Genomic DNA, 72,089 nt, shown 5'->3' with positions numbered 1-72,089 from the left:
GAGAAAGAGAGAGAGAGAGGGAGAGAGAGAGAGAGAGAGAGAGAGAGAGAGAGAGAGAGAGAGAGAGAGAGGGAGAGGGAGGGAGAGGGAGAGGGAGAGGGAGAGGGAGAGGGAGAGAGCAGAAAGAGAGCACTAACATGATGGCCAGCAGTCATGCAGGTCCATAGGCCGCGGGGGAAGGACCAGGTGTTAGACCCTCTCTATTGTACCCAAAGTCTCTATACACACAGGGTGATCCTACCTCCTATCTGCAGACCCATGGTGACTAGTTCTGGTTTTTTTTCTTTCTACTGTTCCTTGCTATTAACAACCTCAGAGTCACCAAGGCGCATGCAGCTTAATCTTCCCTCAATGCCCAGTGTACTCACCAAGTTTGTAGTATGGGGCAGGCACTGCCTTCCTGATGGTAACAGATATAGGGCCAAGTTGACAGCCCTTGGGCACAATGATGTACAGGAGACCACCCCAGAGGCAGCAGACTGACCGTTGGGTTCTGTCCATACAACACTGGTAAGTTACCACAGGGGCTCGAAATAGCTTTCTGGCCTCACTAAGGTCATCAGTGTGACATCCAATCTGCACCTAGACAGACAATGGCACAGCGTGAAGAGAAGCAGAACACTCAAGAAGCATACAGGATTTTGTTAGGGGCTTACAGAGAGTGGTGATTATATAAGAAATCCTAACTTCTCTCTTCTGGGAAGGATGCACACAATCTATGAAACTGTAGCACTCCAAAATTTTCTGAACTTTACAGCATATTTAAGCATTTTCTTAGGGATGTAAAACAGTCCCACAGTGGATTTCCTTTCAATTGAAGTTGGTTAATCACTAGGCTTAACTGATGAGGGACCCATGTAGTCTCATTACCAGGCAGAATCCTGGGCTCTTACATGAGACTTAAACAGTGGTTGGTTCTGTTTTAAGTGATACAGGCCATCCCAGTCTACCCTTTGTGAACAGCATAAGTCCACCCAGATGCTACAGAATCTGGCCACGAGGCAGAGAACTCATCCTCTCTCTCTCTCTCTCTCTCTCTCTCTCTCTCTCTCTCTCTCTCTCTCTCTCTCTCTCTCTCTCTTTCTCTCCCTCTCTCTCTCTCTCTGTGTGTGTGTGTGTGTGTGTGTGTGTGTGTGTGTGCCCAGTTTACCCCTCCTTGCTCTGTCTATAGTTCTGGGGTTGCCTTTTTGCCTTTGTATGATTGGAGCAGATAAACCCAGAGAAAATAGTGATATAAGAGCCCCTAACAAGCCGGACAGTGGTGGCACATGCCTTTAATCCCACCACTTGGGTGGCAGAGGCAGGCAGATCTCTGTAAGTTCAAGGCTAGCCTAGTCTAAGAAATGAGTTCCAGGGCAGCCAGGGGTACAAAGAGAAACCCCGTCTCAAACAAAGAAATGAAAGAAAGAAAGAAAGAAAGAAAGAAAGAAAGAAAAAAGGAAAGAAAGAAAGAGCTCCTAACTATGGTAGGAGATGAGGAAATGATTCTCAGAAGTGAGGAGGCACAGGAGTTTACATTCTCCATAAAAGTCGCATTTCGTCATGATGGAGTTAATGGGATTAGGTACACCCTTTAGATGTCAAGGGTGAAACCCAGGGCTCTGCTATCAGGAAGACTGGTGTATAAGGTCACTCTTCTTCCTTATCCCTCTAAGCAGCTAAGATTGTCACATAAGGAAATCAGGCTTAGGAATGAGCTTGGGTCATTAGTAGCTTGGGTCACTCTGATGTTCCATCTACAAGAGGGCAAGAATGACCCTGCCCTGGGCTCCTGCTGGATAAACTCAGTAGGAGAGATATGAACACTGTGCTGTGAGGGAGAATCTTGGCTATGTTTGGGGAGGTGCTGGGTGTGTAGCCTTACCTTCAAGCCAGCAGACACAGCATGTTCAGAGACAGAGATCTCTGCGCTTTGTCCTTCGAGGAGGTAAAGACCAGTGCTCATCCAGGCATTGTTGTCTCCTGACAAGTCATAGAGAAAGCTGAGTTCTGTGATTCTGCCTGGCCTGGCTCCATGTGGAGCCTCCTACAGATGACACTGTTCGACCATGAACTACAAGTCATCCATCCACACTCCCTGGGCCCACTCCGCTTTGGCTTAATTAAGCACAATCCGAGCTCCCATTATCTGAGCCATCTAGTAAAGGGCAGAGCTAGCCTTCTCGAGGATCACAACCTTCAAGTTCTGCAAAGCTGTACAAACCCCACCTTCTCCCAAGCCAAGAATACACTGGGTATTCTCTGCTCACTTCATACCTGGGTTGCTTCCATTGATCTCCACAGTAATGAGGTGCTCTGAGGGGCAGGGACTGGAGGAGCCGGTCTGTGTGCCAAGGCTATGAACTATCTCAGAGCAATCAGTCCCAGAGTGTGCTAGCTCTGTGGCTATATGGAGCATTGCTGCCTCACAGGAGTCACTGGAAACTGGATTTTTCTTGCTCACAGCTGGGAGGCCTGCCTCTTGCAACATCTTCCTCAGGACCCGGTGCACAGATTTATAAGCAGGAATTCCCTGAGCAGGAATCTGAAGGAAGCCTGAAACATCGACTCCCAACCTTGCCAAATATTTCTTTACTAAGTTCCCACCCTTGTGGTTTAACATAGCCTGGAACTTGGAGAGAGCCTTTCGAAAGTGGTACTCCCTTATATCTTCAAGGAGGACAGGGAAACAGCCTGTGCTGAGGGTCCGAGGCAGGATGCTGAGGCCAAAGGTGTTAAGGATGACATTCCCAGGGAAACTGCCCAAAGCAGACCTGCCTGGGTTCTGGGATGCCCACCACCAGGACTGGCCACCAATGAGCAACCCCCCACCCTCTGCTACAAACTCCTGTATTTTCTTGGCATCCTGGTCACTATAAGCCATACAGCAGTAGACACGCATGTTGTTGGTCAAGTGAGATTCCAGGCTGCATTTCAACCCATGCTCCAACAATAGAGAATGCAGAGTCTTGAGACTTTTGTTCACCCCAATATTGTCTCTCTGGTCTCTGGCTAACCAGTGTATAGCATTGACCAAAAAGGGCTCCATCTTAGCATCACAGAGAAGGTTCTCATGTGCAGCCAACACCACACGACCCCGGCCATAGCGGGCAGCTGCTAGGAAGCAGCTAAGATAGGAGGGAGCGAGCCCCAGAGAGAAGGCCAGGGACCCATGCACCAACAGCTGTGAGGGGACACCTTCAGTCTTGATGTCCAACTCAGAGATTCCATGCAGAAGTTGCTCCTGGTCATGCCTGAGCTCCTCCCAACACCTGGGAAGAAGATGAGAGAGATGAAGGAGCTGTATTGAGCGAATGAGCCACTCACTACAGACCAGTGAGTGAAGAAAGATGACATAGTTCTTGACATGGTTCATGACATCAGTCTTCGGTTTCTTACCAATAATTATTTGGGATTTAATAATGTGTGTCTTACAACCTAGTGCACCTTTCCACCATCTCACAATTAATTGCACATTGTTGTTCATGTTTCCTCTTGCTTAGGAACACACAAAACACGGGTGCTTGTCATAATTGAGGCTACCATAGACTTGAAGAAAGAGGTAGTGATCTTATTCATATATACCAAATTCCACATTCTCCAACTGAATCCTTCTAAGAGTTCTTGCTATCAGTTAGCCAAGTGAATATTCTAGCTTGATTTCCATGTGTCTTAAACATTATTAAGGCATATAATTAAAACTGGAAAACCTAACATATGAGATAGAGATATCATTAAAGCATACACGAACAAAGCAGGAAAAGCTAGTGTACTGGATAGATACAACGCTCTTATTATGCTCCCCCTGGAGTGAGTCTTCAGATAGAAGATCACAGAAACATCACAGGGAGGACTCTCCACAGGCTTGCTCAGAAACAGGAACATGGTACAAGTAAAAGATTTTTTTACTTACTTAATTTATATAGCCATATATATATTTGGCTTTTAGAAATTCTCTCTTAGGGCAGGTCAGATGGCTCAGAGGGTAAATTTGCTTGCCACCAAGCATGGTGACCTAAGGTCCAAAAGTGTAAAATAAGAACCAAGTTGCTTACAACCCGAGATCCTCGAACAAAGAGCTTTCTACTCTACAGGACTGTGCTGAGGGGAAGTCACTACAAACAGGCACATGGTCAGCTGCTCTTGGCAACAGGAGGGGAGAGAATATTGATGGATTTATGATCCTACTCTTGCCTTTGGCAGATGACGCTGGGTGGAGCAGCCACCTTCCATGCAGGACTTTCCAGCAATGATCTGTGACTAAAGAACCCATCAGGTCAATTGGGGGCAGGTGGGCAATTGTTATCAAGGAGATTCATGAACATCTCAACAAGGAGTCAGTAAGAAGCGGGGCAGAATCCAAGCTAAGGGTACTTTTAGAGTTTAGAGTTTAAAGGCGTTGTCAGCCCTCCTCTGGTTGCCTGAAATTCAGTTTTGTACTGCCTTCCATAATGTGACGTTCTCTGCAGAGCTAACGCTGGGGTCACAACTTTCATCTGGGGTGGTCTTCCCTATGTACCCTTCAAGTGTTTTTCACTCCATTCATTCATGTACAAGGTGCAGAGGTGATGGCATACAGGAGTGTCTGACTAACTCCCTGCCAAGGACCATGAGTGTGTGTGGGAATGAGGAAAGAGGAGACTTTTGAGACTTTGGCCAGCACTGAAGACTGAAAGACTAAGAAGCTCCCTGTGTGGAGAGGGGACGAGATGAGCCATTCTAATCAGTGAAAATGAAGCATGACTCTGCTTTTTCACACATAGTTACTTAGAATTGAGGGAGTAGGAGTTAGTTTTCCTGGAAGCAGACAGATAGGACACAGGCCACGAATAGGTAATCAAGATGTTGAGACTCCAAGATGACTGGCTTCCTCCTCACCGCCCTAAGCACAGAGACAAGGGCCTGTCAGTTCAAATCAAGGGCCTTGTGGGCTTTTACTCCCACCAGTAAGGGCACTGCTGCTGAGGGACTGGCTGAACAAGGTTAAGGCCTGACCTGGACATGTTCCCTTATAGCCATGGGCGGCTTTGCTGCTCTGTCTTCCTTCAAACTGACCAATCCTAAGAAGACCCTTCAAATACTTGGAAAAACAAAACAAAGCAAATAAAACAAAAACAAAACCCAGACCTCAAGGAGAGGCCTCCTGCTTTCCTCTGTCTTTCTTTTTGTATATTTCTGTGTATGCATGTGTGTTCTCACCCCTAATGAAATCCTTCCTTTACCAGCTGATTCTGCTGGCTGTGTTTGAAACCTTCCCTGCTGCTGTCTGCAGCCCTAGAGATGTTTGCTGCCTTTCAATTTTTAGCTGGCAGAGAAAACAAAACCAGTCAAGACCCCCAAGGTGGTAACAAAATGAAACAGAAATAGGACAGATAACATTCAGGCATTGTCCAAGCTGTACATTCAGTAGGCTAGAGACATCAGCAAGTGACAGGTGACTAACATGGAGATGGTGCTAGGCTGTGTACCCAGGAATTCGGGAAGTGTGGTAAAGTGAAACTCTAATTTCAATAGGGCTAGGAGAGGGCTCCTGTGATCAGGGTGTTAGTGTTGACTTTGAATAAGGTGAATTTGAATCTTAAGAGCTGAGAGATCTATGACAGAAAAAGCAACTTGAAAGTCAAGTATTTGACATTAATTACTTAGATTTTTTTTTAAATAGCCAGATTTCCAAATACCTTAATATCTTAATATTTTGATAAAACAAGACATTTAATGCCACGTGTTGCGGTGCTTGCATTGATAGAGAGTACAAAATTATTTTAAAGATGTGAATTGATCATGAATGATTAGAGGATTCTTGGTTTCCTCCCTCAATGTACAAAATCATAGAATTCTGCGCAGTCAAGAAAAGAAAATAATTTAAGTACCTATCGTAAGTTACGGCATTTTACTGTGACTACAAATTCTCATTAAGGAGAATTCTTTCTAAACATGAAATTATTTTAAAACAGAATGTAAAGTAGGAGTCTGTAATTACATAGACAATTGGATAGACAGTGATGAAAGATATGTGTAGGTAAATGCTTTGTGAATCACATTAATGAAAACTACAAACATTCAATTACTTTGATGTCTTGTTGCTTTCCCCCTTGTTTTTGCAAGTACTGAAAACTAGCAATGTGAAAAATTATTTCATAGCAGTCATCTCTGTTAAGGTCTAAACACCATTGCCAAGAATGATGTATAGAATTTAACAGTCATCCAACTATATAAGAACTAAATAAGAGATACTGTATACCGGAGAAAGGAAACAATACAAACATTCATTTTTTTGTTTGTTTGTTTTTGTTGCTCTTCTTGTTGCTTTGGGCACTCAAATAAGGCATCATTTCGAAAATTGTACAAATGATGCTTAATGAGGTCAAATAACTTGTTCGTGAACTCAAGGCAAAGGAAAGTGGGAAACTGGGCCTCAGATCAAAGCCTGTGTGACAGAAGCACCTTGACTTTAGTTAAGTCTTTCTTGGCTATATCAGAAATTCTATCAACAGATAAATAGATAGATAGTAACATGTCTACGAATCTATCCTTCATATCAAATCATTAAATTATGGAACCCCAGAATCAAAAGATAAAATTTTACTACTATTAATTCATCTCTTTTGAAATGAATTAGAAAATAACTTTACTTAAAGTTGTTTGTTAAGGGAAATTTATTTTTGCTTACATAATAAGAAAGTGGATTGAGAACTCATGAATGCCTGGAAGCAGAAAGTATGCAAAGAAAGGAAGGAAGAAAGGAAGAAAGAAAGGAAAAGAAAGAAAGAAAGAGAAAGACAGGGCAGGGAACAAGATATGCCCCTCTAGAGAATGTTCTCAGTGTTCCACTCTTACAGGCTGTTGGCCATGTCCTAGTTTCTACTGCCTCCCAATGATGCCATCACATCATCAATCCATCAACTGATAAGGCCATTGGTAATGTCAGAGCCCTCATGAACCAAACCCCTAGGCCTTTAATGCATGCATCTGTGGGAGATATTTCATATTCAAATAACAGCATGGTATGAGGTAAAAGGATGGCATCTGAATGTGATCAAGAAGCATCTTCTTAATGTTAAGGGCTTTAATTAGATAAAGTTATTTAAAATAGAAGCTTAACATTGTAATTACAGAAAATTTGGGGAAGACTTAAATGTTTATAGTTGAAAATAATCATTATCAATCCTCCCAAGCTATATACTGTTATCACGTTGTTTTATGATGCACATATTTTTACCCACATATATACTATTTCCATGAGTTTACCATTATTTTAACAGAACTGTGTGTCTTAATATAGTTTACTGCATCATGAGTATTTTGTTTTCCTTTTAAGGTCTCTGAACATATGACTTCTAATGGTCACATAATTATTCAGCCTGTTACTGTAGTATATACCATTCATTGTTAAGAGTCTTCTATTGCAGACAATGTATGTCTTACCATGTTTCACTAATAATTACTATATTGCTAAGAAATGTGTACTAAATATTTGCCTCTCAGCTTATTTTCTGCCCCTGTCCCATCTTTTTTCTTTTTCTGCATTGAGGATACTTCTTATTGAGGTGCCAGAACACAGCTCTGTCTCTGAGTCAGTTTCTTAGGAATCCAATCTGTACTAGGACAACCAATGCTAACAAAATTCTGCATTCATGACCCCTGTCAACCAGCCATCCCAAGTGCATGGATGCAACAAGGTTATAAAGACACATCTACCAGGGTATTCATTAAAGCCCATCTGTGTTAGTAAAAATACTGGAAAAATAACAATTCATACTGTGAATTCAGATGTGTATCACTGAGGAACTTAAGAATAGAGAATATGATATCTACACATGGAAGCACAATAGAATATTCAGGGCATCTTGACATTCTGTTATGTAGCTATACCCAGCTTGATAATCCAGAATGCTATTGAGTGGAAAAGGTAAGTGGAGGAAAAAGGAGCGTGTCGCTGGTTTCTCAAAGAAAGAGGATACCGACACATATGTATATGTCTGCTCATCTGCATGAAGAAAGTATGAAGCATTAGTGAATTTAAACAGGGAGGGGAGAAGGAGAAATTGCATGGGGGAGCAGATAGAATATAGGCTTTAAATTTTATTTTTGAATTACAAAATTATTTGAAACAATTCTAAAAAGTTAAATAGCAAAAGCAAATAAACAGCCAAAACAAATAAACTAGTGACTGGACATTTCTAGCTACCTAGCTAGTGGTAAGAGCACAAGAAAGGGCACCATCCTAAAGAGCATCAAAAGATACTAACCTAACTTAATATATCCTTAGGTAAATAGGCTACGAGGATAAAATGGCACAGGAAGTACTCGCTGCCGTGGTTTATTGGTAAGAAGTCCTTGTTGCCAATTGCCTACCCTCTCTCCATGCTCCATCTTTCTTCTTTTACCCCAATGAGAGCAGTTTTTAAGGAACTTCTCACATACTAGTCAGTCTTGAGTCAGCTTCCCAGAAAACCCAACCTGCAAAAGGAGAAACTGCTACCTCTCTATCTCTTTTCTTAGGAAGCCCGACCTACAAAGTGAACTCGGCGATGCTAGCAAACATCACTTGGAATTTCCCCGTCACTCAGCAATCTCATGTCATTTTGCTGTTGGTAGCACTGCCCTTTGAATTTTGCAACTGTTGGGCATGTGTTAGGGTAAAGCAAAGAGTTCATTATGATGGTATCTTACAAAATGGAAAAGAGGGAAAAGAAGAACAGATCTCAAAAAGAGGACATGGAAATCAACATTGCCCTTGTCCTCAATACAAATAAGAAGCATCAACATGAACTCTTTGATGTATTTATTGACCCTGAGGTGGGAAGCTCTTTCTTAGTTTTGATCACTGAGGTCTATAGACATGATCAACTTAGTACCAGGAAACACATCCCACAAAAGGAACAGAATCTCTCGAGAAATCATCGACACCAACTCTGAGACAGGCAATGTGCATGACTGATGTGTAACCTCTCACACCAAACTGTAAGGAAGCCTGACAACGACCACAGAAGGCACTGGTGACACCCCTGTGGTTATGTTTTCCAAAGTTCACTTCTTTAGAAATATATAATCGTGCAGATAGAACGTGCCAATGTGTGCTATCTGTTTCAAATTAATCAGAGGTGAGGCTGTAGATTAAAGGAAAACCTCTGACCTCCAAATCAGGGCTATAAAACAGGCTTTCAAGAAAAATGCCCTCCCTGGAATTTGAAAGCCTGGAGCAGGGAGGTAACAAAAACAGGCGACCTGGCTTATTGGTTCTTCATATATCTGAATGTGGGGCTGCCACAACCAGACCCTCCACTACCCCCACTTTCCAGTGTAGAAGCTGACTCTCAGAGGCAACACAGCACATCTCCTGGATCTTCCCAGACTGAGCCTCAGGGCTTGAGGGAGCCAACCTCTCAGACTAATAAAGTCCGCTCTCACCATTTTGAGGTCAAACTGTGTCTAGTCTTCCACTTTCCTCTGCTGACTTATTCCCTGCAGTAGATGAATAAGACTGACCATAAGTTGACTACTCTCGGCACTGGGCCACAACTGCCCAGAGGAACACTGTATTATTCTTTTTGCTTTTGTGTACACTTGAAGCTCCATGAAAAGGTGAGACTTGAAAACACAAAACCAGGAAACTTCAGAGTGAGTAGCAGAGATGGAAAGTGCCAAGTGGATACAAAGAGAAACAGGTCTCCTTTGTTGAGAAGGAAAGTTCTTTGGGCAATTAGAGAGAACTATGGGGCTGAGAGTTAATGCCTCCATACATTTCTTAAAGGGCCAGATCAACACTTTGGAGTTCATGGTCTCTGCTGAAAGGACTGCTGTGACTTGCAAGCAGCCACAAGCAATTTGCGAATAAATGGTCATGGCTATGCTCCATGTAAAACACTATTTACAAAAACAAGGGGCTGGCCCATGGGCCTGGGCTTGTCAGTTCCCTATAGAATCAAAGCCAGTTTGGAGCAAATCAGACCCACCTCTATGTGCCTGGTTACTACCCCTCACCATAAGGAAGAAATCTCATGAGTCTTCCCTGAGGCTGAAGGCCCAGAGCACTTGTTCCATAGTGACATTCTCTTTCTTCCTTGGGGCAGAATTTTTATTTCTTCTGTGATGTCCATTGAAAATATGCTCAGACCCTTTGGTGGTTAAATTTTGACTACCTGATTAAGTTTTGTTTTTACTAAAATATCAATGGAGATCCATTTAATGGTCAGGACCATTAAATGAGAGAGAGAGAGAGAGAGAGAGAGAGAGAGAGAGAGAGAGAGAGAGAGAGAGAGAGAGAGACTCTGCTAGTGTGTTCAGGAATCATAGCCTAGGTGTAACTATGGAGCCTGGAGCAGTGCTGGCCATCTTGTAACAGAAGGCAAACCCACAAGCCACAGTGGACATGGGGACATCGTAGAAACACTGTCACGATCCTAGACCTGGGCTTCCTGCTTCAGAAGAGATATACACACAGAAGCCACCAAGGTGATTACTTTACATATGGAAGAAAAAAAAAAGCACAATAAGTTATTAACATCTCAAATCCCCCAAATCCAAAATTAAACTTCTTATCCCCTCTAGACTCAGTCAATGACATCCATCATCTTTAATCACTATGATCAAAAATACCAATTCCTCTTCTTCTCCCCTTTTTGCTCCGCGTCTGGTCCACTGACGCAGACTGCTGGATCTTACCTTGAGAGCAGAGCCACAACTACATCTCTTCCCACCAGCTCTGATACCATCATGCTGGGCAGGTCATCGGCAGTTCTCACATGGTCTGTTTCTGTGGCCTCCTATGGGTGACCTCCTTGACTTTTTACCTCACCATCTACTCACCAACCATAGGTTCCTTTGGAAATGGCTGCATCACGTCAATCCTCTCTCTCTCTCTACCCCAACCTGTCTTGATGTCTCACAACCAAAAGATCTGCTGTTCTATCTATCCACGGATAATCAGTTCTGAGATGGCCTGGCAGTGCGACCTTCATTCACTCATCTCTAACCATTCTGGCTTCCTCCATGTTCCTGGAATATGCCAAGTTGGCTTCTGTTTAAGGTCTTCTTTCCCTTTTGCTCCCCAGAGATGCTAGCACAGCCCATTCCCTTATCCCGGTGTGCCTTTTCAAATACACTTTCCAAGCTGCTGATCTGCTCTTAGCCACTCATGGCCATTGTCTGTGCTCTGTTATCTTCTGTGGTGCATTTGCTGGCCTGCCTTACCTTCAGGGGAGCCAGAGGTGGATCACGTTCAGTTGAAGCAGAAAAGGTAACGGCCCTAAGATAGGCAGTTTCTTCAGATGTTATCTCCGCTGACTACCATGTCTTCTCTAGGATGTGCCACCACCGCCCAGCTTTGAGAGCTTATCGTAACTCAATGATTGCTTTTCCATAGAAAGGAGTGGCTGGGAGGACCAGCTTTTCTTGTGCCTCGATGCATTTTATTGACTGTTTTAGTGACCAGGTTTTTGATTTGCAGCAGTTAGAAGGCAGTAAAAACAAGCCAGGTGCAGTGGTGCACACCTGTAATCCCACCACTCGGGGAGGCAGAGTGTATCTCTGTGAGTTTGAGGACAGCCTGGTCCACAAATTGAGTCCAGGACAGCCAAGGCTACACAGAGAAACCCTGACTCAAAAACTCAAACCAAAGCAAAAACCAATGCCCTGCTCCACAAAAAATACCCCAAAAGAGAAGGAAAGTAAGAAAAGAGTAAAGAGAATCACTTGCATTGAAATGGCTACTCAAGGGGCTGGCGTGACACACTCACCTAATGTACAATGGGATCTTGGGTACCTTCTTAGAGATCTTGAACCGGTCTTTATCCCCATAGATGTCTGTGAAATACACTCCAGCCACACTTGTCACCTGGTTCCCAGGGAAACTGAACAGTACCTTGTCCCTACCATGTTGACTGGCCCAATACCAGGCTTGGCCCCCAATGAGCAAGCCCCCACCATGCTTCACAAATTGGACTAGCTTCTCAGTCAAGGTGTCATTGTAGGCATCAATGCAGTAAACCCCCAGAGTCTCTCCAGGTTCGGGCTGAACCAGTGCCTCTATCCCAGAGTCACCCAGGATGTTAGCTAGTGATGCCAAGGAAGAGTGCACTGCAGTGGGAGCCCCTGGGAAGGGGCAGAGCCAGCTCACTGCATTGAGAAGAAATGGGGCCATGCCAGCATGCATCAGGTAGCCCTCATGGGATACGACCACAAGGCGGCCTTGACCATAGAAAGAGGCAGCAATGAGCACCTGGCCCTTGTCATTCACCATCACTGGGAAGGCTGCCTCCCCAGTAAGGAGCAGCTCACTGGGAACTGGTTCGTCAGGTAGATCCCAGTGGGTCACTCCACTCATGAGGGTCTCAAAGGCAGCATCAGGAGTTGTTGCCATGGTTCCACCAGCTGCTGCAGAGGAAGCAAAGACTCGGGTTGGCCAAAACAAATTGAGGAGCCAGAAAATAAAATAAAATAAAATAAAATAAAATAAAATAAAATAGAGGCAACAAACTAAATGCAATCAGTCTGCAAAATATCTTAGTGTCTCTCCTTGAGGATGAAATGAGGAGCAAAGCAGACAATGTCCCCGTTTTTATGACTCAATATATAAGAAGAGTAAAGACAGTAAATAAGTAAGCTTATAAATAAAAACAAATGCAGCAGTTAGGGTCACATGACCTTTCAGAAACTACTTTAATTCTGACACCCTTGTGTACATTGTTGGAAATGCCTTCCAACTGATCAATTCTGCCCTTTTGACTGTCTGGCCAGAGGTCTTTTCCAATTCTTCTGAAGCCTTGTATGCTGACCGCTGGACGTACTCCAGTACCCTCTTCAGAGTTTTTCCTCTCTGGACCAATCACTCTGGCATGAGGACCACTGTTTTACAACTGAGACTACATGGTGCAAGTGGTGTGTGAGTGCCCCTCTCTCTCCCCCTCTCATCTCCCTGAGGGCCATGGGGTGTAGCTGGTGCTCTACACAACTTCTCCTGCCTCACATCCGAGCAGCTCATCACGGGGGAACCTCCTGCCCACTCACTCACTGACAGGGCAGCTCTTCAATGGCTGTGAGCTGACATCCTAAGTTAGCCTGACGTACTGGAGAGAGCCATGGCCACATGGCCAGCGCCTGCCTGATGCATATCCTTAGGAGGGTCTCTAGAAGGGCTGAGTGTTGAAGCCTCACAGTTCTTGCTGCGTTCTCTCCTTTGTTTTTTGTTTTGCTTTTTTCTCCCAATGGTCTTCCCCTTGGCTTTTTAGGGCTCTCTTCCCAAATAGGCTTCTGTGGAGAACCTGAACAGAACAGACTCCCTTGTGCTCCTTCTAGCTCCTTCCTTCTGCTCTCGGGAACTGTCAACTGTTCATGTTGGCGGTCCCCTCTCACCTATCCTCAAAGGCCAGTCCACTGAGCTTGTGGCCATGACCAGGCTGAGCTGAGCTGGCCCGGCTCTGAAGAACACATTCCCACCTTCAGCGTCCTTGACTACAGAACCTTCACTTTTCAGCCACTCCTTGCGAGGTGAAATGTCTGTTGGCCTTGGCATGTCTGTAAGTGCCTCACTACCCACCCCCCCCCCACTTCCTGTCTCACTTCATAGCGCTGCTCCCAGGAAAGTGAACTGTGGAAAACTCTGCTTAGGGGTAGAAAAGGGCAGCAGATCGATCAGCAATCCCAAATTCAATGTCTTATTAAGTTCGTTTGCATAAAAAGTCCTCACTTTCCCCTAGTTTGGCAGGATGAGCAAACAAAAACCACTTGGGTAATCTGTCCCGAAATGACAGTCCCACCACTCTGTAACTAAATGCAGTTAGTTGCATGCGGGAACACAGACCTTTATTAAATTCATGACACAAGTTCAAAGAACGGAGATAAGTGAGTTCTGAGTAAAAGAGACAATTGTACCAGTCAAATGAAACTAAAAGGAAAACACACCTGTGAGAAGATACACTGATTGTCGGGAATGGCGTCCTGTAGCCTTCTGGCACTTTAAGGAGAGTTCCCTCGTAGCGTCGCCCAAAGTCCTCCGACAGCACACCCAGCCCCAACCTAGGACAAACTCAGACTGAAAAACTCACTTACCTTGCCTGCAGAAGATAGAGCCTAGTGGAGTGCGGTCTAAATAAGAGTTGGTCCAGGGGCGGGGCCCACAGGGGGACTGTACCTTAGAGGGCAGGGCTATCCAGAGAACAGGACTGGTTTTGGGCGGGGCTGTCCTGTTGGGTGGGCTGTGCAGGGAACTGGGCTGGTTAGTTGTTGGGGGCTGTTCCGGAGGCGAGGCCTTCTAGGAACTGGACTATTCCAGTATCCTGGCAGGCCGCCATCACCCGGAGCGTCCTCGGTCCATCTGCTGCGAGCCTCACCTGGAGCAGACTGGGGCAGACCTGCCTGCTTCTGGACCCCACCCTCCCTGGAGAGAGGAATCTCTGCAAAGCTGTTGACGGACCAAGGTGGAGTGGGAATCAAACTCCATATCTTCAATTAATCAGATTCAGGACGAACACTACTCAGCTGCTGCGCCGCCAGTTCCGGAACCTGGCTCCCGCTGGCTTGGTGCCACACCAGGGCTCAACTCCCCCGAGTAACACCTCCTCGCTTGGGCAGTAGGGCCTGCCCCCTGGTGGCCAACACTGGCCATGCACCTGTAGGAATCTGCTGGGAGCTTATGCATAGGGGGATATGGTCCAGGAATATTTTTATTTGGCAAACATGACTGTGAAGTCAGGAAAGACTAAGATGGAGAAGTTAAAGCTATAACGTGGATACTGCCTGGATTTCTTCCCAAAGAAGGTCAGAATAATGAAGGCGGAAGAGTAGATTAGTGTATCCCCTTGAGCACAGCTTTGCATAGCAGTATATAGTTTTTTACTTCTATGATGTGTTGTGTGCTTTAGTTTCGTGAGGGGAAGGAAGAGGATAACGAGAGAAGTAAGAATATTTACAAAGAGGCTTTAGATATTTGGGGAGAGAGGAAGGGATGCCAGCAGCCATACATTAATCATTGAGGTTTATAAAGTTATGTATGTATTTTTTAATTGCCATGCGCTTGCTTTTCTAGTTGCATTATTTAAAAGCAGTGGTTATCCTCATAAATATATTGAATTTTTGCAGCAATCCCTCTGTCTTGTCAAGCCAGCTCTCTACCCTATTTCCTTTATAAATGAGCAGCATCTTCCCCAGGACCTTGCTGACAAGTTGTCCACTGTTTTGTATTTTTATTTTGAGGTTCCTGACAGTTTACTTGGCTAAACTCTCTCCCACGCCTTTACGTATACACGGAATGTTCTTTCCTTCACTCCATCCTCTGGCTTTGCTGAGGAGAAGGGTCAACATTGCAAAAACAGCCTCTGCTTCTGGCACTTGCGGTCCTTCCGTGGCCGCCAGGGGGGTGCCTTTCGCCTTTGACTTCAGCCCACAGCTGGCAACTATTGACTGTATTTGTGTTTAGAAACTCTGCACGTATGTTTTTGGCTGAGTTAAATTTTGTCTAGGGCTGCCTCCTTACTTTGATATGTTGTGCCCCTCCCCCGAAATGTGAAATGAAGTTGCGGTGTTCCGCATCTCAACATATAACCGCAGGGTAGGTCTTTAAAGAGACCATTAAGGTGGGGCTCCCAGCCAAATAACTGGCACACTTACAGGAAGAAAAGAAGACGGGAACACAGAGGAAGTACTATAAGGTGACGCAGTGAAAAGGTAGCCACGCACCTGGAAGCCAAGGAGAAAGGCCTCAGGAAAAAAAGCAGACTCTGCGTGCCCCCTGATCTCAGACTGCCGAGCTCCAGTGCTGACAAAGCGCTTTTGCTTAAGTCACCCTGTCTGTGACAGGTTATGACTGTCCTAGTTAAGTAACACACAGGCCCTTCCCTTCCTGTAAGCAATTTACGAAATGTTCAAGATGTATTTCTTAGGAAAATTAAGTAAGTTGCTTTCGTATTGCTGCCTGGGTTTGCACTGATCCAAAACACATGGGGGCGGGGCCACGGCAGTTGCTAAAGCGTTTGCATCCTAGAGATTCTATTCCCCAGAAACTGCACTGAGCTGTTGTATGTGGTGGCTCACCCTTGTAATCACAGCACTGCTGAGACAGCAAGAGAGGATCTTTGGGGCTCTCTGCCTAATCGGTCAGGCCACACTGGCAAGCTCCAGGACAATGAGAAAGCCTATCTCAAAAGGAGGTAGACAGCACCTCTGGGGATGGTTCTGACTGACTTTGGCCTCTATATGCATGTACACGCACACACACACACACACATGATCCCCACATGTGTACACACACATACGTATGCACGCATAAAATTGTGCTCTGCTCCTGATTTGGTTTTAGGTTTAAAAATAGATTTGGAGGGTTCACTGTGGCAACCAAATCATTTCTTGCTTTCATTTACTGCCAATAAGAACCAATAAGTAAAATTTAAAAGAACAAGCAATATTTTTTTGCATCTTTAATGATCTTTAATGTGATCATTAATGATTTTTTAATATATACTTTTATTTTATTACACATGTGTAAAACAAACTACATACAGCAGGGAGAACCATGTGACAATCATGAGAATACCGAGTTCTATATATGTTGCATTCATAGTGACTTGGCCATCTGCATTCGTCTCCTTTGAAGTAAGTGTTTTTCCTGTCAGGTCTAGATCTCCAAATGAGATTCAATATCTATTTTATCTCAACTCTAATACCTTAACTTCTTTATCTTGATCTAAAACGAACTTGTCCCCTAACCAGCGAAACTTGGTTATAGAACTATATTATTTTGTCTTCAATGCCCCTCAGAGACTTGAGAAGGAATAAAACTTAAATTCCTGAGTGAACCAGCAGTGTGGGTTAGCACTTTCCAAAATGTACAAATTGACTTAAGACAGTTTACTGCCTGACCAGTCACCCAATACACTGTATAACGTTGGAGCCTCATTTTCAGCTTTCTGTCCTAATATTTCGGCCAGACTTGTTCACAGAGCAGGAACTATTGAGGACTTGCTTACCCTGACTTGGCAGAGTGCGGCCATTGACTCTGCCTGTGTCTAAATTGCCCATTTTTAGGCAGATTCTGTTAATGGCAGAACGAGGACATTTTCCCCAGTCGTTATTTTGCCACCTTTGAAGCCATGTCCATAAGGAGGCTCTTTGATACTCATCATCTTCTTTGAGGTCGGCTGGGTGTTGTCAAGAGTTAACTAGAACAAGGAATATTAATGATAGTTTGAGAAGCCGAGGATGTTCATTAAGGTGGGCTGGCCTGAAATACAATCATTCTGCAGCAGCCTCCATAAGTGCTGGGATGGCAGGTGAGCATCGCCGTGCCCACCTCATTACGTTCTTATTAAGGAAAGGGAAGTAGGAGTAAGCCAGTGGTTAGAAAAGTGTAGAAAAGCACTGATCAAGAGAAACTGAGAAAAAGAGTCATTTTTCAGGAGAGAAACATCTCTTTGACAGGAAGAGTGAATGTGCATTCTGTAAACTAATTGTGTTGGTGTTAAGTCATGTCTTTCACTTGAAAATGACTTTATTGGCCTTTTAGGTAGTCACTGGCCTATTGCTGTAAGAGACACCATGACCACAGCAACTGTTTATAAAAGTAAGCACTTAACTGAGCCTTGCTAACAGCTTCAGAGGCTTCTTAGTTCATTGTCATAGCAGGGAGCATGGCAACACACAGGCAGGAATAGTGCTGTAGAGGTAGGTGAGAGTTCTACATTTGAATCCACAGGCTGCGGGAAGAGAGGTTGACTTGGGCTTTTGAAACTTCGTCCAACAAGACCATACTAGCTTTTGTTTTGGTTTTGGTTTTGGTTTTTCGAGACACGGTTTCTCTGAGTAGCCTTGGCTGGCCTGCACTCACTTTGTAGACCAGGCTGGCCTTGAAGTCACAGCAATCCACCTGCCTTTGCCTCCCGAGTGCTGGGGTAACAGGCATGTGCCACCACACCCTGCTCTTTTTTTTAAGTGACAGAACTACCTTTATTTTGCAGCTGGATTCACTGTTATATGTACAAAAGATCTGAGGTACAAAACTGAAGCCATCTTTGAACAAGAAATCTCTAGAGAGAGAAAAATATAACCTTGTAGCCTGTGACAGTGATTGAAATGGGACATGATTTGTGGCTATAGTAAACAGTAGCATAGATTGTTGACTGATCACAACTAGGTGATTTCTAACAGTATAATTAACTTTGCTGAGTATTTGTATTACATATGCATAACCCTTTGGTCTGGCTATTAGCCTCAGGGGGCCAGAGGAACAAAACAGGCTACAATAGCTATACTTTATAGATACCTAGCACAGATCTCAACAACAATGCTGCTTTATAGCATACAGTTATATCATACACATGTATATCAATACAATTCAGCCTACATTATAGAAGTTACGCTGGTTGCAGCCAGTGTTGACCTGGTCTCCAAAGGCAAGGGGAAGATTGTCTCTGACCTCCCAAAGCACCCGCCCTTCCTCTTCTCCCCCTCCTCCTTCCTCCTCTTCCTCCTCTTTTTCTCTACTATTGATCCACACCCAAGGCTTCATACATCCTAGGGCAAAACCCCATTCATTTCCAAATTTGAAACGCAACTTGCTAGGTTTGTAGACTGCCCTCAAACTTGCAGTCCTCCTGCCTCAGTCTCTTGAGTGCTGGAAGCTGCACTGGTATGATAGAGTGGTATATTTTTGGATGTCTGGCAATGCAGTGGGTTTGGCTATAGCTGCATCAACATGAACACAGGAGTAAATGTAACGTCCGAAGTGTTACAGGACCACACCTCTTAGTCCTTCTCAAGTGATGCCACTCCCTGATGGGTAAGCATACACATATGTGAGCCTATGGGGCCATTCTTAAATTTTAACTTCTGAGCCATCTTTCTAGCTCTAAAAGAAAACAACAACAGACTTTCTGAGGGTAGGAGTGCAGAAGCAGGCCTGGCATTACCAGTATGCCTGCCCTTTAAGATGACATCCTGCCCGAGGAATGAAAACAATATAGTTCAGAAGCATCACGTACATTGTTAAAACTTAGGAGATAAGAGATGATAAGTAGCGTGGAACCTATCGTAACAGGCATAGCTCATATGAAGATACAGACCCCAGACTTGCCCTCTACCTGGGCCTAAAGAGAAACCATTTGGTGAAAGTTGACCTGTTCCTTCTCTGTATGTCCACTCCGAGGGCACTCTCTCAGACAAAAATGATGCCAGGGTAAGTACAGGAAAATATTTAAATCAATAAACAGAGGACAGCAGACATGAAAGCAACTATAATATCAGAGCTAAAATTTCATCTAAGGGCCAAAATCTGGCTGCAAATTAAATGGGAGGGGAAAAGAAAGAGAAGCAGTTATTGCTGCTGCTCAAGGGATCAGAGAACTTGGAGACAGAAACCAACAACAACAACAACAAAAACTACAAAACATCTGCAAGACAAGTCTAGTGAGAAGGGAAGCATCTAGAAGATGCTACTAAAGAATGAGAGTGTGCTAAATCCAAAAGCAAAGACAGGTGACTATGAAAAGCTTCATTTGAGAAGGACAGTATGTCAACCATCACAGAAACTTGTCAGGAGGTCTTGTGAACGAGAAGCTTCATAGAGACATTTGAGCTGGGTTTTGAGGGACTTTGCTCTGTTAAGGAGTTAAGACTGTGTTCTGTATTCCACTGAGGACAGTTGTAGCTGTGACATAGAGCTGCACTGAGTCTATGAGACAAGTTATATGTGCTTCAGAGGGTCAAGCTAGAGGAAAGACCATTGGAGCCCAGAAGATGCTGAGCATCCCAGATGTCTCTCACCCTGAGCTTTTTACATTGTTGGACTTAGATTTTGTTTTGATTTTAATATAAATGTGCCCGGTTATTCCCTCTGGGAATAAGAAAGCATTTCACTTGTGTTTTGATTTTAAAGGAAAACACAGTTAGGAGGCTTTTAGAAAGACTTGGATAGTTGAGAGAAACTTTGAGATGATGGATATTCTAAAAAATTGAACTTTTAAAGTGTTTGTCATTTTAAAGACTTTGGGAGTTTCATCCATTTTTCATGTTTTATGTTGTGATGGTGATATGAAAAATGTGAGATCTTGGGGATAAAGAAGAAAGGGGCGGTTAAGGTTTAGTGACAATGCCCTGGTGTGTCATGATGACAAGAAGTCAATTATGATGGTTAGAATTTTCATCATCTTAACAAAATCCAGAGTTTATCTGGCTAGAGGAACATCAACAGAGAAGACTCTGGTTGATTGTAGGAAACTCTGTAATACATTTTCTTGATTAATGATTGATGTGCATGAACCCAGACCATGGTAGGGTGCTGCTCCCTCTGGGCTTGCGTTCTTGGGGTGCATAAGAAAGTATGCGGAACAAACCACAAAGAGTAAGCCACTAAGTAGCATTTCTCCATGGCTGCTGCTTCAGTTCCCTGTCTCCAGGTTCATGGCTTGAGTTTCTGTCCTGATTTTCCTCAGTAACAAACTGTAAGCTGTAAGAGGAAATAAACCCTTTCCTTCTCAAGTTGCCTTTGGTCATGATTATTTTATCATAACAGTAGAAGATACATATGTTAACTAGACTTAATTGTGCAACATGCAAGAGGAAATTTGACGTTATTGTTACTTATGGTATATTGGTACAGTTTTTTAAACTAGAGGGTATTGTCTTTAGTTATTCCAGTTCATTACTAAGACAAATGCAGGGATAGATCCATATACATGCTTTCTAGTTTTGGACTACCATTAATAGTCCTTGACCCTCTTCAGTTATTTTCAGCCATGAGTTAAAGTTAATGTGGTCTTGTGTATTCTTTCTCATAATCTTAAGAATGTGGAAAAGGTCAGCACCGATCCAATTTAGCAAAAGAGATGGCTGAAACCACCCATGTGCATTTACTGGTATGAGTCACTGGGATGGCTCACTAAGCCACAGAGATGCTCCAAAACAGGTGTCTACAGAATAAATAATATGCTGTGCTGCTCTCAGATTCCCAGCTGTAGGACACGCCAAGTGCCAGTTGGTCTCAGCTGGAATGTCATGGAGCCCTTGGCGCCAAGGCAATTCTCCCCAAGGGCTTCTCTGAGCTGGTGACTGAATCCGACAAGGATTGTGAGGCAGTCTGAGGCACTCTTAGAAGACAGGGGATGCTGATGATGGTAATTTTGGCTCAAGGACTCCACAGTGGCCTTGAAGAAACTTCCAGAGACATGCATACAAGGTCAGCCTTTGATTTCTTCTTTCTTGTACACCTCAGTGGAATGCCCATACCAGCCTGCCCTGGCTCCCTCTGCACAGCATCTAACAGTCCCTAATACATGTCTAACACATCAGCTCCTATTTTAGCTTCTTCCTCTTGGAGTAGACAGGAGAGCATAAGCACTATTATAATTATAGCTCCACACAGTCTAACACTCAAGCATATTTATTAACATTGTCCTCTAATAGGATCAAGGGGAAAGTTATTATCTTAAGCATATTCATGAAAGACTCACTATTTCATATTTATTTCTCTAGTAGATACATACTAACTTTTATTCAAATTATCTCACAGTCTGACCCAAAGGGCAAGTACTGATGCTTTGTTGAAAACAATGAGCCTGGACTTCCTTGCTTCTTTTGACAGGTGACCAGTCCTGAGTTAACAGTTAGAAAAGCTTTTATACTCTTCTTTGGTAGATTTGTGAAATTTGCCGGGATTTCACTGTTTTCTCTGCTTGTATAAGAGATGTGTGGAACATCTGTGGTGGAAGCCACTAATATTCTAGCGACAGAAAGTACTTAAAGTACGTTACAGCTGCAGAGGTAGTGATGCTTGCATTTCTTCCCATAGTAAGAGACAAGGGTGGTCTTACATCTGCAAACTCCATCACCTCTAAGTCATATATAAAGTTTAGTATTATATCGAAGACTTCAACTCTCTGCGATTCAGAAAAATAAGTTAGTCTTAGAGTAACAATGGATGTTTCTCAGACTTTGAAATATCAGGTCCACTAGGCACTTCACAGTAGACAAATGATCTTTTTTTCTTTTTTTAATTTTTTATTTGTTTTTAGACAAATGATCTTTAATCACAAGACCAATATGATGGCTATAACTTCATATGCATTTTTACGTACAGTGTTATGCAGGCTGAAGATACTGAGAGTGCAGAGGGGTTACAGCATGGGAATTGAATCTCAGTGATGGTCAACACCCCCACAAGAAGGATGGAGGAAACAGCTTAGGGATAGACTGTTTACCTAACCATGTTCAAGCCTCTTGGTTCTATCTTAGCACCACAAAACCAAGATTCTCTGAATGAAAAAAAAATCCTAATGCAGAGAATGAGTAAGTTAACATCCCTGTGCATATAAAACCCAGCACCATTATTGGTTATTTGTTCTAAAAATATAAACAGTTACTGATTTCTCTCCCCAAATTCCTTATGATAGTAGACTCAATCCTTCTCATGGTCTCTCATTATATTGAGAGTTCTGATCATGAGTGTCTTTAAGTTCAACGGAAGCCAAAGAGAAGTCACTGTGGCCAGTAGATGAAGGGTGGGCATGGAGTGAGGAGCCTAGAATAACGGAGCTTGAGTTACCTAGTGCTCTCCTCTTTTGTCCAGATGCGCTTCAATCAGTAAGACTAAAACTTTCATTGCTGAGAAAACTTCATCAATTAAAAACAAAAATCAATCTTACTTATATGAACTTAGTTCAAGAGTCCACTTAGCCATCAGAGCATTGATAAGGACCTAGAGATTAGTATATTAAGGTATAGAGTTGTGTCTCCATTCATTACCCTTGGTGGAACACATAGCAACCAATAAAATGAACCTATTTTACTTTCCTATCAAACAGCAATTTGGGAATGCAGAGGGTGAACATTTTATTGTGTGATATGATTTCATTTTGAAGTTTCACCATTGAAATTCAAAGGTTGTATGTTTCCTCTAGGTCTATGATTTGGTCAGTTATAAATTGCTGTGGCAAGGTACCTGAGATGGTACACTTGAAAAAAGGAAGGATCTCTTTGGGCTTAAAGTTTCAGATATTTTTACTGCTGCTTTTGGCTGAAGTAGAACATCATATCAGGGGATATGTAGTGTAGCATTCTTTTTCTCATGGTATCTGGAAAAGAGAGGGGAAGGAGCCAGACTTCAAATACCTCTTTCAAAGCTACATCCCTAATCACCACATTTCTGTTAGGTCCTGCCTCTTAAAGATTCAACCATCTCTTAGTATCTCAAGCCCAAACCTTTAATACAGGAGTAGGGTTTTTTGGGAGGAGAGGGAGGGGCATTTATACTTCAAACCATGACAGGAAATGAGTCCTATGAATGGTTACATCAGACATCTGTGATCAAGACTTTTATCTGATGGGGGCTGGAGGGATGGTTCAGGAGTTAAGAATTCTTGCTACTCTCAAGGAGGAACCAGAATTCAGTTCCCAGCACTCATGCTGAGTGACTCATAAATAAATATAACTCCAGAGTATCTGCTGTTCTTTTCTGGCATCCTTGGACACCTGCACACACACACACACACACACACACACACACACACACACACACACACACACACACTCACAGATACATACAAAATGCACATAGGTAAAAATAAATAGCAGGAGGGAAAAGATTTACATCTGGGAAAGTAGCTACTTAGGATGTCATTCCACAGTATATGTTGGGTGTTTCTTCAATGCACTTCATATAACTTTCCTTTCCTTTGTTTTGAGTTAATTGCATGGTTGGCTGCATTGTTCTTTGTGAGACTCTGCTTCAATCTTACCTTCAGTGACTTCCATGAACCATATTACATAAAACAGCAAGTGTACCCATTTATGGGCTCCCACCCAGAAATCCACCCTCCCAACATCATCTACAGTATTTACCTTCATAATAACTCACACATCACATCCAATATGATTGTTTTTTAGTGTTAAAATTAGAACATCCCAGCAAGAGGGCCGGTGTCCCAGTTCATTTTTCCTAAACTATAGATAGCTTAGTCACCCAAGAAGGGAGTCTCAATTGAGGAATCGCTTGCACCAGAGTGGCCTTTATTACCATTTGATGCAAAGGCCACAGCCCACTGTGGGAGGTACCATTTATTTCTTGGGGAGGTAGATGATCCAGGTTTGTAAAAGAAGGTTAGCTATGCCTATGCCAGTGTGAGAGCCTGCAACCAAAGTTCCTCCATGGTTTCTGCTTCAAGTTCTTGCTTGAGTTTTTGTACTGACTTCCCTCAATGGTGGAGTATGGCCTAGAAGTGTAAGCCAAATAAACCCTTTCCTACCCAAGCTGCTTTGGATCAGAGTGTTTTATGACAGCAACAGGAAGGAAACTAGAATGACAAGGCATTTGCTTCATTAACTTACATATCTACACCCTAGAACATTTGTGGGATATGTACATAAATATCTATGAATTACTTGCTAGACTTAAACAGTACACTCAAATGTTGGGGTGCCTACTGTACAAAACCCCAAATTTGTGATGATTCTATGAATGTTTATGAAACATATTTATGGATGATTTTTAAAAATTAGTTTCAGCTGGGTGTTGTAGTGCACGCCTTTAATCCTAGCACTCGAGAGGTAGAGGCAGGCGGATCACTGTGAGTTCGAGGCCAGCCTGGTCTACAAAGTGAGTCCAGGACAGCCAAGGCTACACAGAGAAACCCTGTCTCAAAAGTATTTAAAAAAAAAAAAAGACAAAAATTATTTTTAAACGAATATGGATGTTTTGCTTGCATGTATGTCTATGTACCATGTGTGGGTATGATCCCTGCAGAGGCTTGAAGAAGGCAGCAAATTCCCTTAGAACTAAAGAAACAGATGGTTGTGCCTGGATTCGAACTTTGGTCTTCTGGAAGAGTAGCAAGTGCCCCTCACTTCTGAGACATCCCTCTACAACCCCATTAAGTAGTTTTGATTTAACAGGGGGAAGCAATTACCCATACAGTTTCATTTAGTTTTTCACAGAAGTTGAAAGTCAAATGAAGCCAAGCTCTTACCAGCTGAATTTCTTGTCACACAGGTTGTAAACTCAGTGAGTCACTTGGGTACTGAAGAAACTGTTTTCTGATACCATATATATTATCAGAAGAGCTGACAACATTACAGTTTCATTTTGGTTTATCAAACATTTCTACCAAACAGTCCTTGCCCAGGGTACCTCTTGAGTACCTTATACTCATTTTTTAGTTTTTGTTGTTGTTGTTGTTTTGTTTTTATGTTTTTTGAGTAAGGGATTCTCTGTTGTCCTGGACTTGCTTTGTGGACCAGGCTGGTCTTGAACTCACAGTGATCCACCTGCCTCTGCCTCCCAAGTGCTGGGATTAAAGGTGTAAGCCACCACTGCCCGGCATACTAATTTTTTTAAAATTGGTTTTAGTACTTACTTAAGAGAAATGCAGATTGGAACTACTGTCTTGAGCAGCAAAAGCTCCTTGTCTGTGAAAGCCTTGGGTACTCAGGAACTTCTGTTGCACACGCAGCCAGGCTGTACTTTCCTGTTCTAGATAAATAGGTTCCTAATACACTATCAGACTGTCATTCTGAGACCACCATAAAATGAAAGAAAAACAAGTTGTCAGACCAAACCACAAAATACTGACAGCCTTCTGTCTTGTCTAACAGGAGCAGCTGCAACTTTTTCAAAAGCAGAAACAGCTTTACATGCAGTCTAGTTTGCCTCCTTGCCAATGGACTTTATTGAGATTCTGGATAAGTAATTACCAGCACTCCTGGACAGCATCCACCCCATAGGAAAGCCTTGTTTCTCCTCATTCCTAAAGTATTCAAGCTAAAGCCCAAGTCACATTGTAACTTCCATGTGGTATTCTTTGATGGAAATGCCCATAGTTCCCACTGTGTATATTTTCCTGCACTACAGCTAAATCCAATGTGTGCTAGTCTCAGTGTGTTACTGTGTTCTCTGGTTGAAGGGCTTTGACTGTCATCTACGGTACCTGAGTGTTTTCTCCGTTCTCCCTCACTAAAGGCCTCTTCTTGTCTCAGTCCTGGATATCCAACAGGCTTATGACAAATGAGAGGAGGTGTAGTCAGGTAAGAAATAGCTTTAATGTTATGTATTTGTCTTTGGTTAGTGATGTTAATGAGGACAGAGAAGAAATAGCCACTAAGTGAACATACATACATACATACATACATACATACATACATACATACATACATACATGTAGAAGCATGAAGATTTCTATCAAAGAGTCTCCCCCAAGTGCAGGGAAGAAATAGCTTAAATCTAGACTATAATGTACAGACAATGGCAAAAAGAACCAAAGCAACACAAAAAAACAAACAAACAAACAAACAAACAAAACCAAGGCGACTGAGAAATGGGTAGGACTCTCCTCACACCAACTAGCCCCCTGTAAGAGTAAAACTTGTTAAAGTTAGCAAATGAATAGAATTGAGTATGTTAACATCCTATTTGGTTCTTCATGAAGTGTTTCGTACACCAGGGCCTTGGGAAAAGAGCAGTAGTTAACAAGCTAATACTAATGCCTTTTTTATTCTAAAAATGTTGCAGGCCTGCTAGACAGGAAGGTTAATCACAAGACCTGGCAAGAACAGCAACACTTTCTTTCTTTCTTTCTTTCTTTCTTTCTTTCTTTCTTTCTTTCTTGAGAAGGTGATGTGTGTTTGAACCTTGGCAGAGTGGCTAGACCTCCAGTCTTAGAGGACTTGTGACTACTTAGCCTGGCACATCAGATGAACCCCAATACTTGCTAGCCTTGTCAGCTGGTTGTCTTACTCAATGCAACGCCTCTGAAGGATATTTTATTTGAATTTATTACAAAATTTTCCAAGTAGTCCATGGCCCGGTAAAAAAATTAAATAGTACAGAGGAACTTGAAATGAAAACATGGTTTCCCACCCTACCATCCTCCTCTAGTACCATCTCCTAGATACTTTTTAAATTTTTTATTTCCTAGGTACTTTTAATGGTATCTATTTTTGGATCTTCTTCTGGTGGATAACTTCTTACCTTTAAATAACATGTTTTAACAACAATCTCTTGACTTATTAACTTTAGATAGTCTTTAATAATTCAGCATTACAAAAGATAAGAATTTAATGTACACCATCTCCACCTTTCCCCTGTCTGCCCTTCTCCAAATGTTTGATAGATCTGTCACTTTTAGTTCCTTTGAGGTTATAATGTTTAGCATCCATCAGGACACTAACAATGTAGCTATGTTCCATTAAATGAAGACAGTATCTTTTCAATCCCACTCTGAATAGTCAAGTAACCCCACGCTTCCTTCTACTTCTCTTTCCCAACTAATTCAGCCTATGCTTTCTTGTGCCTCAGCTGGTCATATCACTTTCCACTTCTGTTCTGGGTGAAACATTAAGTCTTCCTGGCTTTGTTGATAGGCTGACCAGGACACTGAAGATCTATAAGTGGCGTCTACATTATTTTGGCTACTAAAATACTTCTTACCGAGCCAACTGGAAGACAAATATATTTTTCCCTACATTCCCACTGTCATGACGCCTGTACCAATAGAAAGGAAACATACCTACCGCCAATGGCCAATCAAGCTCTTTTCAGACTTCATGAGTCTTCAGAATCCTATCCCATTCTATTTTCCTTCATGGTTGAGCCTAAATTTCTTGATATATTGTTTAATCTTTGTGAGTAAAGACTGTATGTCTTCCAGATCTTTAAATGTCCCAGTTACTCAATGCTGTTCTGGCACATTCTTCACAGAGCCCAAGGTAGTTCTGTCTTTTGAAATGGGTCTATTAGATAACTACCACTGTAGACAGAGACATCCTGGGTGAGGTCCACTGGTCTCCAGATCTTCTTTTTCCTTCTCATTTTTAGATTTCCATAAATATGTGTATATGTTTATATGGATGTACAAATCATATATGTATGTGTGTATATATGCACACACATATACATATATGCACATACACATTATATATATTTAAGGGAAAACTTCTTTAATAAGGGTACAAGGGAGGGAGGCTTTTTAAAAATTCAGCTGCCAAAAGATGTTTTAATTTTTACCTTACTCTCGACAGTCTGTAGTATAAGGAATTCTAAGAACAAAAGCTTTAAAAAGTGAGCCATTTGTCCCTTCCCATATAGCATTCAGCATTGCTGCTGAAGTTGCTAGACTATTCTCATCCAGATATGGTTCAGCTGTTTTCCCTTCCCTGGGCACTTTCAATATGTTCCCTCTAGCCCTACTGTTTCCATTTTTCTTAGGGCTGTGCCTAGATGTTGGGGCCCCTCAATCTAGTGTTCCTTAATTCTTTCTTATTCTTTCATTCTCTGTACTATCTCTGTTCCTGTCTTCTGGGAACAAATGATGGTTAAACAGGGATTGTCTATTTCTTTCTCCTTCTTTCCTATAGTTTATTTCATTTTGTTGCCTGTCTGGGGAAGATTGATTATATCTTGTTTTCCAGCTAATCTATTGAATATTTTTGGCACTGTTATTTTGCTTTAAAAATGTTCAGAATTTCTCTTAGTATATATTATCTTATAAATGTACCTCAAATGTCTCTGTAGAGATAGTCAGAATCGTAAAGATTTGTTTCCTTTAGTTTAAGAATATTTTTTAACCTTTTTTATGTCTAGGTAGTATTTTTCTTATGCTTCCCCTTGGTGACATCCATATACAGAAACTTCTATCAGAGAGTATATATTAAGACCTGTGTTAACTAATTTCTTTTTAAAGGACCCTTGCTTCTCCTACAAATCTCTGCTGTAACTAGAATCCCTGGGTATGTGAATAGGGGTCTCGACTCTGAGAGGAAAATTAACTAACAGGCTAGGGGGCCACTTATTTTCATGGAAAGAATATCATTTGGAGCACTAATTCTTATCTCTCTCCTCAGGTGGTTTATTTGATTTTTTTATTCAAACAACAATAACAATGACAGCTTCACCAGTACCAATAGTAGGTTTTCTGTGTTCTATGTACACGGTTGGGGCCGAGTAGGATAGGGATCAATTTACAACTGGTACAATATTTAGTAGCTAGACTTTTCTAGTGCTCCAGTCTCTTTGGGGTTACAATATTCAGATGAGTGTATTCTGTCTGAAGTGTACTTTCATGTGTCTCATTCATTATTAAGCTCCATTTACTTTCCCTCTTCCAGACATTTGTTGAGATCTTCTCCAAGCAAATGCTTTTAGTTGCCGCTGCTGAGAGGTCTCAGTTTTCTTTTGTATTCCTTGGCTTCGGTTTCAGTGGGGCCTGGGAAGGGAGGGAAGGCAAACTTCCATGTTTAGTCCATCATCTCAAAGTCAAAGCACCGCAGGAGACTTTTGACAGGGAAACAACAGAGATAGTTTTATTGAAAAGATCCCAGGTTTTACTGCTGAAAGTAGATTAAAGGGATGGCTGCAGGAATGAAAAAAAAAAAAAAAGAATCTAATTTTCCTTCAGAGAAGTATGTGGGACTTTGGGAAGTATGGTACTTCACTAAAATAGCTCATTGTTCAAAATCCAGTGAGCTAAAAAATGTTTTCCTGTTACCCAGGGGAGAATGACAAACAATCAGAATAATGAGAACCTGAAAGAGTTGCCTGATGCTCATGGTTCACTCCTATTTCTACTGGGAAACACTTGAGGAGTCTGATTTAAGTCCCTTCCTCTCCACTGCTGTTCAGGGCAAACAGAAGAGTCTTTTTGTCTTGCTAACAGGTAAGGCTCTGGCAAGCAGGAGTGTAAACTTCTTGTGTTGCTGATTTGTTTCTTTATTTGGTTATTCAAAGTACCATAGTTATGAATATCTACTCTGCAATCATAATGTTTGGCTTCAAAATTATAGATTCACCACTTATTAGCAGTGGAGTCTTGCTTACATAGTTTACTTAATCTCCATAAAATTCCGTTCTCTTATCCCTACAATAAAAGTGACAATAAGTTCTATTCATAATATTATTGGGAGGATTAAATGACATGCCATATATATGGGGACTAGCACAATGCCTGGCACATACTCAATACTCATAATTGATAATAATTCTATTAAATATTGAATGGTTGTGTTCAAAATGCCTATATGATAGACATACATGAATTAAATCTAGGTTTGAGAAACTGTATGATAAAGATACACACACACACACACACACACACACACACACACACATCTGATATAGTCTCTTCATTCACCCACTTACAAGCTATGTAAATAAAACAGATTAAAGTAAATAAGTAAAAAGAAGTCAGAAAACTGGTTGTGCACAACATCAATCCTAGAGATAATGCTTATTAAAACCATGAAAGAAACTTTGAATAAAACAGGGAAAACCGGCGGGCGTGGTGGTGCAGAAACTTTGAATAAAACAGGGAAAACCGGCGGGCGTGGTGGTGCATGCCTTTAATCTCAGCACTCAGGAGGCAGAGGCAGGCAGATCGCTGTGAGTTCAAGGCCAGCCTGGTCTACAAAGCGAGTCCAGGATGGCCAAGATAACATAGGGAAACCCTGTCTTGAAAAAAACAAAAACAAAAACAAAAACAAACAAAGAAACAAAAATAACAAGGAAACCCAAGAGATCTTTGAATGTGTAGTAATCAAATGAAAGTTGGGCTAGCTCTGTGGAATTATCTTTTTCCAACATGAAATTTTCTGTGTGTATGTGTGTGTGTATGTGTGTGTGTGTAATCACCAACCCTTGTCAGCAATTGTGTCTTGAATCTGTCACTGTGGAAATATAAACACCTAAACACCATTACAAAGTGGGATGTCTATGGTTTCCTAAGACTACACACTATCTTAGGATTGCTCTGGTTTTTGTCAAGAACTCTGCTCTAGATTTTATCAAAGAAGGGATCTGAGCTAAAAGAACTAGGTAAAGAGGCCAAATATAAATAGCTATAAGTGACAAAAGTGACATTGTGAAAGTGGGTGTGGCTGTGCATACTTATATCAGCAGCGCTTGGAAGGCTGAGGATGGAAGATCACTGCTTTTGAAGTCAGCTAGCCCTGCCTATATAGAGAGGCCCTGTCTCAAACAACTATCAAAAACTCCATTATGAGTTTAGAATCCTTCCTTTAGATTCATAAACCAATGGACCAGAATCATTTTAGAGGTTGGTATGTGTAGTATAGGGTAGGGTAGATAACAATTATTTCTTTCAAATCAGTTTAGTGTAGTTGCTTGTGTGACACAGAACACTTATGGAGGTCAGAGGACGATATGCACAAGTTGGGTATCTTCTTCCACTGTGAGTGCTGAGGGTTGAACTCAGGTCTTGAGTCTTGGCAGCAAGTGTCTTTACCCATTGAGCCCTCTGTCTGACCTGGGAGACGGCTTCAAATGTGGCAAACCAGCCCCCAGGTAAAAGGTCCTCATTTAGGCCACAGACAGAATTCTGCCTAAAAATGGGCAAGCTTGGATGCAGAGTTGACGGCCAAACTCCGCCAAGACAGGGTAAGCAAGTCCTCAGTAGTTTCTGCCTCTCAAGTATGTCTGTCAGATATATACTGGGCCAGATGGTGCTCCAACGTTATAGAGAGTTTTGGATGACTGTTCAGGCAGCAAACTGTCTCTGTCATTTTTTTCCATTTTGGAAGCTGCTAATCCGTACTTCCTGTTTACTCAGGTAATCAATTTTATTCCTTCTCAAGTCTCTGATGGGGTTGAAGACCAGATAGCTTAGTTTTACAATGAAGCTTAGTTGTCTAGGGGTTAAGATGTTTTTAGGTCTAGATAGATGTTTTAAGTTGGTAGAGACAAGATATTATAGACGTTGATTTACGTTCAGAATTTTAGATTCACCAAGATAGGAAAGATGTTTTCTCCAAGGTTGCCAAGTACAAATAGGCAAAACACTGTGAATGTAATATTTATATAATTCTTGATTGTTTTGTGGTACTTCTTGCTATATGTAGCTTATTGTATATATGTGTAATAATATAAATGTATATGTAAAAGAAAAAAAGAGAAGGGTTTTCAAAAAACTGTAACCGTCGTGTAATGAAACAGACTGTCATTAGTTTTGGGGCAAGGTAGGTCTTTCCAGGGAATGCTTCCAATGGAACAACAATGTAAGTTAAGAATTATTTTAAAGTCTAGAGTGTGTTCTTTCAAAAAGAATTAAAATGAAGAACAATGATTAATACTTTAATTAAAGAAAAAAGAAAACAGTTATGTACTGCATATGTCAAAAAAATTATAAATGATTGTGAATGTGTTTGGTCCGAAGAAATGATAGATGTTGGAGGAGACAGATGTGCTTTACCTAATTCAGGTATTAAAAATGTATTCATACACTAGACATTGCGTGGTATTTCATTAATATTTGCAGGTTTTATATTTTCATGTATCATTTAAAAACTATAAGTTTGTGACTGCATCTGTTAATAGCACCTAAAAGTAAAGTCTAGCTTCTGAATGCTGTTGGGTTAATTAGATAACAACAATGGCAAATGGCCACTTCTAGAGGCATTGCAAAACTCAGTTCTCCCAATAATCACACGAAATAGATCCCAATATACAGAATGAGATTATAGAGCCACGGAAGAGTCAAGGATCTTGCCAGTAACATACAAATGGTCAATAAAAGACCTAGAATTTGGGCATGAGGAGTCTATTAAGAGAAAGGCTGATGTTAACTTCTGAGCTGTGGGAGGGAATGGGCCAGAATGAGATGGAACAACCCTTTGGTTGGCATGTACCATATAACTCACAAGCTTCTTTTAAACCATCAGCCAGACTCTCCATGACCATCCCTTGAGGCAGAGATGTCTGTATCTAATCCTGAAGATGAGGAGGCCAAGGGAAGGACTGCCCTGTATCAGGATGGACCAAATGGCTAGATAGAAGGCCACTCTCCCAGCTCTGGGTCAATACAGGGTCAGGAGAGTGCGTGGCAACTGAGAAGCAGAGGGGTCAGGCTCATAAACACAGGCCTTGTTCCTAAGAATTTCTGGCTTCACTTGACTTTCTGTTCTTAAGCCACTTCCTAGACACAGAAGTCGGTAATAAGACACGGGAGCAATGAGTTACGAGGACAAAGCCAGAACTTTAGAAGACAGAGGTAGAGGAATAAGGCCCCACCTCTGCCTACCTCCCCAAACCTCTCTACCTGACACCTCGATGGGCACTTCTTACATCTGGGTGAGGAGGTACAATTTCATTATATTTTCCTTCCATTCAGGCAGAGAGGCTAGGCTGGTGGCTACTTCCTTCTGGACGGGCCAGGCCCAGGCCTCAAAGAATGGAGCCAGATTCTTCTGCACTTGCTGAGAAAACAACTTGACCCACAGATTCATTTTGTCGACATTGTCTGTGGGCACGTTGGTCTGGTTTCTGTACTCAGTGAAGAGACGAATAAATGGCTCCCAACCAAAGGCCTCTTGGAGCTAGAAAGGGAAAGTTACAAGCAGGTAAGACATCCAGTCTACACAAAGAAGCTCCTGCACACACTGCTAACCTTTAGCTTTGTACTCATCACTGGCCATTCTGTTTACTGGCCTCATGCCCTATTCCCATTTACTAATCTTAAGAAAATGTTAAGGCTAGCACAGTGCTGGGAAGCCCCTAAGCGAGTGACAGTCATAGAAACAGCTCCAATGGTCAGTGTTTCCCACCACTGTCACCGCTCATCTCCTCATGAGAGCCTGAGAAGTGATTAGAACAAAGGGATTTAAAAGTGGCTGGCTAACATAACTAATGACCTCATTTCTAGGAAAACAGACTGTTTCTATTATTTAACTTAAATTGCCATTATATTTTCTTGAGAGTGGAATCAGTGACCATCCGGTTTGTAGTACATTTGATGCAAATGTTTAACCACAAGGTTGAGCTCCAAGAAGTAAATAAGTCTCTCCCTGTGGGGGGAAAAAAAGTGGCTGGCGTGGAACAGTCCTCATTGTTTTTTGTAGCTACTAGGTTCAATTTCAATAACTTGGAATCCCCCACCATCATCACTAACCCTCACACTCATTCACAAAGCCAGGAAAAATGGCTCTAGGAATAGAAGGTACCAATTCTGGTGCCATGGAAAGGAGCCCACGCTTGCCAGAGTCATGTGGCTTCTTTAAAAGTAACTTTGATGAGACTATTGAAAAAAGCTCATGCTAGCCAGGGTCACGGGGCTATGAAGTTAAGTGGCCACGTGGCATTTACCAGAACCAGTATGTCTTTACTTTGTGGATGAAAGTAGCAGTGAGCATGGACAAAGATGGATTTGAACAGGTGGAAGAGTCAGAATGGAACATTCCTGGCTTGAATTCAACATGATGTCACTCCCCAGAGTGATCCAGGGACTGAGCCAGGCACCGGGCCTGAAAACTGGGGCACTGAATGACCATTCAAAGGCAAGGTGAACCTCCAGAACCAAGGCAGAGAGGAATCCAGGATCGCCTACGTATGGTGGAATCTGTGGCAAAGCCAAGCCACAGCAAAGAGACAGTATGGTCATTTAAGGAAAAACTGGACCACAGCCCATTATAGAATGTGTGAGGAGGGTGGCCTTATTAAGTAGAAGAGGTTGATTTCAGTCATCGGTATGCCTGGCTTTAAAGCCACAGAGAGCACAGTATATAATACTCCAGGTGCCCCAACCAGATTTGACATTTTTCAATGCTATGCTCTCTTGTGCCTCTCAATAGGGGTACAATGGACATTATTAAGTCAGTGCAGGACTGTACACTTTGTAGGCTTGTACGAAATATTGTACCAAGAGGCATTATTACACGCTGTTATCCCCAGACACCCTCAGGTTCTCCTGTAGCTGAATGTGGGAGGCAGATGCAGTGGGTGGTCTCCAGGCTCACTAGCTTTTCATTTAATCATGTGGGCTTTGGTGGTCCCATTTGTCCCACCCTCCCCTTCAGTCTTTCCCAGTACCTGTAAGTATGTTTCCAATGCAGTCCAGGCATTCCAGTTTTTCACATGGGGTCCCTTGCTCAGGTAGATTCGGACTCTCTTCTCCCGAACAGGGGGCCACAGGGCAATATTGGCACGGCTTCGAGGTATGCCCAGGACTGTTTCATGCACATAAACACACCACAGGTTGCAGGTGGCTTCCGTGGTGTGTGGTGGGAACTCCCACTCCTGCTTCTGCTGGTTGCGGCCCAGCTCATGCACTGGGCCCCACAGCCCCTTGGCCCTGATGAGCCTCTCGTTGATGAGCTCCTGCACTGACTCCAGGTGGCACATGATGGGGTACCCTGCATGCATCCAGCCTGGGAATGCAGAAGGAAGAGGGTAGTCAGTGTCCCCCCCGCCCCCCCCCCGCATCTATCTCAACATTAAATTTGTCTCTGGAATGTTTCTTTTCCAGAACACCCAGTAGCCCTCGGCTCCTAGCACGCCTACTGTTCCAAGTCAGGGTATTCATGCCCAGACACTCTCAGACTTCCTTTCTGCTCACACTGCAGTGACGTTTTTATCTTCCTTCTGACGAGTCATGGGGGGGGACAGGTTACTGAGGGCCAATCATGCTGTTTTGAGGGGGTGGGGCAGGATGGTGGCGATACCCGTGTAAGACTGTTTATAGCCTTTTCTCAAATTCTCTGAAGATGCCTCCATCCCATTCCTAGATCTGGCAGTAGCTACACTGACACTGCATTACAGGGTTTATTCATGCAATGTACAAATGAGGGTCTGGAGAAATGCTCATGGAGCTCCCATGTTATGTTCACACTCATCCCCTCTGTTTAGGCCTCTTGGTTTGTTTTCAAATAGCTCTTTGCTCAGAGGCTTCTAATACTCTTAACTAGGTCAAGACCTTCTACTATAATTTCCCATTTCTTAAAATTCTTTGAGGGGCACCTAGCAAAGGTCAGGTGACATCTCTTGATGGCATTTCTTGACATGCTAACTCAAGCTACTATTTATTCCATATGCAATTTCTCACGTTTTTCATTTAAACGAGGAATATATCTAAATGTCACATTAGCAAAAACATTTGCTCTCTCATTGCCTCTCGGCGACACGGCTGTGGAAAGAAGAAAGGTACTCAGGGAGGCACACATGGAGCGTCTCTCAGAACACCCACCGACTGAGATCTGCACGTCAGCCACTATCCTCTGCGGCAAACGCAAAGGGAACGGCTCGCCTCCCAGCCTGGCCACGGCCTGCATCACCTCATCCCAGAGGCGGAGCAGCGGCTCAGGGTTCTCCAGTGTTCGCAGATTTGCAGTTGGCACCGTCAGGATGAGGTTGTCAGTGGCCAGTTCTCCCCATGGGCCGGGGTGTTCCAGGAGACGCCTCTTCCATTCTCCCTGCGATGTCTCTCCTATAAGTACAGGCCACAGTCCTTGAAATGTCCTTTCCCAAACCCCTTACATTAAAACATATGTACAATCTGAACCCCAGATGAGAAATAGCCACATACCTTTTCTATACCTTTCTTGAAAGCTCCAATGGGTGTGATTTGATTCCCTCCCCCCCCCCCCCGGAACCAAAGCAGAACTTAAAGAAACCAACCATCTCCTTCCACTCGTCTACCCATGTCCTCTGTACTAAGTGGCCCCAGAAACATTTTCATTTTCAATTTCTCCCATCTTTCAGTGTGCACCTTGTAGTGCTTGCTTACCTAGCTTGTAGTATGGAGCACGGACCGCCCCCTTCACGGTGATGGGCACAGAACCCAGTTTGCTATTCTGAGGTACGATGATGTAGAGGAGACCACCCCAGAGGCAGGTGATTGATTTCTTAGATTTGTCCAAGCAACATCGATTAATCACTAGGGGACCTCGGAAAAGCTTGCTGGCCCTGGTCAGGTCATCGGTATGACAGCCGATTTGTATCTGGAGCAGAGAAATCACCCTCATAGTCACATGGAGTATGTGTAGGTGGCAGAAGACAGCATAGGGGGTATACTCGGGAGGGGTCATTAGGCTATGACCTCATGTACCGTTGGTGGTGTCATGTATGATAGTAATGAAATCATAGCATTTCTTGAGTTTATACGTACTAAGTTATGGGCGAACTAATATTCGGCAACTGAATACGTACAGAAAAGAAGTAGAAATGGATGTTGTCTGAGGCAAGATGGTATAGAGCCCTGGGCTCCAAAATGTATTGTTTTGATATATTTTGTTACATATCAAACCACATTTTTTCATCATTAAGAAGGAAAAAGTGTTGCTGGGTGTGGTGGTGCACTCCTTTAATCCCAGCACTCAGGAGGCAGTGATAGTCAGATCGCTGTGAGTTCAAGGCCAGCCTTATCTACAAAGTGAGTACAGAACAGCCAAGGCTAACACAGAGAGACCCTGTCTCAAAAAAAAAAAAAAAAAAAAAAAAAAAAAAAAAAAGACGAAGAAGAAGGGAAAAGTGTTTAAAACTGCCCTAAATTGCCAGTAGGGGTTTATGCAGACCACATACAGTTGCAACAGGGGCAGCAAGAGCATTTGGATTCTGAATCATGTGGGGGAGACCGGGAGAGGCCGTACCTTCAGATCAGCAGAGGCAGCATCTTCAGGCATGGAGACTTCTATGATTTGCCGTCCAGGGATGTAGAGACCAGTGCTCATCCAGCAGTATCGTGTGCCTGCCGAAACACAGAAAGGGCAGACATCATCCCTTCTCCATACAGTGCCAGATGGACTGCTCAGGACTTCAGCCACTTCTTCCCCTACTATGTTGCTTCGTCCCTTCCAAACACTTTCCAGCACCCAACCGTCTATCTTTTTGAAGAGGAAGACAGTGAAAGATAAAGATGACCGTGTGCAGGTGACCGAACCTGCCAGCACTGCAGTAACCTCATGTCTCTGTTTCGCACATGCCCATAGAGCCAAGGTCCCACCCTCCTGCCGTACCTGGATTAGTGCAGTTGACATCCACAGTGATGGGACACTCTGAGGGGCGCAGGTAGAGGCTGCTGTACATATCTTCAATCTCTGGGACTAATAGTGAAAGGTCACTTCCAGAGTGAGCCAGACCTGTAGCCAGGGAAAGCATGGCCCCTCTACAGCAGTCATTGATGACAGGGCTCTCTCTGGTTGCCACCGGGAGCCGATAGCGGCTCAGCAGCTTCCGCAGGAGACGGTGCACGGACATGTAAGCAGGGATCTCTTCAGCAGGGATTTGCAGAAAAGCTGCCCCATCTGGTCCCAGCTTGGCTAGCCAGCCCTTCTCCACATTCCCTCTCTTCCTGCCCATTATCACCTGGAACTCGGCCAGGGTGGAGCGGAAGTGATAGGTCCTTATTCCTGATTTAGGGGTACGGAACGGCCCTGGGTTGAGGCTTTGGCTTGTGATGCTGATGCCAAAGGGGTTGAGGAGCAAGTTTCCTGGGAAGCGAGCGAGAGGGGACACTCCTGGGTTCTTAAAGGCCCACCACCAGGCTTGGGCTCCAACAAACAGCCCACCACCCTCTGCGACAAACTCCTGCAGTTCCTTAACCCCCACGTCACTCGTGGGTTCGAAGCAATAAACACTTGCATCACTGGTAAGTTGGGGCTCAATGCTAGTGTCTATACCCCCTACTGCAAGCAGACCACTTAGTGTTCTTAGCTCTGTCTGCACGACAATCTTGCCTTTGCGGCCCCCATCCAGCCAGCGGACAGCATTGAGTAGGAACGGGCCAAGTTTACCCACAGTGAATAATACCTTATGACCAGTTACAACCACCCGACCACGGCCGTAGCGGGCAGCCGCTATCACACAGCCATGGTAGGTATCTAGCCCTAAAGGAAAAGCCAAAGCCCCGTGCACTAGTAGCTGGGATGGGAAACAGTCTGAGTTGGTGATGTCCAGGTCTGAGATGCCATGCAGAAGCTCATCTCTGTCTTCTGAGAGGTCATCTTCACAACTGCAAAAGACACACACACACACACACATACACACACTCCTGATTAGAGGGCCCACTCTACATACGGTTCCTTGAACACTGCCTGTTACACAAGGGCACTAGTACTTTAACTAATATTGTTGTTTTCCAGTCATTGCAGAGGATTTGCCACAACAGTGGGTGAAAACGAAGGAGACACAAAGTCTCACCATTAATTCTGTTATGCTCATTTTCAAATCATCAATTCTTCCAAGGAAATTGCATGGAAAATTTTGCTGTGCTTATCCGATACTATACTTGACAGAACATTCTAGATTTGAGTTCGTATTTATTCTACCCATGTATTCCAATCTGCAAAGAGTTAGGTAAGAAATTGTGTTTATTTTTATAACGAGTCTTACTTATACATTTCACAGCATTAATGTGGAAAACAGGGTGAGCTGTGCCAGTGAATAGTCAATATCTTAGATGAAGGAGGGGCAGCCTTTAGCCTCAACTCTCATGAGACCTGTGGTTTCTTAGCGAGAGGATCTCACTGCCCACAGCTAGAGCTCTCCCTGCCTCTTGTTTGCCCAACAGGAGTGCTGCATGCTGTGGGGTTTTGCTCAGCATCAGAGCTTTTCCTATGCATAAACTACCCCCTCCCTTGATCAGGACCTCAAGCCATCTGTAAACACCAAAGGGAGACTGAGTCCTGGATGCTTAGGATGGCCTCTTCACGCTTGGCAATTCCAAAATTAAATTTGTAATTTCTGTTAAGTGTCAAGCTCTGGCCATCATGTCTGGAGTCAGCGTAGAGGAAATACAAAATGGCTGTCAGGTAGACACTGGATTTCCAGTTCTGGTGCTAGCTATCCAGAGCTGGGACCTTGCAGCAGACTGTCCTCTCCTTCCTCGAGGAATCAAGCATGAAAATCATATAACTAGTTCTTCTGGCTCTGATTTTACTTCTCTTTCACACACTCCTCTGAGATGGAAGCTACTAAAATAAAGATAAACTTGCAGTATCACAGGGCATAATTAGCAAACTGGGAGAAGGAGATATTTATATAGGGCACAGTGCAGGCAGAATCAGATGAGTCAGAAACTTACGGGAACAGAAGAATTTGGGATGCATGTGAGTAAGAGAAGATGGCGAAACAAAAGGGCCAAGATCATCATTTGTTTGGGCAAATACCTCACTGGAACCAATAAAGATCAGCCCAGTATTCTAGTGTACTTTACCATGAGCAAAAATCACAGCAGACAGATAATCCAAAGATTTATGCGAAGATGCTTGCCACCACTACTCCCCGAGGAAATGGGAATGACACCCACAGTGAGGTGGCTTTCCCAGTCTATTAGAATGACTATATCAAAGTGTTGAAAGATATCAAGTCTGATGAAGATGTGAAGAAAGGGGAATTCTTGCACACTGCTGGCAGGAGTGTAAACTAGTGGCACCATCTACAGAAAAAGGTTTGGAAAGTCCTTGATAAACTAAAATGGAACTACCACACGCCACAGGCAAACCTTGGGTGTATACCCAAGGCAAACAACGTCAGTGACTTTCAGAGACTCTCATGCTCCTTGAAGTATTTCACAATAGCCAAGATAAGAAAGAAAAGCTCAGTGCACATGGTGGTGAGAGGACAGCTTGTTATGTGAAGTTGTGGGGAGGACATGACTTAATTTCCCTTGGGTGATACTTAGGAAGAAGGCAGCTGAGATGCGACCAGTCTTTGCGTTTTGTGGTCCTGTATGTTGTCCTCACCAGGCAATCTTTGCCTAATGCAGGGTTGAAAGTGATTTCCCCCCCTTGTGCTATAATTTAGAATTTTTTCAATGTTTCTTTTGTACTTGGGTCTAGACCTATTTTTTTTTTTTTTTTAATTTTGTATGAAAGAAGTTAAGGATTAAAGTTCATCTTTCCCATAAGGGTGTCTAGTTGTTCCAGAGCTGTATGGTGAAAACACTGCTTTCCCCTCAGAGAGTTAATTCCTCTGAAATATGTAGTCTGTTTCAATGACTGATTTGTCTACCCTCATGCCAACATTGCCGTGTTTTGATCAAATTGCTCATTTCACCTCATTTACCGTACAAGCCTTGTATCATACATTCACGGGAAGGGTGAGCATAGCGCAGCTCCATAGTCTCTGGGAGGCAGGTGAGATGGCTCAACGGATGAAGGCATTTGCTGCACGGTCCTAGAGACCTGAGTTCAATGCCTCAAATCCATGTAAAGGAAAAAGGCAGAACTGAGCCTGTTGTCTTCTTACCTCTACACATGTGCTGTGCACATGCCTCTCCACCCCATCTCTCTCTTATACATGTAATTAATAATAATAATAATAATAATAAACAATAAATTAAAACATGATACTTTGCAATAGACCACATTCATAATCCTTTTATTGGGATATATTGTACAATTCTTAGATTTTTATTAGTGGCTATTGTTATGCTCATAATGTACCTCATTTATAAATTTAGCTTTAGTATATTTAGGTATGTATAGAAAAGTCCATTTCTGATTTTTAATCTCTGTGCCTCTTTTTCTTGCCTTACCACGCTGGTGCACACCTTCAATACAACACTGAAGAGAAAGGATGACGCAAGTATTAGTCTTGCCTTGTTCTCGTTTCTAAGGTAAACACATTCACCACTTTATCTTTAATAATGTTTCTATAGCCAGATATATACGGAAGCACACACACACACACACACACACACACACACACACACACACACACACACCCCTGTAATCCCAGAACTTGGAAGCTGGAGGCAGCAGGATTTATGAAGCTCTAGGCTTGATTTGGCTTCACAGTATGTTCAAGACCAGCCTGTGTTATATGAGACCCTTTCTCAAAAACAAAACAAAACAAAAGCAAAAACAAAAAACAAAACCAAAACAACAACAACAAAAATCAACAAAACAAAGTGAGAATGTTTCTAGCTCCATGCCTCTTTTCAGATTGAAGAAACTGTTTTTTATATTGAGTCTGTTCTGTTGACATTTTATCATGAGTGACTATGAAATCTTATTAAATGTTTTGTGTGCATCTACTGAATTATATAGTAGTCTCATTTTTTTATCCAATAATCATGCTAAATTAACTTGGCTTCTGATTGCTAAACCAGTCATCCGTACCCAGAATTTTACTATGATGTATTATCATATATATTAAACTATTCCACTTGTTAATATTTAATCAAAAGCTTACTTTATGTCTATGCTAATGAGGGATATTGCGCTGGTTTTTTTCTTTCGATTTTATTATTTCACTTTAGTGTGTGTGTTTTGGAGGGTGGGTTACCTAAGTCCCAGAGGTTCATGTCACATTAGGTGCCTTCGTCAATCAATCACTTTCTGCCTTATTTTTTAAGACTCAGGCTCTTGACGGGCCCAAACTCACCAACTGAGCTACACTGCCTGGCCAGCCAGCCCAAGAAATCCTCCTGTTCTATCTCCTCAATGCTGGGATTACATATATGTTAGCCTGGCTGCCCTCAATCCTGGGATTACACATATGCGAACCTGGCTGTCCTCAATCTTGGGATTACACGTATGCTAGCCTGGCTGCCTCCAAAGCTGGGGTTACACATATACTAGCTTGGCTGCCCCCAATGCTGGGATTACACATATGCTAGCCTGGCTGTTGTCAATGCTAGGATTACACATATGTTAGCCTGGCTGCCCCCAAAGTGGGGATTATACATACGCTAGCCTGGCTGCCCTCAATGCTGGGATTACACATATGTTAGCCTGGCTGTTCCTCTCCCCCCACTGGATTCTGAGGAATCCAACTCAGGTCCTCATCATGCTTACACTGCAAGCATTTTCCCTATTGAAACCATCTCACCATCCCTTACTCTACCTTTAGATGACAGAAATGCTGGGGAAACAACAGCAGTAGGGATGCTTTACTCCCATATTCTGGAAGAGTCTCCGGGTTGGTTTGGTATTATTTGTTCCTCAAAAGTTTGATAAAATTCATTAGGGACTAGAGAGCTGTTTGTGCTCTTGTTGTTTTTAGATAAAATTTTTATTTTAAAATTTAAAAACTGGAGATGTTATATAGTACCGAGAATTTCTTTCTATGTTTGATATGACTACTAGTAACTTGTTAAACAACCATGTTGTAGTTGGCAGAACTAAGACCTTAACACAGGTTAAGTACTTGTTACAAAAATTTAGTCTTTAGCTAGACAAGTCACAAATGCCTATCAACCCAATCAGGATACTGAGGAAGAAGGGACACTAGTTTAAGGCTTTCCTGGACTTTATATTGAACCAATGAACAAAAGGTTCTAACTTCTTTGTTACTATTGTTTATGTATATAAACCAGAATGAATGGCCTGGAACTAACTATCTAGACCAGGCTGGCCTGGTACTCTCTTTGTAGCGACCTGCCTACAGCTGTCTTCTGAATGATGGATTTAAAAGCGTATCCCACCATGCCTAAAACTCCGCATGAATTTTACTTCCTTTTCTGTTAATGTCTTCTAGAATCCAATCCAGGAAACTGTCATGCATACAATATTTGGATATTTTAATTGCAATTCAATTTATTTTGGTATACATTGTCTCTTATGTTTAGTTTCATAATTTGTGTTTGTCAAGAAGTCTGTCCATTTCATATAATTTGAGGAATTCATTGGCATAGATTGTATCAACTCCCTATTACCCTTTAATGTTTATAAGCCCTTATTAAAGACTTCCTTTCCATTCTTAAAATTCTTAATTTTATCTTGTTGTCATGATCAGTTTATCCAGTGGTTTATCACTTTATTGATTTTTTTTTTGATTAAGCAATTATTGGTTTTAATGACTTACTCTATTCTACATATATTCAATACATAACTAGGAACAACATCTAAGGATTTGCATATCCTTATTACAAATACTTATTACACATGCTCTGATGTTTGTCTTCAACTTCCAAATTTCTGGAATCTCTCTAGTAATCTGAAAGTCAAAAGATTTTTCTGTGGCCAATATCATTTCACTAATATTCAGGCTGGAAAAGACAGGCATAACATCAATTTGAAAGCTGTCCAATTCAGGCTCTCGGGTGATATTTAAGCAAATCTACTCAGAGCATTTGGGTATTCAGACCAGGACTTTTTAGCCAACATCCACGTCCATGCATGCCTGATGACTTTGGAAACAGACAAGGCTTTCACTGGCCAGATGATCCATAGCCTGAAGGGAATGATGCCCTAAAGGGGAAACAGAGGTTCTATGCCAACACTCTCCTTCTAGAGGGAAAGAGTAGGAAGGACATGCTAAGGACACACTGTACAGTTGATGGACCTAGATCCTAGTTTCCAGAGTCCTTCCACGCTGCAATGCAGAACATCTTGCTAGAGTTACTTGGTTTTTTAAATGTCTTCCTGATATTGTCACTAGAGCTATTTCTGTGCCATTCACACTCTGAGTTTTGTAACTCATCTTAAGATAGAACTTTGTAATTTACCTTAAGATAAGAAATAATATCTGAGGTAGAACAAATTCAATAAACTCTGGAAAAAGTAATGAGTAAATAAACAAAAAGAGACTTTGAACTCCTCGTAGAAGCCCCAATTTTGAGTTAACATGAGACAAGATGACTTCTTACCAAAAATATAGGGTACAGATTGTTGGGTTAATTTGTCATGATCATTAACTATTGTAGTTTATTTATCATCCATCCCTCTAGAGGCCTCCCTGGGTCTTCCTCACTCAGCCAGACTCATTTTGTTCCTATTACACAGAAATAACTGTTATTTGTTCCAAGAAAGCTAGGAATTTTTATATATAACAGGAAGTGGCCTAGTGTACATTTTCTGCTCTCGAGAGGATCGCAGCTTCAAGAACTCCTCATTCATCAGTCTAACTGAAGACCTAACAAATGTTTACAGAGTGCTTATTAACATGAAGTGGTTGGTGTGTATGACACTGTGTGTGTACAAAACAGACCAAGGAACACTCTCCATGGACCTCCAGTGACACTCGCCCCTGTACTCAGCATCTGTTTCCCCTATTCTCAGATTGATCATCCTTTAACTCCAGAGCTAAGCGTCTTCTCTGAAGCCCAGTGTTAGTAACAGAATCATCTCTCTTCTTACTCTACTTCCAAGTTCACAGCTTCCGGTTTCCATCCTATCTGCAGGTAAAGATTTCAAAATGCTTCCCACAGCTCTCCAGACTTTGGCCCATGGGGTTTTTCTTTCTCGAATAGTTTCCTTTTTACTGGAAGGACATGTCCTATGAGCCTTCCTACACAAATCAGGGCAATTCCTGAGGTAAGCAGTACTTTTATTAAGCTAAGTGATGAGGAATGTCACAGTCCATAGGAATTCTTCTCCTCAAAGAGCTAAACAAATTGTTCTGGGGAAGCAATGTCCCCCTTAAGCCTAGAGTATTAAAAATACCTAATTGACTGTAGCAAGTATGTGTCTGAGTTTCAAATTCTTTTCTCCTAACTTTGAAGCACACTGGTTTTTTTTTTTAATATGAGGCCATCTTCCCATTTTGGTAAAATACTCACCTAACTAAGACGGGGATCTTAGGCATCTTCTTAGAGACTTTATAGAAATTTGAATCCGCTTTGTTTTCCGTGAAGTACACGCCAGCCACACTGGTCACCAGATTCCCAGGAAATGTGAACAGAACTCTTTCATCTTCACCCTGGTTAGCCCAATCCCAGGCTTGGCCTCCTATGAGCAAGCCTCCTCCACGTTTCACAAACTGGACTAGCTTCTCTGTCATGGTCTCATTGTAGGCATCAATGCAATAAACCCCCAGGGAGTCATTGACTTCTGGCTCAATCTTTGACTCTATTCCACAGCTCTCGAGGATTTTCACCAGGGGTGCCAAAGACGAGTGCACACCTATGGCAGACTCCGAGGAGGAGCGCAGCCACCCCACAGCATTAACAAGAAAGACAAAGAGCTGGCTTTCCACCAAGTAGTCCTCATGAGATACTACCACCATGCGGCCTCTGCCGTAGGAGGAGGCAGCAATGATGACCTGACCCATGTCATTCACCATCACAGGAAAGGAAGCCTCCCCAATAAGAAGCAGTTCACACGGGATAGCATCCTCAGGGAGGTCCCAACTCGTCACTCCGGTCATAAGGGCCTCAAAGGCAGCAGAGGGAGTCGCCATGGCTCTGTTGGTTTCTGCAGAGAAACAGAAAAGCACAGACACCGTTTAGCAAAGGATGGGTAAGCGGCCAAAAACCAAGCAAGGAATTTATTCTACCTGGGATGGCAATGATCTCACTGTGTGATAACACTCAGTATCTGTTCCTGTGGTCAGACCCAGAGTACATGGGGTTCTATTCCCGACCACAGAAGGAAACAACCCAGAAAGGAGGAATGATGCTAGATCTGTGCCTTCCAAGGACATAGTTTGAATTCCTAACCTTATATTATCTATGAATATGACTTCTTTCGGAAATAGGGTTTCTAGAGATGTTACCAACTGAACGGGAAGCCATGGTAGATCTGGAAACAAGGTAGAATGCTCTCAGAGTCAGAGAATGCGGTTATGTGTCCGCAGACTGAGAAACACCAAGGATTGCTGGCCAAACCCAGAGGCTATAGGAGAGGCATGGGGAAAAAAATTCTACCTCTGAATTTCCAGAAGAAAGTAGCACTGCTAAAGCCTGGGCACTAAAATTCCAACCCTCTAGAACAGTGGTTCTCAACTTTCCTAATGCTGCGACCCTTTAATACAGTTCTTCATGTTGTGGTGACCTCCCAGCTATAAATTATTTCATTGCTGCTTCATAAATATAATTCTGCTGCTGTTATGCATGATATCTGATATATTACAAACCCCAAAAGCATCGTGACCCACAGGTTGAGAACCACTGCTCTAGAACTTGGAGTGAAAAAATAGTATTGTTTTAAGCTACCCTAATCGCGATCATTTGGTAACGAAGCCTCTGTGACCTGGTATAGCGCTGCAGTCTGCTGTCCTCTCACACCACTCCCACTCACCTTGGCTTCCTCACTGGTCTTATTAACCTCAGTTTGGAGCACTTAGGCCCCCCAGACTTGAATATTCAGGGGTCTCTAGCTTGGCTCAGTCATAAGCTGAATAAGAAGAGTGTGAAAGTTTTCTGTGGCTAGATACCATATCCCAGACAATAAGAAGCAGAAAGTAGCAAGCTATGAAATTGTGGTGAATTCTCCCATGCACCCAAGTGACAGCTGAGGAAGGTGTACCTTTGTATGTCATCTCCCAAATGCCCTTTGCCTCTTACCTGGGAGTGCCCCTTCAGTGCTGCTCTGCAATCTACCACCAGTGTTCAGTCATGTGCACGTACTATACATTTGCGCTTATACTTGCTTGGTTAAGAGTAAATCATTTACTTGATGTTTATGAATAACATGGAATGCTCACAAAGTGGACTAAGAAGTCTAACCTGTTGTTGGGTATTGCAACCACCAGACTTAGGGTTTACTGTGGTTTTACCGTTTTGCTATTCTGCAGCTAATATTAAAGCTAATGCTAAGACATTAATAATGGCTGTGGCATTGGTCCTTAGCCTGTATGCTAACTTCCACAGGCATGGGTGGAAAGACCTCTGTCTTAGGTGGCTAATCAACTCAAGTCCCCATTGAAAGCATGTAGTGACTTCCTGTAGCATGTCATTAACATCCAGAGGCCTTAAATTTAGAGCTCTGTGTGGTGGCACACTTCTGAAATCTCAGCATTTAGGAAGCAGAGGTAAACTTCAAGGAAATAAAATTCTATTGTGTTAAGTCGCCTTATGGGTTATCATGTAATATGGCTGCCTCTGGCAACTGATACAGTGTTGGCATCTGTCAGGAATTCAAGGCCAGTCTTGGCTACATGAGATGTTGCCTCAGGGGAAAAAATGATCATCCCTCAAAGGAGGAAAAAAAAGCTTTTCAAAGTAAAGTTACATGAACCAGGTGCTTTTAGCTGTTAAATACAAGCGCTAACTTTTACCCATCTCAGAGACAACCAGCCAAAAGCTGCTTAGTGACACACTTGTCCCTTCCTTGCTTTTCCTGGCGTCCACGAATAACCAGGTCAGCTCACGTACGGTCATAGGAATGTCCGCCTTCCCCCTTTCCATCTGGCCAAGAGCCCTGCCAGTGTCCCTGTTGACAATTGGCCAGCACACTGTGATTAACCCAGTTTGGTTCTTTAGTAATTCATATCTGGCCTGAGAGAATCCAGTTTCCAAGTCTCTCCAGTCTGTTCCCACTTTCATTCCTCTGAATGTACTCTAAGAATATTTTGGCTTTGACGAGAAATCCACAGAGCTCCATCTGCATCCACTGGAGAAAACCTGACTCCCTTCTCCCAATCTGACCTTCCAGATGGTGGGTGGCAGCTCCTACAAGGCTACTGCTGGTTCCCATCTCCTCCCTCAAGCTTTCAGAACAGGGCAGAGTCTCCATCGTCCTCCCTCCCTCAAATTAGTACAGAGGACAGGCTCTGCTGCCAGTTCGAACTCCATTTCTGTCTTCCTCTCTTGCACCCCCACTGGTACCTTTCCATCTGTGCACCTTCTACTTTTCTAGGTTAAGATATACACAGAGGAGGCAATGTGAGACATTTTTCTATGAAAAAATAATCAGTGCCATGAGCCATGCAGTAGGAGATATAATTAAGATTATCAAAGGATGAACTAAGAGAAGGAGGGGGAGACAGTGTACAGAAGATGGGGAAGATGAAGAAGGACATGAGAATAATTAACTGACCCCACCCACACTCCCTTGTAATAAGAGAGGCAGAATTAAAGATATATTGTCTATGAATGCTGAGTGCCTACAAGACTACAAATGGACACCAGTAAGTGAAACCAAGAGTGGACACAGATCAAAGACAAGGGAGTTTCCGAAGATCTTTTTTTTTTTAATGTATGAGGGTTCCGAATCTGAAACTCAGTGACACACTTATTTTCCACACATCTCCCCAGATACTCCGCTACACACCAAACGACATCCTGAGGCTTGTCTCCTCACACCGATACACACTCCCTCAAGAGCTGCCCATCAGACTTTTCTGTCTTGGCCGATGCTTTCCACAGTGTGGACAGTCAGAGGAGAGTATCCACGTCCGTACTCCTGTCTCATTAGTTGTTCTCTAGGTTGTGTGTGTGCGCTATGAATCTATCGGCGTCTACATGGAATGATCTGGATAATACTTTCAGTGAGAATTTCAAGCCCCTGTGTACATTTTGAACCTATTTTCTGTGGCTAAGACAATGATTACAGGAGAGTAGCAACTGTAGCAACTCCAGCCATGGCAGCACACTCCTCATCAAGTTTCTCATATTATAACTATCACTTCTCCATAGTTGCTGAGGAAGAAAACCTCAAATCTTTCAAATGGTCAGGGGATTTGGATTTGTCACTTGCTCAATATTTCACATGTGGGTAAGTGGTGAAGCTAGGCTCCCAATACAGAGCTGAAGTACGGTTCTTTTAAAAAGATTTATTTGTTTTATGTGTGTATGCATGTTTGCTGCCCAACTTTATGTCAGCTTGATATAAGCTAGAGTCACCTGAAAGGTGGGAACCTCAATTGAGAAAAAACGCCTCCGTAAGATCTAGCTATAAATATTTTCTTAATCAATGATTGGTAGGAAAAGGCCCAGACTATTGTGAGTGGTGCCCTCCCTGGCATGGTGGTCTTGGGTTCCAAAAGAAAGCAGGAGGAGCAAGCCATGAGGAGTAAGCCAGTTCACATCACCCTCACGGCCTCCTGCATCAGCTCCTGCCTTTAGCTTCCAGCCCTGACTTCCTTCAGTGATGAACTACCATATGAAAGTAATTGCCAAATAAACCCTTCCCTCCTCAGCTTGTTTCATCATAGCAATAGTGACCCTACCTAGGACAGTATGAGTCTGAGTAGTGTGTATGTGCCTTCAGGAGCCAATAGAGGTCAGAAGGAGTGGGATTCTCTGGAAATAGAGTTACAGATGGTTCCAAGTCACTATGTGTGTACTAGCGCCCAAATCAAAATACTCTTAACCACTGAGCCATCTGTTTGCCCAAGACTACAGTTCTTTTTTTTTTTTAAGATTTATTTATTATTTATACAGTATTCTGCCCACTCGTGTGCCTACCCACCACAAGAAGGCATCAGATCTCAAATCAGGTGGTTTGTAAGCTACCGTGTGGTTGCTGGGAATTGAACTCGGGACCTTCGGAAGAGCAGAGAGTGCTCCTAACACCTGAGCCATCTCTCCAACCCAAGAGTACAGCGTTTTTTGTTTGTTTGTTTTGTTTTGTTTTTTGAGACAGGGTCTCCCTGTGTAGCCTTGCCTGTCCTGGACTCACTTTGTAGACCAGGTTGGCCTCGAACTTACAGAGATCCATCTGCCTCCGCCTCCTGAGTGCTGGGAGGCATTCACCACCACCTGGCTAAGAGTACAGTTCTTAAGCAGCAAAAATATGTCAGTATTTTCTAAGTTCTAGATTTTTCTAATAGAAGCTCCATAGAAGTCACAGTTAAACTGCAGCCTTATCACATTAGGAAAGGAAGAGGCAAATAGTTTGTCTTCATTCAAATTTCCATCCTTTAAATTGCTTCCCCATAAGTTCTTATCCTCTTTTCCCTGTAATAACCGTGGCCCCCTTTGAACTTGCCACTGTCCCTCTGGGTGAAAATGTTGTCTTAGGCACTGCCTGTAAAACAGGGAGAAAGCAGACATCCTAATCTTACACAAAGCAGTCCCGTAGACTGAAATGTGGCTTACTTACCCTGTGAGGGATGTATGGAAGAAGAGACAGGGCCATCTTGGGAAAAAGGACCCCTCACAGCTTGCATTTCAGTTTGGTTTCATATCTTTAAACATAGACTTGCATACGTAAGATACACAATGCATTTCATGCTATGCACTCCCCAGGTATATTCCATGGATGTCTGACTGATAGTTGGGTGCAAGGATAAGGGGACACCTTTCAGTAAGTGGCTTGCCTGACTTTGCACTAATATCAGAAACACAATTCTCATGTCTTCTCTTTTTCCATGTCCTATTCTTCTAAGAAACTTTTCTTTTTCCATATATATCATTCTGCTAAAACAAAATGCACACTGACTCAGTTCCTTCTTTTGCACTCCATCCTGGATGATTTCCACTACATCCTTATTAATTTTAACTTAAAAACGGTTTCACTCACATATCCGATAGAATGTGTGATGCATATGGAAGGACAGACAATAAAACGGCCATACAACAGTTAAAAAGTTAAACATTCGCTGGGCGTGGGGGTGCAAGCCTTTAATCCCAGCACTCGGGAGGCAGAGGCAGCGGGATCACTGGGAGTTCCAGGCCAGTCTGGTCTACAAAGCGAGTCCAGGACAACCAAGACTAGGCAGAGAAACTCTGTCTCAAAAACTCAACAAAACAAAGAAAAAAAAAAAAAAGTTAAACATTCCATACACTTGATAAGATTAACAACACCAACACCCCAAGCAAATATCTCTCAAGTCTCCACCTTGGATTCCTCCCTTAGACCTGCCTTCACTACCCTCCACAGGAGTAAGACCAATAACTAGGTTTTTACTGTTCCATATTCCTGTCTCACCACACTGCCTTCTTCATTCCCGGGCTCCCACGGGGCTGTTGCCCTGTAGCTTCTTCACTTTTTCTCTTGTGTTCACTCCCACATTTGTTCACTTTCCCCTTGGTAACTAAAAAGATGATGGAGCATTCTGACTCAGGAGTGAAGAGTCCGGTGCTTTGCTATTCACTGAAGCCCAGGTGCTGCCTCCTCCCCTAGCTGTGGATCTGCATGCCCCAAAGGGGTCCTAACAAATTCAGTGTGTGATAAAGATCTTTCTAAACCACCGCATCTACGCAGGAGCCAGGCGAAGGCCCGGGTCTCCTTGTTTCCTTTCCCTCTAATGGCCAGTCGCTGAGTATGTGAGTGACGTCAGAGGAGGGGTGGGGGCGGAGGAGGAGGGCCGTTCGGCTCGCAGAGGAGTGTAGCCAAGTGGAAAATCTCAGGCTGCGGCTTTCTCCAGGCCTCTGGACCAGTGACTGCCCTCTTCTCTAAACACATCCACACTCCAGGCCCCTGAGAACAATGCCAAGTGAGCCAGCGAGCTGGGTCCTAGTGACCCTGTTTGCCATGCTCTAGAAGCCTTCGGATGGAATGGCGCTCTATCACCATCTACCTGTATCAGTAACGCCCAGCCCCCTCTTCTGAAGCCGCGCTTTAGATGTGGCCACAGCTGGTGGGGCCCGTCTGGAATTCGACCACACAAAGCGGTTGCACACAAACGTCACTGTCAGATCCAGGCCAGCAGCAGCAAGATCGCTGGGTCGGGGGTGGGGTGGAGGGGGGGTGATGCTCTGCCACGGAGAAGAATAAAATCACTGACAGAAGGCAGGCAGGAGGCACTAGGGAGCCTCTGCCCAGATCTGGAAACACCCAGGTCGGCAGCACCCAAGACCCTTTCGTAGATCGCCAGGGTCCCCTAGTAGTCCTGGACTCCCGCCCCGCCCGCCTCCAAGCCGGGACCCTGCTCTGTCACAGCCCTCGGGCTGTCCCTGTGGGCCACTCACCGTGCGATTCCACCAAGGCAGCACTCTTGGCGCTGGGAGGGCCGCGCAGGCGGGCGAGCCAGGGGCCTCTCTGCGGAGCACCAAGGCGCCTCCGAGCAGCAGCCGAAAGCCTGGAGCCGAGCTGGGAGGAGACCCAAGAGGGAGAAGAGGAGGGGTTCCCAGCCAGTCTCCTCCCTACTTCCTCCCGGCTGGAGTGGGAGCCCGAGGGGCGGGCACTTGGCAGGAGACAGCGGTTCTTTGTGTCTCTGGCTCCAGCGACAAGGCATTGAGGTAGATTAGAGACACCTAGAGGAGGTCTCATCCTAGCAGGGTGGATAGCCACTTGATTAAAAGTCTGTCGGTTGTTTCTATTTACTAGGAAGGTAAAGGGTGGAAAAACAAAACAAAACAGAACATGGCATGTACATTCTGTGACTTATTTAATGTTTATGCTGAACCTAAATCCCTGTTTAGTTTAAGATGGATGGACCTTATTGCCCAGGGAAAAACACATATCGTTGAATATGATTTCGGTTTTTTTGTTTGTTTGTTTTGTTTTTTTGAGCGGAGAAAGCAAAGAGATCTTTCTAACTGTCAAGAATGTTTAATCTGAGGAATAGGGGAGAGTGTACTCTATATAACCGCACCGACCTCAGTGTTATGTGTGTGACTTTGGTGAATTCAAAATAACATTTCAAAAGAACAATAGAAAGCTGAAGTGAATTGTTCTGGGTGTGTGTCCTGCCTGACAAGCAGCTGACCTCCCTTTGGGAACTGCCTGGTGACTCCAGCTGTTATGCCAGGTCTAGCAAGTGAAACACAGAGGAGAATGCCTGCCAGCAGTGGGACTGATTCAAATCAGGGTCACACTCGACCAGCGCGATCTATACCTCATCTATTTTCTGCAAGACGGAGACGACAAATGAATACCCATAACACAGATGGAAGGCTCAAACAGACGGGCTGATACTAGTTCTTAAGTGAACAGAAGACATAAATAGAACTGTGTAGTTGTAAACAGTCAGACATCCCAAGATTCTGTGTTTCGAGTTTCAAGAACAGATACAACTTTGACTCCAAGTAGGGCTGTGATTCGCACCTAAACCACACTTCCTTTCCTCTTCTCCTTTCTTTAGCTTTTATCGCAAATAAATCTTAAGAATGCCAATCAAAGAGCCCTTGGGCACGTGAGCTCAGTAGCAGGGTTTAGTAGACGGACCAGCTTGAACAAAATCAAGTAACCAGAATTCAGGTCCTACTAGGTAAAGACCATCCAAGAAACAGGAAGTATAGGCCCTCACTTGTCCAGATCCCAGGCTTTCTAGCTAAAGGAAGAGGCTCGTGTCATGCTCACCAAGTCCCATCCTAATCCCAGATGTCAGGATTGACAGTATGTCAGGATAAAACCTCTTAAGGAAGTTTCTTTCTTTCTTTCTCTTTCTTTCTTTCTTTCTTTCTTTCTTTCTTTCTTTCATGGCGGGGGGAGTCAAATGTCAGAATTAAAATGCATGCTGCTTATGTAAAAATAGATATAAAATGTAAAAACTGTATGGGAAGGGTACAAGCTAATTTTCCTCCAAGGATGGAGCTATTAGGCTAGGTTTCAGAATAAGGACAGGGGTTCTAGGGGTCAGAGAATACAGAAGTGATAAAATGTGAGCATCTGAAAAAAATGTACGTTTTCTACATATCACTTTGAAATACTTTGTAATGAAAGATGTCTAAGGGCAGAAAATTTCAGACTTTTGTTGATTAAATTTGAGGGGAGGGGGGAATAAACACATTGGACAAGGGCCAGAGAAGTAGATAAATGCCAAAACTGCAGTGGGGGAAAGCACAGACCTCTCTTTTGATAGACACAGGCTTCCTGCAGGCCTGAGGCCAGAGCTCCGTTCTCTTTTCCAGGCTTCCAGGGATCTAGGATCTTTGGTCTGCAGCTGACCTCAGAGGCCCTTAACCCAGCCCCTGTGCCTGGGCATGTTCTGGTTCCAGAAGCCATCATTGGAAGACTCACTCTGGGTCTAGCAATTCTTACACCAGGGTCACTATGATAGGAAGGGCATTTTTCTTGCAGGAATATGACACAGAAATACAACAGACAGCCCAGAGATTTGGCAGGTGGTGTGAGGTAGGCTCCAGAAAGAAGCTTGGGGGGGAGGGCTGGCACCAGCAGGTAATTGGCCATTTAGTGATGAGCTCTACCACATGCCCGGCTGTGCCCAGGACCTGCTTTGTGTCAGTTTCTGACTCTAGTTAAGACCTCCAAACCCAGGACCCAGCCCAGGAGCTTATCCTGGAAGTTGAGCAGGAAATAAATATATAAATGTAAACATATGTATAAATACATTAAACATATATTTAAAATATCGAATAAGCAATGACTGATTTTTAAGATTAATTCTCACTATTGTAGCATAGGGTAGCTTCGACTTGTTTCTGCCTTCCTTGTGCTGGGAGTTAGATTATGCCACCCAGCCCAGCTGCAGTAGATTATTATGTTAGATAATATACAACTGTTTCCAAGGATGAGCTGATCTCAGTATATTGACCAGTAGTTAAGAGCCTTCTGGAGTCCTCCTCATTTTCTCCCCCCTGCTATTCCTGTCTCCCTCCCTCTCTTCTTTCTTTCTTTTCTTCCTTTCAAAATCATATTATATGCATACCCATCACATACACTGTTATATATTAGTTAAAGACATCTAATATAGTAAAATAGCTTTAATGTTATGCTAGAAACATGAAAATTGTGTAGAAACTACATGTCCAAGTATTAGAATTAATTACTTCAGAGAAGAAAGTGGATTGCTTATTAGTTTTGCCCCCTCCCCCAACACACACCCATTAGTCTTGTTAAAGTAGCCTTGGCTGGCTTCCAACTCTTGAGTTTACCATCTCAGTCTCCAAAGTACTGGGATTACAGTTATGTACCACCATGTCTGTGTAACCGTGTAGTTGTTACTTAAAAATATTTATTCTTCATGCACCTCCTTACCATTTCAATAATAATCTGTGCTATTTTGTAATAAAGACAAATAAACCTAATCAGTTAAAAACTAGATTAAAATTTCCTGGTCAAACTTCTGGCAGTGACTTCTTTGGGGAGCCTGAATCAGGGTTTGTTTGTTTGTTTGTTTCACCCTAGTCCTGACTCGTTTGCAATTGAGGATGGGATCCCATACCCAACTTTGTAACGATGACTCGGCATTGCGCCATGTCCTGCTGGAACCATATCTGTCTGTGTAGCATGTGACCTTAAGGGCAGAACCCTGGGGGGAGGCCACTTGTGCCTTTTCACAGCGGGCACCAAAGGCTGAAGGAGGTCTGTGCTGCTCCTATGCATTGTCCACCTCCTGAGCCCTCAACTTCTCTGTCTCTATTCCCTTAGTACCAAGTAGAAAAAGCAGTTGCCAGATTGTTACAGAAAAGCTGATCCAATGGTTAAAGGGCAGGAAAGGTTATATTGTATCATTGAAGGCTTCTTAACAACTTCACAATCTAGAGGAGGTATAGATTCACAACTGTACTTTATTTTTCTTTCCATTTCCCACGTTACCCAGGTCATAAAGCGGTGTTCCACAGTGTGATAGCTGATCTCAACTGTCAACTTTATGAGATGTAGACCCACCCAGCAGACGGGCCTCTGGGTATGCCTATAGGGAATTTATCTCGATTAGGTTAACTGAGATGGGAAGCCGTTCCCACTATGGGAGGCTCCATTCCCTAGGCCAGGATCCTGGACTGTACAAAAAGTAGAAAAGAGCACAAATCTTCACCATTTTCTGCTCCCTGACTGCTGAGGCAGTGTGAGGAGCTGCCTAAGCTCATGCCACTGTGACATCTCCACCGTGAAGAACCCCAAACTGTGCACTAAAACAGACCCTCCCTTAAGTTACTGCTGTCAGTGTATTTTATAATTAGCAAGAGAAAAGGAACTAACGCATATAGTGTCACCTGGATCGATAGAAAGGATAAATGGCTGTGAGGTTAAGGAAGTATATGGAATAATTCCTAAGCAAAACCGACACTTGCCAGGTGTAGAAAAGCTACGGCATTACACATTTTCTGGGCCATGCATTTTCTCTTCTTTATTTCCATTAGGTTTTCCCTCTTAAGTCTCTTCGCAGCAGTAGCACTGTAACTAAGACAAGGAGTGTATTTATACTGCAGTGGTTTACACATGAAGTGGCCACCCCTAAAGGCTCACTAGTTGAAGGCTTGGTTTTCGGTTCTTGGGTGACAGGTGGTTTGATCCTAAATAAATGCTCTCACTTCAGACTCTAAACTGACTGGGTTATTAAGAAGCAGGACCTAGTTAGAGGAAGGAGGTCACTGGGTGAGTACCTCAGTGCCTTGTATCTTGAGTCAGACTTTTTTTTTCTACTACTTTCTGCTTCCTGGATAAGATGAAGTGAGCAGCTTTGCTCAAGTCTGCTTCCATATTGTGGTCTTTCATCCTTGTCTCAACCACAGCAAAGGAGTGAGTCTACCATGGAGTAAGACCACTAAAGCCACCAACCTGAACAAGCTACTTCTCTTTTCAATTGTTTCTCTATGGTATTTGTCACAGAGACAAGTCTAACACATACATACATTTAAAAAAGGAAAGCCAACTTTAAGGATAAAGCTCAGAATAATGTTCACCTTTGGATAGGATAATGAATACCCAAAATGAGCTGTGGTTTATTTTTATTTTGTTTTGTTTGTCATTATTTTATATATTTTAAGCATTGAACTTAATGTGTTAAGTGTGTTTGTAAAAATTCATACAGCTACATAAAATCTATAATTTACAGATATATACATTTTCTTGCAAGTGTGCTAAGAAGAGGTTAAAGGAGTTATTTTTATTTTTAGTTCTAAAATTATATTTGATTAGATACTCTATGTTAAACCACCAATAAAAGATCGTAAATAAAATATATAAACGTGCCATTATGTCATAAAAGTACGAAATATGCAAAGCCAAAATGAGCTAAAACTAGGGGATCCTGAGAGAAGCAAGCATGAGAGCTAGCTTTTTATATGACGTTTTTGAAAAACCTTGGAGAATAAACGGAGAGTGACTTTATGGCATCACCAACCTAGGACAGTGTAAGCAAGCTCCTGTTTGTAAGGGGAGTAATCGAAGGCTGACAAGAGGAATAGTCCTGTGATTTTAAGTTTAACATGAAATAAAAGGCCCAACAAAGGAGAAATTGATACAACTTGCCTCCTATCTTAGCCTTCTCCAAGGAGCTGGAAACAGCCTTTCAGAACCGTAACTAAGCTTACATTAGTTACTTTTATAGCTTTGGAATCTGAGTGCTTGCTACTTTTACTAGCTGAAAATTCTAAGCAAATAACATAATTTGAAATAGTCCAGCTTGCTAGTATTGCAGGTATATAGAAACTAATATAGGTTGTTTCTGAAGAAAGCTAACTTCAATGTATATAAAGAATTGTTACAGATAAAAAATTCCACACAAAAGGAGCAGCTCACAATAACATTCATAGAAAGTCAACAGGCATTCTAGGAAGCAAAGGGCCATGAAAAGGAATCATCATGAACAAGGTATCAGAAACTGCTAGAACTTGGAGAAGTACTAGGCATAGGACATAAAACAACCACATTTAACAGACAGAAAACAAAGGAGAAATTTCAAAACAAATCATAACATTAAATTATATATATATATATATATATATATATATATTATATATATATATGTGTGTGTGTGTGTGTGTGTGTGTGTGTGTGTGTGTGTGTGTCAAACAGAATTAGAAATGAAAGGATAAGATAGTTAAATTATAGTGGTTCAAAACAAAAAATGTTAAGCAGACTAAATAAAAGATTAAACAAAATTAAATGTAAATTATTGCACTGGATGTAGAACAGAGGAAAGTTACATAAAAATTATTAAACTGGATTTAGAGTAGAAGAAAGCAAAGGAATATGGAAAAATACCAAAATGAATATAAGATTATGGAGGGCACAGTAAGAAAATTCAACACATACCTGGTCTGATCTCTGAATGAATAACATAGAAAATTATACCAAAGTTATTTTTGGCACAAATAACTACCATTAATTTTCTAGAGTTCTTGAAAAACCCCAGTTCTCAGATCTAGAAAGCTTAACACATTTAAACAAGGTAGATGTTTTTTAAACAAAGGTATATCACAGTGGACCTAAAGACACAACAAAGCAACCCATGTGGTTGAGTAAGAGTAATTCCAGTAGGTAAATAGAACTGGGATCGTTGAGAAGTTGCTGATGGCTACACATCACATAGCCTTCTCAGAAACAAGAAGACAAGATGGTGATATTTCAACATAACCCAAAACCCAGGTTATTAGTTAGGGTTTCTACTGCTCTGAAGAGACACCATGTGTACTGAAACTCTTATAAAGGAAAACATTTCATTGGGGCTGGCTTACCATTCAGAGGTTTAGTTCATTATCACTGGGTGGGAAGCATGGTGGCATGAAGGCAGACATGGTGCTGGAGAGGCAACTGAGAGTTCTACATCTGGATTTACAGGCAGCAGGAAGAGAGAGTAACACTGGACCTGTCTTGAGCTTCTGAAACTTCAAAGCCCATCTTCTGTGTTATACTTCCTCCAACCCAGCTCTAATGTCACTCCTTATGAGTATATGGGGGCCATTTTTTTTTTTATTCAAACCACCACACTAGGTAATCTGGACTATGTAGCCAGCAAACTACCTCTTAAGCATTTTTTTTTCAGGCCAACAAATATTGAGAATTGATTAGGTCTGATTAAAGGAAATTTCTATAGGATGAATCTTAAGAAAGAGGATAATGATATGAGATGAGTAAGCCAAGATGTAAGACACAATGGTGAGAGAGATCAGAGGTTTTAGTCTTGAGAATGTTATCTTTGGGGGAAGGCCTACTGAAGACAGCTAAAACAAACTGGGCAAGTGTAAGAGGGCCTCTTCCAAAGGAAAACACCACACGACCCTTGACCAGGGCTTCCAGAGACAAGTCTTCCAGGTACAGAAAACACAGGACTCCACCTTTCCTGTGATTTTCCCATTTCAACATTTTCCCACTCATAGTGCAAAATAACTGAGGCTTCTGTCAGCTTTGCTAGTTCAAGATTCGCAAATCAACTGGAGCTCAAAGGGAGGCCTCAGAAAATAAACAAGAACTCCATGCGCAGATTTCCTTCTCTCATTGGGTGTTTCCTATGTCAGTAGGAAAAGACTCCAAGCCACTTTGCCAAAAGGTCATTCATTTCAGTAGCCACAAACACACGAGTAGACAGCAGGCTATAACAAGAAGGTTCCTGTGCATACGTTATTGCAGTTGACACATAAAAAAAGGCATGGTTTATCAGTAAGGATCACACGTTGGCAGTAAAGATTATGTTCTCAGAGGAAAGTCAAACCTGAAGTGTGCCAGTAGTAACAGAAAATAATGTTTGAATGTTTTCTTCTAAAGCCAGTGTTTCTCAACCTTTCTAATACTCTGACCCTTTATTAGAGTTCCTCATGTTGTGGTGACACCACCTCAACCATAAAATTATTTTTATTGCTACTTCATAAGAGTAATTTTGCTATTGTTATCAAGTGTGTTTCCTGATGGTCTTATGTGACCCCTGTAAAAAGGTCACTTGAACTCCAAAGGGGCCAAGACACAGCTTAAGAACCACTGTTCCAGATGTTATTGGCACCTATAGCCCCAATCCTCTTGCATGGCAGAAACATCAGCCGGAATTTTGGGATTTTTTTCATCAACAATATGCTAAACTCAGTGAAAAGGTGAAGGAAGCTAAGAATTAGGAAATGCTGCCTAGACTTCAAGAAAAACAACAGATAAGAGAAATAGATTTTTGCGTGGTTCTGGTAGGTAAGAGATGACTCAGGAACTAAGAGCTAGGGCTACTATCTCAGAGAACAGTCCCAGCACCTATGTCAAGGCTGTTCAGAACCAACTGGCTCCAGGGTCTTGACCACTTCCTCTGATCTCTGCAGGCACCACACCCATATGCACAAGCACACAGGCAGACATGCATTAAAAAGCAAGTCTAAAAAAAGAGCTGAAAAGAATTACGAGGCATGGCAAGTGGCTGACAGATGCATGCAATTAGTGTTTTATGGGAAAGGAAAGAAAAGAAAGAAGCAGTATGTTGATAATTAATGTCTGAGAATTACCTAAGGCAGATGAAAATCATTAGGACACAAACCAGGAGCTCTATATTCCCTGAGCAGAACAGATAGAGAGAAATCCACACTCTGTGTAGTCAGCTGCTGAAAACCAGGTTTACAGAGAAGAGCTCAAGCCCAGCCAGAGGCAAGGACACTTTCTTCTCAAAGAAACAAAAATACAGCTGGCATTCCAAAGAAATGATGGAAACAAGAACAGAACAGAATTGAATCAAAAGAAAGAAACTGTAAAATCTGCCAACCTATAATTCTATGCATAGTAGAAAAAAATATTCCTCAAGATTAAAGGCAAAATAATGACAATTTTATTTTTTTTATTAATTTATTCTTGTTACATCTCAATGTTTATCCCATCCCTTGTATCCTCCCATTCCTCCATACCCCCACCCCCCATTTTTCCCTTATTCCCTTCCTCTATGACTGTACCTGAGGGGGATTACCTCCCCCTGTATATTCTCATAGGGTATCAAGTCTCTTCTTGGCAACCTGCTGTCCTTCCTCTGAGTGCCACCAGGTCTCCCCCTCCAGGGGACATGGTCAAATGTGAGGCACCAGAGTACGTGAGAAAGTCATACCCCACTCTCCACTCAACTGTGGAGAATGTTCTGACCATTGGCTAGATCTGGGAAGGGGTTTAAAGTTTACCTCCTGTATTGTCCTTGGCTGGTGCCTTAGTTTGTGTGGGACCCCTGGGCCCAAATCTGCCTATCATATTGTTCTACTTGTAGGTTTCTAGGACCCTCTGGATCCTTCTACTTTGCTATTCTCCCATGCGTCTCTCATTTAGAGTCCCAATAGGATGAATGACGATTTTAGATAACCACAGTCTGAGTAAATTTGGGAACTGCAGAATTCAATACAAGAGCTATTCAAAGGAGCTGTTCAGGATCAAGCAGAATTATCCCAGAGAGACAAACCACACTACGGGAAGAAACAGAGTATTGTAAAAAGTGAACTATATACAATATAAACGAGTGTTGGCTTTTTGCAATAAATAAATATCAGATCTTGTGGTAGAGTATAAAGCAAAATCAAATACATGCTAACACATCTGAATGGTTAGACTCATGGAGATTAAGGGGATTAAGATTTTGTTTTAAAATAGGTAAATGTAATAATTTGTGGCCATAAAGAATATAAGGTAAATTATAATATGTATATGTATTAAAGTGCAGGCCTGTAATCCCAGCACTTGGGGAGTCAGAGGCAGGCAGATCTCTGTAAGTTCGAGGCCAGTCTGATCTACAAAGTGAGTGCAGGACAATGGAGGCTACATAGAGAAACCCTGTCTCAAAAAATCACCACCACCACCACCACCACCACCACCACCACCACCACCACCACCATCATCATCATCATCTAGGCACTGGGAGATGGCTCAGTAGATCAGTAGGTAAGAGTACTTGCTCTGTGATGATAAGGCTCTGAATTCAGTCCCTAGCACTCACTTCAATGTCTGGGATGTGGGGACTGGCAGAACACAGACCTATAATCCCAGTGCTGTGAGGTGGAGACAAAAGGCTCCCCTGACTTTCTTGGCCAGGCAGTGTAGCAGAAATAGCAAGTCCTGTGTGAGTCACCCTCGCTACAGGGGATAAGATGGAAAGTGATAGGGAAGGACACACATTTTCCTTCTTTGGTCTCTGCATATTCAAGTGCGCTCCCCTAACTCATGTGTGCTGTACCCACACAACACACACACATTCATATCCACACAAATAATACAGAGGGAAAACACTATGAAATATTTGACTCCAACAGAAGTGAAAAATAAACCCAAGAACAAAGAGAAAACAACCCTGGGCTTAGTAGATTCTGACCCTATTGTTAGGAGCATCTTTCTTTCCCTCCAAAGCTTCAAGGGCGTGGAGCCTTTGGGTGCCAATGAAGTTCCCATAATGCCATAGAAGTGCAGTATTTATGGTTAGTTTCCTTGTGGGAAGAAAAAGAGACTAAGGTTCCCTCTCATGGATGAGTAAAGATACAGTGAGAGTGCAGCCATCTATGAACCAAAAAGGCTGCTCCCACCAGACACATCACCTGCTTGTCCATAAGCCAAATGTCCCAGCCTCTAGAACTCTTAGAAATAAGCATATGGTATCCAATCCCCACAGTCTAAGAGACTTTTGCTGCAGAAGTCTGAAATGACCAAGGTACCATTAATCAATAATCTTATTAAACATAAATGAGCTTTTTTAAAAAAAAATCTACCTATAAGATGAATTTTATTGAAAAGAAGACTAGGGACTAGCAAGATGGCTCAGTGGGTAGAGGCATTTGGTGCTAATTCTGAATTCAGTTCCTCATACTTGCACAGGAAGTTCTCTTAGTCCCTAGAACTTACGTTGTGGTGGGGTCAACAGACTTTCACAAATTTTCCTCTGGCCCTACACATATACCACGACACATGCCTCTCCCCACTACCCACAAAATAAATAAATGTAACAACATTTTTAATAGAGAATTACTTTAAGTATGTAGACATGGAGATTGAAAGTTGTTAAGGTTTTATTTTATCTTATTTATTTTAAGACAGAGTCTCGTTGTGCAGCCCGGGATATCCTGAACTCACTATGTAACCTCAGACTCGGAGATCTTCCTGCCTCTGTAGCTCAAATTCTGAAGTTATAAGCATGCTCTACCACATCCAGTCCATTGAAGTTTGATTTTAGACATCCTTTGAAAGTCTCACAAGGTAAACATGTATTCTTTGATGGCTTGTAGGATACTGTGGAAATCAGATTCAGAGTAAGGCTTCTTCTGGTCTCCAGAAATGTGCACATGAACACGGACAGAGGAGAATACACCTTCTTTCTTTCTTTCTTTTTTTTTTTGTCGTTCTTGTCTTAGCAGTGACCCACCATGTGGAGTCCCCTGATAGGATAAACTGCCTCATTGCAGGCCCAATAGTAACAGGTCCAATCAGTTGCAACCAATACCTCTAAAACTGGAAGGACGAATGACCATAGAAGCAGAAATCAAAATTTAAAAAATGAAATAAAATTCTAAGTAAAATATTGTCAACTCAAATTCGTTGCATTTTTTTTTTAAAGTCTGGAAATACATATGTACAGCTACTTTGCAACAAATAAATTCAATCCATTGATATATAGATATGTTTTCAATAATTAATTTTTGATTGATTAGGTGTCTGTGTGCAAAAAATAAACTCTAGCTCACATCTCAGGTCATGCACACACAAAAATAATAGTTTGTGAAAGCCACAGTTTTAATGTGAGTAAGGAAACAACTGAGCGTAGGGTAGATTTGGGGAACTAAATAGACAGTTTTCTTAAACAGGACTCAAGTTCTAACTATAGGTGTTTTGCTTTCTCCATAAAAGTTAAAGGTTATTAGCTGTGAGTGATGCTCATGCTTATAAGACCAATATTTGGAAGACTGAAGAAGCACTCTTGCTATTTCTGTGAACTTGGTGCCAGCCTGGGTTACAAAGTGAGACTTTGTCTCAAAATATATGTTATTTTTAAACATAATATAATTAAAATTAAGTAAAGTGAAGCAGTTATTTTTATTAGAAGCTCTCATTATCAAAGTGAAAAAGGTAAGCCAAAAGGAAGAGAGTATTTGAAATTCACTAATACCATGAAAATTCATATGAATATCCAGAATACAGTGAAAACCTACATCTCACCCCCAAATAAGCAAAACACCTGAAAAGGTTATGAAAGAGGAAACCTAAAAGCCAAGAAAGAAAATGAAAAAGTGTTTATTGTAACAAGTCATCAGAATAATGCATGTTAGATCTACAATAGGTACCTCTTTCTGTTCCTAGATAGCCATGAGCACAGTGCAGTATCTGTTGGTGAGAAACGTCTGCCATTATAAGGACTTAAACACATTTCCTATGACCCTAGACTGTGATGGCCATTTTGAAAAAAAAAAAGTTTGTCATTATCTATTCAGATTAATTAGATGCATGTTTAATAGAAATGAGGGTTTCCTCTACTAAAAAGATATATTCAAAATTGTTTTCTTTGAGGTAGAAAAAAAAAGAAGAAGAAACAGAAGAAAAAAGAGTCTATCAATGTATGTATGTATGTATGTATGTATGTATGTATGTATGTATAAAATATACATGAAGTTGGGAGGAGAGCACGTGGAACCAAGGAAGAGTTAGAGGGACAGAAATGGGCTGGTTGTGATCAAAGGACATAGTGTACATGTATGCAATTCTGGAAAAATAAATTAAAAATTTTAATGTATGCAATTCTGGAAAAATAAATTAAAAATTTTAATGTACTAAGTTAAAAGTTGTAAAGTTATTCACCTGAGCCTGATGAAAATCTATTATTTGTAATTTATATCTAAATTTTTTATTAGAAATAGATAAACAAATATAGATGAAAGACAAATAAATAAGGCAAAATCAGCAGCCACAGAAACTTTGATATGAAAGAGAGAGACAGAGACAGACAGAGAAAGAGACAGAGACAGAGAGAGAGACAGAGAGAGAGAGAGAGAGAGAGAGAGACAGAGACAGAGACAGAGAGATGCTGGGTCCTCTATGGTAGACTCCTCCAGCCTGGAATTCAGACAATGGCCTGCCTCTGCCTCCTCTGCTGCCACACCTAGCCTAAATATAGACTTTCAAAGTAAGGTTAATAGCACTCCAGGATCCTTACATCCAATTTACCAAAATAAACTAATAAAATTGCTTAAAATATACAAAGTAAATTTTTATAGCTCTATAGTAAAAACTGGCAAGTTTACCTTATATTGAGAAATTAGCATAAGATTCTACATTTGATAATCCTTATAGATAAAATACTGATGAGGATACAAATGATTGGAATGTATAATAATTTTAAAGGTATACACATAACATTACGTAATTAGTATACATTTTTCCAAGCTCAAAGAAAACTCAGTTTTAATCTTAGTTTTAATAACTCAAAGGAGTTGGTGTTCTATTTTCCGACTGTAGTGGGACTTGGGCTGTACTTTCTGCACAATCAGAAAAGACACTTTTTACAATCAATTGGAAATTGAAAAATGCATTTCTGGGCTAAGGAGATATGTCCGTTGATAAAGTTCTTCCATGAAAGCATAAAGACCTGATTTTGAACCCCATCAGCAAGGTAAAAAGCTGGGCATAATGGAATGTGTTGTTAATCCCGGCATCCAGGAAACAAAGAAAAGTTTATGTCTGAAACTCACTGATCACCCACCCAGCCCAAACGGAGAGTTTCAAGTCCCAGTAAGTGTCCTTGTCTCAAAAAGCAAGATGGATAGATCATGAAAAATGATGCCTGCATATACACATGTGCACCCTCTTTCCACAGACGTGCACACACTGCATGTGCATGCCCCCACGAGACATATTTCTAAAGAAAATGTGACTAAAAGAAGACTAAGATGCTAATAATAAGTCCTTAAAGCTGCATAATGAAGGTGGTCATATTAATGGTTATGGGACATAGCTAAAGTGTTGCAACAGAAATGCAAAACTTTAAAAACTTAGGAAGAAAAGTTTAGAACTAATGAGCTATGCACACAAATTTAGGGCTTTAAAATAAGTAAAATTTAATGAGATGAAAGTGTGTGTGTGTGTGTGTGTGTGTGTGTGTGTGTGTGTGTATAAGAGCCAATGAAGTACACCAAATTCTAGCATGACAATCGAAACAAAGTGGTAATAAAAAAAATGTACACTTATTACTAAGGAAAGGTCAGAGTAATAGAAACTAGAAAGATTTAAACCAAGAATGACTTTATTTTATTAATATGGAATACACACGGACAGTTTATCAAAACTGACAACATAAGAAAACCTAATAGTCTTATAATTGTTATTTTAAATAATAAAATCACTATTTTATTTAACTTACAAATAAAAATATGCAGCTCGTTTAAGGCAGGCATTCAGTATGGTTATTAAAATAATTGAATCAAGAAGTCTAAAATCCTCTGAACTCCAAATCAAGAAGGTGTTACTATTCAAGGATTAAATAATTGCAATATTGTACAGATGTTTCATAAGATAGACAGTGAAAGACCACTACCTATGCTATTTTGCTATGATACCAACAACAGATCAGGATAGTGCAATATAGCTATCCATATAGATCAATGTTAACTTACACAAATTCAAATAATGCTTATATTTGTATGCTATTTATAAATGACGTATATACTAGAGAGGGGTTATTCTAGATATATCAGCAAACTTACTAATAGATGTTAAATGCTATGTCTTGACATCTAAACGTTTTTAAAGGAAAAGAATTACGGGCTGGAGAGATGGCTCAGAGGTTAAGAGCACTGTCTGTTCTTCCAAAGGTCTTGAGTTCAATTCCTAGCAACCACATGGTAGATTATAACCATCTGTAATGAGGTCGGGTGTGCAGGCATACATGTGGGGAGAGTACTGTATATATTATAAATAAATAGATTTTTAAAAAATTACATGATGCCTTCTCTTTTTAAAAAGGTTTATTTTATTTTGTATTATGTATGTGTGTGGAGTTTGTGCATGTGAGTGCAGGATTCCACAGAGGTGGAAGGTGTTGGATCTCCCAGAGCTGGCGTTACAGGGTGGTGAGCTACCTTCAGTCCTCAGCAAGGAGAGCTTCACCCTAAAGGCTGAGCCATCTCTCAGCCCCATGAATTACACAATGACGCTTCCAATAGCCACAGAAACAATTGATGAAATACCCACTTAGTGATAAGCATACTCACCAAATGAAGAATGTATTGGTTAACTGTGATAGAAAGCTAACGTCTACGTAGTAAATCTTTCTAAGCAGTGTTACTGATGGTGCTCACCAAAGCCCGATGAAAGGGAAAAAGAAATTAAAGATTAAAGATATGCAGATAAGGAAAGACGTACCAAATTGTCATGACTTTTAGGTAATATTATTGCTCATGTGGCAAAATAGAAAACGGATAAAAATGACTAATCCTGTTGAATTTGAGTGACAGGAAATTAATATATAAAGACAAGTACGTTAATGTGAGTAAGGAGCTTAAAATAAATTTATAGGAGTACGGAACACTTGATTCCTGCAGACCAGTGCTGTAGGAACAGGTGGGTCATCGTACTGAATAAACAACGAAGAAATCAGTTTTCATGTGCATTAAGCCTGACTGCCAAATGCAAAACCATTGACAGCAAAGAGAAACCACTGGAAGACAATACAGTAAGTTAATTTGTAGCCTCAAGGACACAGTTGTGTCCTCTGTGTGGAATGTGTGTGCGTGTGTACACTTGTGTAGAGGTTTACACGTACAAATGAGCTTCTCCTTGTGGAGGCCAGCGGTTGATGTTAGGTGGTTTCCAGGGGTTGTGAGCCCCTGTGCAGGGAATTGAAGCCAATCTCAGCAAGGGGAGTCTACACCCTTAAAAGCTGAGCCATCTCTCAGCCCCACAAATTACAAATTGCTTTTAATAGCCAGAAAGGAAAAAAATCGAACAAACTATTTCCATTTTATTTACTGAGGCAGGGTCTCTCCCTAGATCTGAAATTGAGAAATGAATAGTCTAGCTAGTAATCTTGCCTTGCGGGGAGGGTCCCCGCTCTCTCTGTATGAGATGCCACACCATCACAACTTTTATGTGGGAGTTTGGCATCCCAGCTTTGACTTCCATACTTCCGCTGAGTCGTCTCTGCAGCCCCTTGAAGATAAATATATATTTTGAACATACAATTCTTAAACAAGACAAACTATTAAAGAAAGTACTATAATCTTGAATTTCTCACTGAGAGACATGGAAATGATGAGGAGAGAAAATCTCAGAAGCAGATATTTGCAGCACATAAAATGAATTAGATACTGATTGAAACATGGACTATATAAAGAAAAGACTCCAACGAGTCAATTAGGTACAGACCAAGAACATGCTGGAATACGTACAAACCAATTATCGGGAAGCCAAATCTTTGATTGGCACATAGGAAAAGCACCCTGTCTTCTTAGCTATGTGTAAATGCTAAGTAAAATCCTAGCGGAATGGGGCTATTACGGACTCTCCAGATTGAGCCTTAAGGTGACTTTAGCCTGAGCCAGTACCCCTGTACTACACTATGTGAGGACCTCCACTCAGAGACTCCAGCTCAGCCACCCACCGGTGGATCCTAAATCCACAGAAACTGGGAGGCGGCAAGGAAACAGTAGAAAGGGGTTTGTTGTTGTTTGTTGTTGACTTTGTACCAGTTTGTCACATAAACAATGAATACATCTCCCAAGCTACAAACACAAATGTCCAACTGTAGGCTAAATACAGGGTATTAAACCATAAGAAAGAAAAATGAAAGAAGCACCAACAAGGCTGAGTCTCAGAAATGTAAGACAATACAGGATAATATTTATGATACGAAAGTATAACAAAAACATAAAAGCAACACATGGATGTTTTACACACAAACGTAGAACTATGCGAAACAGCAAGAGGAGATTTAAAGGAAAATTAGCGAAAGATGCCATGTCTCAGGGATGAGTCCGTCCAATATGGTATTCAAGGTCCCACAGTGCCTTAATTTTTACTCACAAAATGGTCAGGCATTCATTTCGTTATCTCTTAGTTTAGACCACTTTGGGATGTTATATATCCTTTTTATTCTTAAATTTTTAGAGCAAAGCAAAACACAAAGTTAAGAGCTGAGCCGCAGTCAGTTCGGAATTCATTTGGAGAATGGCCAAATGGTTGGCTGGTCAGCCTATAGACAAGAGACGCTGTTTTTTACATGTGTTAAAGGGGTTCTTATCCAAGTTTCCACGATTGTCTCATGGGCAAGAGTTTTTTTTTTTTTTTTTTTTTTTTTTTTTTTTTTTTTTTTTTTTTTTTTTTTTTAACCTCCCACTTTGTCTTTATAGCTGCATTCACCGCAGGTTAGGCCAACCAGGGAGAACTGCTGAGGGGTGCTCCTGTGCCAACTGAAAAATCCAGCCCCTATTGCCACCCGCCAAAGGCATTCCAGACCGGATTTCTCTGGAATCCCCGCACCCATTTCATCAGCAGCCTGCCGGCATCCTCCCACCCACCTCTCAGCTCCAGTCCCCTGGGTGCTTAAAGCACAGGGAGAGGACTTTTACCTGAAGGCTGGGACAGAGGCTAAGCAGAGACTGTGGCCCTAAAAAAAATTCTGTGTGGAGCCTCCCTCTGGAACCTCGGAGGTTCCTTTGATCAAATCCCAATGGCTCCCAGCTGAACACAAACCACACAACAAGGAAATGGGGCCGGCGGGTGAGGGTTCCTGGTTGGCGAAGGGATAACAATGCAGGAAAGATACCCAGCAGCCGAAAGCTCAGAAACTGACAGAGGAAGGTCTCACTGTGGAATACATCAGCCACTTCGGCACGCCCCGGGTGCCCACATCAGTCCCCAACGCAGTCCCTGGCCACTCTTCACCTCCCGCCCTATTTCCCGCGAAGCACCCCAACCGTCTGGCAGTGGCCTTTGTCACCGCGGGCCTCTCCTGGTGCAGACCTGCAGACCCCGACTCACTCACTCTTTGCCTCGCTGTTCCCTGAAGCGCAGGTTCGAAGGCACGAGGAAGCAGCTACGAAGGGGGCACCCGTGGTCCCCAGGGGGAGGAAGCTTCGGGCCTAGAAGAGAGTGGGCGGTGGACGAGAGGCTGGGGGACGTGGAAAGTCACTGGCAGAGAAGGGAGCAAGCAGTGGGCCGGCCTTGAGAACTGATTGGCCACACGGGGATGTGGGTGGTGCTAGGCTCGCTGCCCCCAGATCTCAGAGGCCCTCCTTTGTGTCAATTTCTGCTCAAAGATGCAACCCTATATCTGGTATGGAGATAAAAGTTCGAACCCCTTGGATTTGCAGCCGGGCAATTTGTTAAATAGATACATAATCCTTACCACCATGAACAAATAGAACGTTGATAAAACAATAGATGTTTTTCAGAAATAATGCACAACTATATTAAGAGGAGAGTTAAAGAGTTAAATCTATATTAAATTTAATTTAAAAGTTAAGTTTTGGTAAGAGTATGATTACATTTTGTTATATCTTACATAAGAGGAAAGGCTATGAGAGAAGATGTCATCTCCTGATTCATGGATTCGCAACCGCTGAGTTACTATAAAATAGTACCTGTGTTGTGTGAGGAGTTTGGCAAACCAGTAAAAAGCCTGGCTTTAAAAAATAAGTTTTGCATAGTTTCCCCTCAGTCACATCTATCTATCTATCTATCTATCTATCTATCTATCTATCTATCTATCTATCACCTAATCATTTATTTGTCTGTTTACTATGTGCACGTACATGTGCGCATGTGTATGTGTGTGTGCGCGTGTGTGTGTGCGCGCGCGCATGTGCACCTTTAAGGTGGGAGTGCACCATGCCACAACCTGTGTTTGGAGGTCCAAGGACAACCTGCAGGAATCAGTTCTTTCCTTGCACAGTGGAGGTCCTGAAGATCAAACTCAGGCTGTCAGACTTGGGAGAACCAGCCTTTGCCCACTGAGCCATCTTAGTGTCCCCAAATCTGGACTTTGAATCTAGGCCATCTTTTGTTTCATAAACAAGGGAGTGTGTGAGTTAATAGTGGCTGCTACAACAAATTGACACAGAAGGAGATGAATTAAGCAACACACTTTTGGCATCTTATAGTTCTATACATCAGAAGCTTGGCACAGGTCCCACTGGGCAAAGCTGCCGTTCTTTCTAGAAAAGTCAAAGGAAGAATTCATTTTCCTCCCTTCTCCAGCTTCCAGAGAATGCCTCAAATTATCTGAATTTCCCTGCTCAGGGGCCGTTTCCTGCCTGCAGAAACAGTGGGTTTATCACTGGCCCCGTTATTTCCGATATTTCATCTTCTCAGCTTCCTGCTGCCCTCAGTTCCTTAGGAGACCATGGTATCCATTCCACTGGGTCTGTCCAAATAACCACTCAGCTCAAGGTCAGATAACCACAGGCCTAATTCTGTAACACCGTATCATAACAACCTCCAGAATGACATATGGTTTCTATGGGGCCATGTGTCTTTCTCACCATGCATGTTAGTATCTTTTTGTCCTGTTCTATGTTACTTTTCTCCATCTGGGTTAAAACAGGACTTTACCAATACATGTGTCAAAAAGCATGCAAATGTCTGCTCTAACCTTAAAGGGGAAAGGTAATTCCAGACTGGGTGATTGTATAACTCTGTCACATTTACCTCACTCTATTGTAAGTAGGACATCCCCCTTGGAACGTGGGTCCTTTCATCACTGAATCTCAGATTGCTGGTACCTAACTCAACAGCAAATCCTTTCCTCATGGTCTTTGTCACAGTTCTATTCTCACCCAACCCCTGTGTGTCCGTTTTTTCTCTGACTATTACTTACATGTGTTCATTGGCAAGTTGTGTTGGGCCCTGGAGAAAAGGAGACAAGGTGAGCCAACACCAGGCTCCAAGCATACTTCTGAGAGCCTCTGGGAATTTGAGACTTTTCCCACAGATTGTCACACTGTGCTACCATTGCAACCTTAGTGATTGCAGCCCGGTCCTGTTCTACCCCAATTCCATCTGGGCCTCCCTTTCTCAACTGTCTTTTTTGAAGTCACTCCTCTCACAGCATTTACTCCTCTTTTCTTCCCTCAAGAAACTTCCTCCCAGAGATAATTCAGTTCTCTATAGGGAGAAAGTGTAGTGGGTAGATCATATCGAGAGAGCACTTGCCTTGGTTCCTTAGTACCACTTACTACCACTTAAAATTCTGCTGCTTTTCAGAATTAGAACACATTGTGATAATGTGTGGGAAAAAAAAAAAGCCCTCTAGGATTGCCAGAGGC

At 42.3% G+C, this 72,089-nt stretch overlaps 2 protein-coding genes across 5 annotated transcripts in view; both read right to left on the bottom strand.

Moving 5' to 3' along the window:
* LOC127194331 (TRPM8 channel-associated factor 2-like) overlaps window positions 1–12,360 on the bottom strand; it is a 13,883-nt gene extending 1,523 nt beyond the window's left edge. Inside the window, exons 1-4 of the mRNA XM_051151639.1 lie at window positions 11,718–12,360; window positions 2,257–3,251; window positions 1,865–1,962; window positions 369–582 (exon numbers count right to left, since the gene is read on the bottom strand). Of these exons, the coding sequence (XP_051007596.1) occupies window positions 369–582; window positions 1,865–1,962; window positions 2,257–3,251; window positions 11,718–12,340 (1,930 nt within the window). The 5' untranslated portion in view covers window positions 12,341–12,360. The remainder of the gene's footprint in view (window positions 1–368; window positions 583–1,864; window positions 1,963–2,256; window positions 3,252–11,717) is intronic.
* Window positions 12,361–28,891: 16,531 nt separating this feature from the next.
* On the bottom strand, window positions 28,892–69,975 carry Tcaf1 (TRPM8 channel associated factor 1). 4 transcript variants are annotated; one of them, XM_051151620.1, is made up of 9 exons: window positions 69,809–69,975; window positions 45,177–45,810; window positions 37,687–38,681; window positions 37,321–37,418; window positions 36,459–36,672; window positions 35,919–36,158; window positions 34,766–35,103; window positions 33,026–33,276; window positions 28,892–29,156 (listed from the first exon to the last, which is right to left on the bottom strand). In XM_051151620.1, the coding sequence occupies exons 2-9, from the start codon at window positions 45,794–45,796 to the stop codon at window positions 29,147–29,149; spliced, it is 2,766 nt and encodes a 921-aa protein (XP_051007577.1). In that variant the 5' UTR covers window positions 45,797–45,810; window positions 69,809–69,975; the 3' UTR covers window positions 28,892–29,146. The 4 variants fall into 4 exon arrangements, with proteins under 4 accessions (XP_051007577.1, XP_051007576.1, XP_051007575.1 ...); XM_051151619.1 differs by lacking the exon at window positions 69,809–69,975 and adding an exon at window positions 52,194–52,355 and having other exon boundaries at window positions 32,982–33,276; XM_051151618.1 differs by lacking the exon at window positions 69,809–69,975 and adding an exon at window positions 52,194–52,355 and having other exon boundaries at window positions 33,000–33,276.
* Between the last annotated feature and the right edge of the window lie 2,114 nt (window positions 69,976–72,089).

Source organism: Acomys russatus, chromosome 10 (assembly GCF_903995435.1).
Source record: "Acomys russatus chromosome 10, mAcoRus1.1, whole genome shotgun sequence".
NCBI lineage: Eukaryota > Metazoa > Chordata > Mammalia > Rodentia > Muridae > Acomys > Acomys russatus.
The sequence above is the reverse complement of the archived record's forward strand: the minus strand, read 5'-3'. Positions and strand labels throughout refer to the sequence as shown.

What these genes read in the sequence shown, in the direction of transcription:
- Tcaf1 (XM_051151620.1), bottom strand. Translation starts at nt 45,796, where the DNA reads ATGGCGACTCCCTCTGCTGCCTTTGAGGCCCTTATGACCGGAGTGACG. An exon ending in TGTCAACTGCACTAATCCAG is followed by an intron (nt 37,419 to 37,686) that starts GTACGGCAGGAG and finishes GTGTTTCGGCAG; the next exon opens with GCACACGATACTGCTGGATG. An exon ending in TGACGTGCAGATCTCAGTCG is followed by an intron (nt 35,104 to 35,918) that starts GTGGGTGTTCTG and finishes CTGCATTCCCAG; the next exon opens with GCTGGATGCATGCAGGGTAC.